We start from the raw sequence: 70,954 nt of genomic DNA, 5'->3' as shown, positions 1-70,954 counted from the left end.
AAAAAAAAAAATCATCAAAAAAACCACTTAATTTGTTTATAACTATTAATTGCACGCACTTACATAAAAAATACCACCGGATTCGGATTTCTCATACCCGAAAACATAAGAAAACACCTCAAAACCTTACCGCACTAGAAGTGCACACGGGAAGGGGGTATTGCGTGCGGACTACAAACGGTTTAAGTCGATTTTGGCTATTGGCCAGTTTTCAATGAATATCTCGAAATCTAAGGGAGATAACAAAATTTTTCTCATAACCTTTTTAATAGCACTCAATTCGCTCTATAATAGTACATTGTGTTACTAGTGCGTAAAGTTCTACTTTTTCACACGCACGTGTAACACATCCTATTTTTTGTGGTACCTGCCGAATTCACTTTTCGAAACGGTAGTGGGGGTAATGTGGTTGTTTTTGTGCAGGAGTGCGCAAAGTTCAAGAGCGTGCGTAAAGTGAATTTCGAGTGCGTAAAGCGAAGGTTTACGCACGAGAGGCAGGTATCACAAAAAAAAGGTTATAGGTATAGGTAGGTTATTATGAAAATTTCGTCATCTCCCTAAATTTCGGAAACATTTCTGGAAAACTCAACCAAACACTAAATTGACTTAAACCGTTTGACCACTTCGCTACGGAATTGAGTAATCCTTCAACCACGAAAGATGCATTACACTCATCCGCCAACGTATTACAAGTGATTTACCATCATTTGTTTATAAATGATAGTTTTCGGCTGAAACCTATTGCTCTAGTTCGATTCAGTTTGTAATTCCGCTTGAAATGAGAATAATCCCGCCATCTCTCAACGTGCCACTACACTAGAAAATTCGATTGGTACGACTTTTCAGAGGACATCCAGGACCATCATCCAGAGATCGCCAAATTTGTAATATTTTATTGCGGCTAATATTGTAGCCCTTAATTAGATAACATCACTCTTGAAATTTTTTGAGTACTCAAGTATCATCAATTCAAATATTCAAATTTTCAACTATTTTATCAATCAATAATTGAGGTAGGAAGATTGACGATTACTTGTGTAATCGAAAATCCCTCTTTCAAGAAATTTGAATTATTCACTTAGTAGGAAATTTACAGTTTCAGATTAACAAATTTTAAATACATCATTATTCGTGGAAAATCAGATTATTAATATTATATTATTAGAAAAATTGAATCAACATATTTTAAACCTTCATTAATGTAAGGGTCAAATTCTTGTAATATTACAGAATGACAGTCCTGGAATTGGAATACTCAACTAGGATTGGTTGAAATTTATGATTTTATGTCGGCATAAAACGAGCAAAATCGCTCCCCTGGTTCCACTGCCTCCCGAATTGTCGCCATTTTCCCTAGAACTTGTCCAAAACCGAATGTGTCCATCTGAGACAACCCCCCCCCCCCCCAACACGAGCTTTTCTGCAGTTCCACTACCCAGAACTAAGCCTCCACCCCTAATTCCGAGAAATTAACCTCACACGACACAACTGAGAACAAGACCCCGGCTCGCACAAATGTAATTTATTAATTTATTCTGATGAGGGAGTTGAGACAGACCCACCCCACAAAACGCAACAAAAAAGAGTGAGTAATGTTCACCAAATACAACGCCCAGCCCCAATCCTCAGCTGTTGGTGAGTCCACTTTAAGGACCTGTCAACGATAAAAAATTCAACTCCTTGTCAATGTTCCATCATCCATCACGAACAAAAAAATATCCCAACAAAAAAACAATTATCAAAAGAGTTCTCCGTATTTATCTTTCCGTACTTATACTTCCAAAAAGTTAGGTTAACCCCAAAGAATTGTCTGTATCTCTCGATCGTTTGTCATCAATCCGGCAATTCCCATATTTTTTACATTCAACAACCCATATTGCTCCATTTCGCATGCATTTTGTTTCATCTGAACATCTCCGAAGTTAATGTTACTTTTGTTTTTATCATTCATTCTTTTCTCTCGTTTTACTGTATTGACACACTTAATTTTATATCGTCTCATTTTATTTTAATAAACGCCTTTTGGTTAATACCCACGCGTTTCAATATTGTCAACTTTTTTTTTGTTATTATAGTATTATTTTTCATTAAAAAACTCCTAACTTCTCAGCCATTATCGTTCATCACAGCAATTTAATCCAAAAATAATCGAAGAATAGAATGGGAAAACAAATCAGTTCATCCACTAATTACCAACGTTTCAGGGCATAAATTTATTCTGCACATAAAAGGAAACCAAATCTCAAATAATATATCTAATTACAAACCAGTACTATTTTCAAGAAATATTGCAAAATTGAAATGAATGAATGAATGAATGAATTGAGTATTTTTTTTTTATTCGTAGGGGAGGTTGGGGTAAAATGGGCATTTGACTTTTTAAAAAATATTAGTGACGGGTTGAAATGTTGATGAAATTCAATAATTTTTTTTTGAATACAAAGAGCAATTATTTCCCTTTTATGAGGAGCCTAAATTGAGCTCTATTGATACATTTGTTTCTGAGTTATGAATAATTTTTAAAAAGTCTAAATTGTCCATTTTACCCTACCCTCCCTTAAATGAGATCGCTGAGTGATCCTCGAGGGATCACCAGACCGCCCAGACAGGCTAAGCGATACGAACATTTCCTAATCGCTCCGTAATAGCGCTCCCTCTAACCAGAGGTTGAGCTCTACTGTAGTCCAGAATCATGCTACCTAAGTAAAATAATTAGTTATTATTATTATTTATGCCTAGAAATTTTTTTCTCGCGGTTAGGTGTATATCGAAGAATAATTACTCGTGGTTTAGCAGAATAAAGGTGTTGTATTTAGCACGTCAGATGTGTTTACATCGAGCTTGAGAATCGGACTGAGTTCGACTGAGATATTTGGTTTAGGAGCGTGCGGGTTTAAATACCTTTTGTTATGGAAGGTTCGAGAATTGTCCAGAAATTTCGTGAAGGGCAAGAATAGTATGATGTTTGTCTCGAATACGACGATATAGAATATTCGAGACGCGTTATATGAATTTCGAAATAATAATTCGTTTGTGGCTCGCGCCACATTTTTATTGAAAAATAAAAATCTATAGAATTTTTTCATTTAAAAAAACATAAGCCAACAGCATCCTCACCGTGTTTTTTTTCATGACTTTAGTTGAACCATTCAATAAATTAATGAAATTGAAGGAATGAAGAAATAAATTTGAAAATTGTGTCAGGGCTCACGAATAAAGAACATTTACCCTTAAAATTTCAGATAAAATCAAAGTATCGACGATAAATCACTTCCTCATTCAATTCCTCCGTAAAACACGTGTGAACAATTGACGTTAGGGAATAAATACCATTCGAGAAGCCGAGGTGAAAGGGAAAATCAGGATGACGAGACCGCCGAACAACGAGAACCTCTTGACATTCAAATTAGTTGTGGTTGGCGATGGGGGTGTGGGCAAGAGTGCCCTGACCATTCAGTTCTTCCAGAAGCTTTTCGTAACGGACTACGACCCAACGATAGAAGACAGTTACATCCAGCATACTGAGGTGGACAAGCAGTGGTGCATCCTCGATGTGCTAGACACAGCGGGTCAGGAGGAGTTCAGCGCAATGCGAGAGCAATACATGCGCAAGGGGGACGGATTCCTCCTGGTGTACTCCGTCACGGACAAGCAGTCTTACGAAAATATTATCAATTTTTACACGCAAATCCTCCGGGTCAAGGACAGAGATGTTTATCCGATGTTGCTAGTTGCTAATAAAGTCGATTTGGTGCACCTGAGGAAAGTTACTGAGGAGCAGGGGAGGGAATTGGCGCACAGGCTGGGCATTCCTTATATTGAAACTTCAGCGAAGGATCCACCACTCAATGTTGATGCAGCATTTCACGAGGTAATTTAATTGTTCACGCAGACTCGAAAAAATGATATTTTTCCAAAAATCGATTTTTCAACGATCACTCAAAAAATTGTCATCAAAATGGAATTACTCACGGCTCAGAAAATTGATAACAATACCCTCTTGATTCTATCAGAATATGATAGGGGTCGCACAATTCGTTGTTGAGTTACAGCACATTGTTTATGCGATTTGGACGAGAAAATCGGTTTTTTCATGATTACTGAAAGAATCATCAGTAATAGCAATTAGATCAGGGCTTGAAAAGTATATTTCAATGGCTTCTTAATCAAGTTGAAAAATGGTGAGAACAGCATCATTGCTTATCAAGTTACACAATACCGTCACGAGCTTTTTACATAAAAATCTCTATCTCTATTAAACTCAGGTACTAGTCTATTATGTTGAATACTTATTAATATTGATTCATGGTCCCGACTAACTTCTGACAGAACCTGGGTCAAACTCTGGCTAGATCCTGAATAAACCCTGATTGAATCCCGGCTATACAATGATTAAACCTTGATTGAACCTTCATTAAAGCCGACTGAAAACGAATTCGAGTCTTGAGAGGGTCTGAATGTAGAAATATTTGACAGAACGAAATAATTCACAAAATTTTGATGACATTTCATCTGATGATAGTACTACGAGATGAAAAAATAGAAGAGAATAGTGAAATAAGAATTTATTAACAACAATTCGAAACATTGTCACTCAAAGAATTGTTTCAATAATTCTTTCTTGTAGATAAATTCAATTAAACTGGAGAGGAAATGAATCCTTCCTGTAATTTCTTCAATCCCTATGATTCACCAACTGCTCTCCCCATTTTCCAGGTTGTACGAATAATATGGAACCAACCGCCCACAGAACTGGAAAAAAATCGCCGGAAAAGAAGGCGATCTGGCAAATGCAATATTCTGTGAATTCTCTGCCCAAAGTAATTTGCAGGTAAATCCAATCAGCCGCATTGTAAAATACTGACTATTGAGATGGCTAGACCACCGTATGATAATTGACACAACAATTAACTATACTGCCTGTGGAATTTTCCTTCCTGGAAAATGCTAAAAACTCATCATCAGAATGTTTCAACTGATGCAAATGAAAATAATGAAATGTTGCTATTCAGAGGACTGAGGCACCTATTCTAGCGGCAAAAACTTGACGTAGAATTACGAAAAACAGTGTGAAAGTTCTCTGTAGCTGTGATAATCGGCGATAAACGCTGAATCGTCGAGGAATACGAGTTGTTTAAATTTCGTGGCTTGATATTGTAAAGACGTTATCAATTGTAATATGTGAACATTATTATGTACCAAAACAAGCACAATCGAAGAGTATAGATTTTCTACGATCTCATCATTATAATAATGATTAACGTTTTGGATAAGAAGGGCGAAAACTATATCGGAATGCTTTTTATTTTTTCAATGATCCAGGATATCTAACGAAATGTAGTTAACGATTACGATATCCATAGAGATGAATTGACGGGGCTTCTCAGTGATGAAGTGCTGTCGCTAAATGACTATAATTATTTTTATAATCAATGAGCTAATGATGAACACGCGGTACGTGCAGAAAATATACTCTATCCGGTGATTACGAGATGATTAAATTTTTAATGTGATGATTTTTGGTTTAAGAATTCATTATGGAAGGGATCGTGAGGATTTGATTTTTAAGAATTGATCTTTAATTTTTAGGAATTGAAATTGAAGATAAATTTCATTATTATGAAATTACACGAGTTTTCATGAATTTTCAAATTCTTGGATTTGATTTATTACGTTTTACTTGATGAAATCATGAATATTTATTTTTTTATGAATTTATCCTTTCATTTGGATAAGTTTGTAGAAATTAATTCCCAGTTTTTAGAAATTAATTAGTAACAAAATCCCAAAATTAATTATATTAATATCCCAAATCCCTAAAATGTCGACTGTTTTTTCCTCTTCAGTTTCTGAACATCACAATTTCATTTTCGTATTTAATTCGCACACTCTCACAACAGCAGTATAATATTGTTATTTAATTCACAATTTCACACGAAGAAAATCAATTCGCCAACACTTTGCAAACACATGAGTATTAAATAGGAAATTTATGAAAGAATTGATGCCATACGGCCTATTTTTAGTATGCAACGTAAGAATAAAACTGAAAACTAAGTGAAATGAGGAGACGAGAAGCACAAAACATATGCACGAAATGTGAATTTGGTTTATGTGTATGTGTGATTTCGTGTGAGTGTTCTTGGAGAAATGAATTTTGTTATTTGTCAAGAGTATAAAATTACTGAATTATAGATAGACATTCGTATAAATATGATTAAACACGCGTACATGTATTCTCAGATGTAAAAAATCCACATCTGCAGGAGTATATTTATGTATGTGACAATAAAAATCCTGAAAAGAGAATCTGCTTCACGGACATTGCAACACCGAGGGAAAAAGTTATTTATACCAAAGAAAAGCTCGAAATTTCGGTCTTAATTATTACACGAATGAGTGAGTTTGAGTGGAGTAATTTCTTTTCTGGATTCCATGTCGTCATTCTGATGTATCTTCTTGTCTTGTAAATAAAATCAAAGCAATAACTATTTATATTTGCAAGAGAACAATAAAGTTGGTGACTTGTGAAGAGAGATTGAATTTAATCATTTGATCCTGGTAATAATCCTAAATAGTTGATATAGTTCATATTTGTAAAAAATAGAATTCTTCATCGAATTTCAATGGAATTTTAATAGAATTCCAATAAAATTCTTGTGGAAAAAATCCTAGTAGAACAATTTATATAGGAATATCAACATCTATACGCTTTTTTCCATAAAAATTATTTTAATTATTGAAAAATGCACAGAAAAGTTGCAAAATTTTCAATTCCTTCAAAATCACAAAAAAATCCCAACCTATTGACGATTAAAAACGTTTCATTCCCCTCTCTTCTCCCAATATTAACCTTGACTTCAATTCGAAAAACAAATAAACAAGGGAAGTTACTTCCACCAATTGTCACTCCTCACCAACTGAACTTCACCAACAAAACAAAGACTCCAATGCTATTTTTAATAAAACGATTTATATAAAAATATCGACATTCGTAATTTTCTTAACAAAAAAAATGGTAAAAGAAAAACTATTGAGAAAAATGCCCAGAAACAACTAGAATTGGTTTCAGAATGCAAAAAAAATCCAACAGAGTTTCAAGACGCCTTTTTATTTCCCCGCAAGATGAGGTTATGTCTCATTCCCCCCTGTCCCAACAATTGACCTTGACTTAAATTCAAAAAACAAATAAACAAGGGAATTTACCTCCACCAAGTTGTCACTCCTCACCGACTGAACTTGATCAACTTCACCAACAGAACAAAGACTCAAATGAAATTTTTAATTCGACAATTTATATAAGAATATCAAAATTTGGATATTTTTTCTAAAAAAAAAACTATTGAAAAATGCTCAAAAACAACTAGAATTGTTCTCAGAATGCAAAAAAATCCAACAGAGTTTCAAGACGCCTTTTTATTTCCCCGCAAGATGAGGTTATGTCTCATTCCTCCCTGTCCCAACAATTGACCTTGACTTCAATTGGAAAAACAAATAAACAAGGGAATTTACCTCCACCAAGTTGTCACTCCTCGCCACCTGAACTTCCCCAACAAAACAAAGACTCAAATGTAATTTTTAATAAAACAATTTATATAATAATACCAAACTCCATAGATTTTGGAATCTATGGAGACAACTATCGAAACAACTAGAATTGTTCTCAGAATGCAACAAAATCCAATAGAATTCCAAGACACCTTTTTATATATTCGCGCAAGTTGAGGTTATGTCTCATTCCCCTCTCTCCCAACAATTAACCTTGACTTCAATTGGAAAAACAAATAAACAAGGGAATTTACCTCTACCAAGTTGCCACTCCTCGCCACCTGAACTTCCCCAACAAAACAAAGACTCAAATGTAATGTTTAATAAAACAATTTATATAATAATACCAAACTCCATAGATTTTGGAATCTATGGAGACAACTATCGAAACAACTAGAATTGTTCTCAGAATGCAACAAAATCCAATAGAATTTCAAGACACCTTTTTATATTCGCGCAAGTTGAGGTTATGTCTCATTCCCCTCTCTCCCAACAATTAACCTTGACTTCAATTGGAAAAACAAATAAACAAGGGAATTTACCTTCACCAAGTTGTCACTCTTCACCACCTGAACTTCACCAGCGCACCGACGAAACAAAGGCACTCACACACCCTCACCGCGCCCCATGGAGGGGCAAACCAAGACGCTGGCAATTTGTCCTTGCGCACAGTGCCGTTACACAGTGAAGTGAACGGAGACAGTTCGCATACTTTGGCGAGTGGTGGTGGGGGGATAGACCACATGGTTCCCAATCCATCCAGAAGTAACACAAAACATCGCAATTTTCACGAGCCAACAGACAGCACAACCACAATAAAAACATTTACGCAGTTTACGGAAGTTCTTAAAAACGGCGACGAAAACGTCGTATGTCACGTGTCCCTCAGACGTTCATCGGAAATAACAAACTCATGAATTGTTAATAATCGAAGTCATTGTCGTTGACAGAACAGAGGACTGCGGAGTTAATTAAGTGGCGAGTATTATTTTCCGTCATTATTGAGTTTTCGCAGCGGTAAATCGAGCGGAAAAACGAAAGTGTAACGCGTGGGTGCATCAGTTATTCGGTTTGTCCATGCAATTTCGTGATTCTCCGTGTATTTGTATCACGTACCTCGGGGGGTGTAAAAACCAAAAATAGTTGTGGGTGGAACTGATGGTATCATGCGAAGTGATAACTTGATGTAGGACAGTGCATGCAGTGAAGTACATTCGTGGGTAAATTATTTTGTTGTTATTTATTATGGAGAGACTGTCGAAAATAGCTTGTTGCTTTCGATGGGCCTGGGGGGGTCATCGGGGACCTCATGCTGAGAGTGTGAGGCGTGTCGAGAGGGATGTGGAAACCTCCAAGAGACTGTTTGGGATTTTGGAGAGTATTCTTTTGTGGGAGAACTCAGTCAACAGTATTTCTGTCGTTATTGTATTCAATATCCTGTTTTGGTGAGTTTTCATTTTTTTTTCGGGGGTTTTCTGCGATGGAAATTGTTGAATTGTTTTTAATGTTTTTATCATGTTTTGGATTTTTAAGAATTTTTTTTCCTGCAGGTAGAGGTCAATGATATAATATTACTGAACGAAAAATGATTTCATTTCGTAATAATAATGTGATAATATAAAAAAATATAAATCTGAAGCTTGAAAAAATTGTTCACTTTCTAGGAATCGAATGAAACGAGTTTGAGTAAATTTAATGGAGATGAATAATTTTAAGTCTTGTTTAAAAATGTGAGGTGGTTCACTGTGAACGCCGCCATCTTGCTTGGGTACCTCCCACTGCCACAAAGGGCTTCAAAGATGGCGGAGGCTCCACCTCGTATTTTTAAACATTTTCTAAAATTATTTATCTTCTTTAGAGCCCCCTCAACTCGTTTCATCTCGTTTTTATGAAGAGGACAAATTTTTTACGGCATCTTTCAGATTTTTTCATTCACTTTTGACCGCGAATTAATGACGCAAAGTTTTCCCCTCATTACAGAATTTTGTTTTTACTCCCGAGGCGTTAAAAAAAATTCTTTTTATGTTGCTTCAAATATTTCAAATTATGTTTTGAAATTTTTTTATTTTTTTTTCATGAAATTACCTAAAAAAATAATTAAAAATAATTCCATTTCATACAAATGCATAAAACAGTATAATATGAGAGAAAAGAAAAAAAAACACTTGTTTTCTTTGAAATTAATAAAAATTGTCTCCAAGTCGTTGTAAATATTTCAGATCACTTTTTAACATCTCAATAAATAGATGACAAATAGTGTCAACAGAGTTTGTCACATTTGAAATAGTGAATGAGATAAATACGTCAAGGCGTTGCAATTGTTGATTAAGAAATCGATAACAAAGTTTGATTATCATGATTCAGACGAAGCGTATCGGTATGATAAACATTTTCTCTTGATCGTTGTGTGTGTATTATCGTGTGACGCAGCAACATGTTAAAATAGAGTAATAGTATCGAATGGTGATTAGGAGATCGTTCGATGCAGGGGAATCACGTGGGTCGAACGCGCCTCCTCATTTGTTTTTAATTTTATTAATGAAGGAGGACAGACGATTGTTGATACTGTCGGGCTTTTGAATTGCTGGGCTATGTATCAATGACCCAGACACGAATGTATTCATGTTATTTCGATCATGAGATTGTCAACGACTTTATTTAATTTGTTTATCACAATGTTGTGTAAGCATCAATGAGAGTTGCGTTGGGAATGCTTTCGAAATTAATTATGTCATGAGGCAGACGCAAGTGGGGATCAAAGATAAACATGTTTTTGTTTCGTTTTATGTTGTTGGTTTATTCGTTCTCTTCTTTTAAATTTATTGATCGAATGATTCTGCACAAATCGGTTTGTGAAGTTTAATTGAATGTTGATTTATTTCGATACTGAGTGGTTCTAGGAGAAAATGTCGCTGAACATTTTTTGTCGGAAATTTCCTCAGCTACAAAAAAGGTCTTTTGGTATTTTCCTCTAAAATCGAAAGTTTCGCGGGTAAATGCGCGATTAGTGAAGATGAATTGATGAATTGATGTGGTTTTTAGGGGGATAGTTGTATTGGAGATCCGTGGTTTTGCTGCGGCCAGCAGTGCCGCGCTCGTTGTGATCCTCTGTTACAGTACCCTCGAAGCACAAGTTGAGAAGGAGAAGGGCGCATCGGAGTCAACAACGTAAGCATTCACGATCTCCAGAAGATAAATAGATCAATTCTTTACTAGCAAACTAAATAAGTAAATTCTGCATAGACTTGACGTTTTGTTGAATCTTTAAATCTACAAAGATACCAAAATTTCCATAGAGACTATTTTCGCAGCCCTCCCTCCCTTATATTAAAAAATATTAAACTGAAACTGAACCTCTTTTTTTCATAATTCTACATTAATTCCAAGAATTGCGAAAATTCGCTCATTTTCATGATTTTAAATGATCAATTAATCCCCAATATTTTTTTACGATTCACCTCAATTGCCTATAATTAATATGAACATTGACATGTCCAGAGCCCACCCCAAGCCCGAGAAAATCGACAAAATAATCACCAAAGTCAAATCAACGTGCGATAGCCTGAGAACACTACGAGAGAATCAACCTGGAGTGGTAATTATCCCCTATAAACCCCCCAAACGTCCATCTCCCAAACTTTCCAAGAGGTTTCACCCATAAGAAACCAAAAGGTGACATTAATCTGAAAATCACAGACCTTTCGTAATTTCTATGAATTATGCACGAATTATTTATTTAATACTTAATTTAATTTATTATTGAATTAATTATTCTGAGAAAGAAAATCTAAAAATAATTTTTTAAAAATTCCAACCTAATCCAACAGTATAAATTCCTAATTTAAAATTCAGATTGATGTCATCAAAATCTCCCAAAGAATTCTTCAACGAAAAAAATTTCCGTTTTCAGTTCTGCGCTGGTGTTTGCTCAGCCTCGCTAGTACTATGGTTAATAGGGCGTGCAATCAGTGGAGTCCTTCTTACATATACGTTATGTATGAGCATTTTACTGGGGCCCGTATTATTACTCCGATTACCGAGTAAAATTTGTCCAACGAAAGGTACAACTCAGTAAATCCCAGGATTCGATCGAAAATTTTTCCAATCACTCCAATTATTATGATTTTTTTGCAGAATGGGATAATGAGATCGAAGAATTTTTACCAGCAGTCACAGAGGACAATCTGGAGGTTCTTAAGAGGGCGGGAGAGGACGGAGATCATTCTCCAACGCCACCAAGTGGATCTAAGACCCCAAATGGTGAGAAAAATAAAAAGTGAAATTTTTACGTAACATTTCTCGTTGCAGATTTCTGTTATTTCATTTGAGTCATGTAATTTTGAGGATGAGGTATACTTTATGATGAAATTGAATACAGAAATGCAAAGAATTAATTATACAAATGAATTGAAAATTTTATACTCGCTCCCCTGACATTAAAATTCATAAAATTTTACTTTAAAATTTTAAGATAGGAAATTTTAGCATCAAATGGACAATATCTTCATAATTTTATTCCTATCATCAAGTTTTCCGTTGAATTATCGTCTGTGATAATTTTTTATTCTATTTTTTTAAATCCAACAACTCTCTCCCTTATCATTTCATGTTATGTCTCAGTTTTCCTCGTGTTCACTACGATATTTAATTAAATTTTATTATTTAATTTGAGTCAGACAATTTTAACATTGATTTATGCAATTGAATTACTCAATATTGCTCTATTTCATTTGTTGATAAAATTCAAAAAATGGAATCTTGCTGAAAGAAAATTCTAAAAAGTGAAATGTCAGAATGAAATAGATAGTATCTTCATGATTTTATCTCCCTCATCTTATTTCCGTGAAAAAGAAAGAGAATAATGGAAAAATAAGGATTTTTTTTTATCGAATTATCACCTGTAATAAATTCTCTCCCTATATCTCCATCCCTAACGAGCTTTTCCCCTATTTTTAGATCCATTTAATGACGACGAACTTATTGGATTGAAAATGCCATCTCACGAAGATGGCAGCACAGATGGTCTAGAACTCTCAGAATTGGAATTGAGTACCGAGGGGGACAATGACGTTGCTGATATCAAAATACAGACTGGACATTTTGAGGGGAGTTCGTCGTCAGATGACGATGGTGAACTTGAATTGAAAAATCCAGAGACATCGAGTAACAGTGACAACAGTGAGAGCGAATTCGAGATTATTGACAGCCTCGAGATCACTGGGCTCGACAGTAAACTGTGAAAATTCGGGAAATCCTGAAGAATTCTAAGATCATTGTGCATATCGATGAATCAATCCCTTAAACCAGTGATCAAACTGCAGAAACACATAATTAAATTCCCTTCAGGCTTCAATATTTTTTAAAAACGAATTCTGAAGTTGAATTAATTAATTTAGGTCTGGAATTTTTTATCTGATTAATTCAGAATTCTAGGTTTTTGAGAATTATTCACTATTCTATTTTATTTTGGAAATAGTAAAATTGAAAATTACTTTACACTTTGATTTTTATTGAATATCTAAAAAAGAAAATTACGAAATTTCCATTTAATTAGAACCGAAATTTTGAAGCTGATTCTGCAGTTTAATTAATTCATGTAAATCTGCAATTCCAAATGTCCAATTATGAATTACATTTTATTCTCAAGATGATAAAATTAAAAATGAGGTTTTAGTTCATAAAATTGTGATTTTCCTCTTTTGGTGCTTGGGTAATACAACCGTTCTTTTTAATTTTTATTTTGTTAGAATGATAATTATAGTATTTCCTGAGGTGCATCAATGATCTTAGAATCGACAAAAGTGCAGGATAGACACAGATAACTGTGTACTTCGGAACATTCACTTGGACCTAGAGTCAATAGCCCGGTATTTTCGTTCTTTTTGTTACATTAAGATGTTGATCGTGACTCAACAGGAATTATTGATGATTACCTAAATTTAGATAGAACTATTGATTTTACGAATTGATGATTCAATTGATTATTCGTGCTCAGGAAGTATTTTTCAATCAGTGATGAATTTATATCCCTTAAATTTCGAAATAATTATTATTTTCTCTCAAAAAATTCATTTCGCTAAATATTGACAGAAATTTTGTCCTGATTTTGGTTTTCTGACTTTTGCTCAGTTTTCAATGAATATCTCAAAAACTAAGGGAGATATCAAAATTTTTATCATAACCTTTTTTGTAGCCCTCGATTCGTTCTACAAAAAAGGTCATCACAAAAATTTCGCCATCTCCCTTAGATTCGGAGATATTCCTCAAAAACTCAGCCAAGAGCTAAATCGACGTAAAAGGTTTTACCCTTTCGCTAATGAAATGTTAATGGTACAAAGTGTTTTTATTTTCGCAAATAATCGTGCATTCGAGGGCCTACTTAATGATCCTGTTTAATCAGTGAAAGAGAACTGTTTAAATCCGGTATTTGTTTGTAAATGCCTAATGTTAATGGGAAATGAAAAATTTCTCGTACAGAAATGACGCTTAATGCTTACACTTCCTCAAACCGAGTTTCTACAATCGACTTTACGAAATGCTATTAGAGAAGAGTTATTTATTTACACATGTATGATTTCAAAATTTCTACATACATATATAACTATGTACATACACGTTATGTATGCGTGCTATGCGTATCGATATATTTTTAAATATGTGACAAAATTGAATGTGTGAGAATGCTCGCATGTACATTCTTTTGGAGAAACAATAAAAATTCAATCTTCATGTACCTAGTGGGAGTCCATTTTATCGGGTGATCCTGTGGGCTCGAGGCTGCATGATGTATCACAGGGGGCGTCATCTTGGGAGGACATGGGCTCTGCGTTTTTACGGAGGGGGAGAACCTGGAGGAAGGCCTCTTGCCATGTGGTGCCTTCTGTTACCCTCAGGAGAATTTCGAAAACTGAAAGATGATATTTTCATTTATCATTTCGAGTTTTTTTTATTGTCGAGGGGTAATTACTCGTGAAATGGGAAGGGAATTGTTTTCATTATTTTTTCTTACTCTCGAGACTTGAGTGGATTATGCATATTTCATTTTGAAGGTAATGAAATTTCAATTAAAAAATGAGGGTTTAGTTTATAAAATTATGATTTTACCCTTCAGACCTTCATTTTTTTTAATCTTCAAGATAATGAAGTCTTCAGAAATCCAGAAATCTGAACAAATAAAAAGTAACAAACAGAAATCCCCAGAAATTAGCAAAATTTCTTCCAAGTTGCAAAAAAGTAAAAAATGAAATGCAATAATTTTTAAATTAAAGTTACATACCATGATCTATTGTTAAAACTTTCCGACTTTTCATCTTGAGGAATTTGTCTAGAGGCAGGCGTGCATGAGCAACTTTAGCTTTTTGTGCTAATTCATGGCACAAGCCCTGAAAAATAAGCAAATTAAATAACAGAAATGAAGACATCACTCTATTAGTTATCTATTCTTCCCAAGAGAAATTAATAAAGAACATTAGATCAGTGAAAATGTCTACCTTTTGTTGATTATGATCTACTAATCCCCCAATTATATACACGAAATCCTGTTCTAAAGTATCAATCACATTATCAGACTCTGAAGTCAAGTAAATAATTTTTTTCGAGTCATAAATTTCCAGGTAGGACTGCGAACAAAACTTCACCTGTAAAACCAAATTAATTAATTAATGAAGACTCCAACGATAGCATTAATTGGATTCTATTCATTAATTATCTTTCAATAAATGAATAAATCAAAGAACATTATTCATATTATTCAAATCATATTAATAAATATTTATATTTATGAAGTTATTCACATCCCAGTGCTGGTATCCATTGTGCTTCTCCATCTCCTGCTTGGACTTTCCACTAAAACTAGTAACAGAGAATTGCACAGGTGCCAGTGCCCGTCGATTCAACGTGTAACACCTCAGAATTTGTTTAATTAATTTAGCTATATCCTTATCGATCATCAGATGATCGAACGACATGTCGATGATGACAGTTACTTTACAGGGACTCTCAGCCATTGTACACTTCTTGAGAGCCTTCCTGGAGGGCCCCAGGTCGATGTTATTAGCTCGAGCGAATGCCCGTTTTTCCCTGGTTTTTGCTCGTTCTTTCAATCTGCGAAGAACATTAATCAATTAAAAAACAAGTGGACAATTACATTTTTTTAGTAAATGAGTACAGTTAGTGTTGCGAATGAATTATCAATTTGCTTCCGAATGGGTTCTCTTTTTTAAATTATTATTTCACTATTCTCTTCTTCTATTTTTTCATGTCACAGTACTATTATCAATTGTAATGTCATCAAAATTTTGCGTGTTATTTCGTTCTGTCAAATAATTCTACATTCAGACCCTCTCAAGACTCGAATTCGTTTTCACTCCGGGTTTAATCAAGATTCAATCAAGGTTTAATCAGTGTATAGCCGCGATTTAATCAGGGTTTATTCAGGATTTAGCCAGAGTTTAACCCAGGTTCTGTCAGAAGTTAGTCGGGACCATGAATCAATATGAATAAGTATTCAACATAATAGACTGGTACCTGAGTTTAATAGAGACAGAGATTTTTATATAAAAAGCTCATGACGGTATTGTGTAACTTGATAAGCAATGATGCTGTTCTCACCATTTTTCAACTTGATTAAAAACCCACTGAAATATACTTTTCAAGCCCTGATTTAATTGCTATTACTGATGATTCTTTCAGTAATCATGAAAAAACCGATTTTCTCTTTCAAATCGCATAAACAATGTGCTGTAACTCAACAAAGAATTGTGCGACCCCCATCATATTCTGATAGAATCAAGAGGGTATTGTTATCAATTTTCTGAGCCGGGACTAATTCCATTTTGATAACAATTTTTTGAGTGATAGTCGAAAAATCGATTTTTTGAAAAATATCAACTTTTTCGAATCTGTAGGAAAAATTTAATTTTAATCGGGGTCTATGAACAGAGATTATTAAAGTCTATATTCATGAAAAAATTTATGAAATTCAAAAAATATATTCAGTTACCCTAACACAAAAAACAGAAAACTGAAAGTTCAGCAATTACAATTGTTAAAAAATAGTTTGAAAACTTCCATTCGCAAGCAAAAACAATGAAAAATAATTCTGATCTTTCGCAAAGTAATGACAACGTCTTGCCTCTTCTCTGCCTTCCTCGACAGCCATTTCTCCCTCTTCCTTATCCTTTTTAGCTGTTTTTTGCTCAAATTACTTGCAACACTGTCCAAATTGTCTTTCGGAGACTCAGTATCATTCAGAATTTCCTCTGAATTCTCGTCCTGCAGTTCAACTGTCTTGGATTCCGCATTCCCATCGGCATCTTCCATCGCGTCAACACAATTAAAACACTCAACGTTCACCTCGAACTAAAAATATTATTTAATCACAATAATATCTTCGCGTCAATGTGGATTTTTAGCAACACAAATTGACCAATCAAGGGGATAAACACGAAGACACATGGTTTTGTGTACAAATTACGACCATAACCTCAACTCACTTATGAAGTTACCCTCGAGAGGGCTGACAGTAGCGACAACAAAGGAAATCGCATGCTCGCGCAGTCACTGACGTTTATTTCTTCCCAAAATTGTCAGTTCAAATGATTGTCAATTTAATTTTCCCGGATGAATTTTATTTTGAAACAATTTTCCTTCACTTGGGCTCGTTTTCCCATTCATATTGGGTTTTCTCACGGTATTTTTATCAACCTCGAGATGATTTTTCCAATAAATGTCCTTAATTGAAAAAACGAAAAGAGTTTCTCTTTCTTCTTGTTTTTTCATTTAGTCATTTTCCACTTTGAATCTCAATTTTTTGAATTTTCCCACTGCCGTTGGGTTTGTAACATCAACCAATGACAGCCACCCGCTCCTCCCCCTCAGTTTCTCCCACCAAAATCGAGGTTCCGGTGTTTTCTCACAGAAATGTTTTAATCATTAATCTGTGATTTTCGGGCGGTTCTTTTGCAGTCCGGGGGTTTATTTAATTATTTCGTAAATTGCAGGGGAGACTTTATCACGTTTGACTGTATTTTTCAACGATTTCGGAGATCGTAACAAAGGGAACTCAATCGTCCGCCAATCACAGCCCACCTCGCGCTCCGCGACCGCCAATTTTTCGCCCCCAGCGTCAGTCCGCTTTTGCCTTCGAGGGAGAATGGGTCGTGCGTGTAAGTTCCGCGGATTTTGGCTCACCCGGGGCATTCCGAGGCCCAGGGTGACCGCCAACGGGGGAATCAAGGTGCCGGCAACCCCAGACGAGTGAGTGTAATTAAAAAAACATTATTTTGCGGAATTTGGAATTTTTTTTTCGGGATTTTTTCATTTTCGGAGGATTTCTTCGCGCCAGGCCGGTTTTTTCCCTTCATTGGGTTGTCATCGGTGGTTTAATTAGTAGAGATCATTCTTTTTGGAGTATTTTCCAAGTTTTTCCCGCTATTTTGAGGGTTGGAGATTTTTTTCCCGCGTCCGCCATTTTTTCCCGCCAATAATTTTCTTTGTGACATCTTGAGAAAAATTGATATGATGGATTTTCTGTAGTTATCGACCGGGTTTTCGGATTAATAATTTTTTGTGAAAGATTGCGGAGTTTGAGTGATTTTTTTGTAGAAAAAATTGTTTTTTTTTGGGATCTTTGGATTTTTTTAATGATTAATTCGTGATTTTTACCCGTTCAGGAATTTGTTTAATTATTTCGTGAATGATCCAGGGGGATTTTATCACATTTGATTTTATTTTTCAACTCCTTAGCTCGTAACAAAAGGGAACACGATCGTCCGCCAATCACAGCCCACCTCGCGCTCCGCGACCGCCCATTTTTCGCCCCCAGCGTCAGTCCGCTTTTGCCTTCGAGGGAGAATGGGTCGTGCGTGTAAGTTCCGCGGATTTTGGCTCACCCGGGGCATTCCAAGGCCCAGGGTGACCGCCAACGGGGGAATGAAGGTGCCGGCAATGCCAGACGAGTGAGTGTAATTAAAAAAACATTATTTTGCGGAATTTGGAATTTTTTTTTCGGAATTTTTTCATTTTCGGAGGATTTCTTCGCGCCAGGCCGGTTTTTTCCCTTCATTAGGTTGTCCTCGGTGGTTTAATTAGTAGAGATCATTCTTTTCGGAGTGTTTTCCAAGTTTTTCCCGCTAATTTGAGAGTTGGAGATTTTTTTCCCGCGTCCGCCATTTTTTCCCGCCAATAATTTTCTTGTGACATCTCGAGAAAAATTGATATGACGGATTTTCTGTACTTAACGACCGGTTTTTCGGATTAATAATTTTTTGTGAAAGATTGCGGAGTTTGAGTGATTTTTTTGTAAAAAAAATTGTTTTTTTTTGGATCTTTGGATTTTTTTAATGATTAATTAGTGATTTTTACGCGTTCGGGAATTTGTTTAATTATTTCGTGAATGATCCAGGGGGATTTTATCAAATTTGATTTTGTTTTTCAACTTCTTAGAACTCGTAACAAAGAGAAATCAATCGTCCGCCAATCACAGCCCATCCCGCGCGTCGCGCCCGCCAATTTTTCGCCCCCAGTCGCCATTCGACAGTTGGCTTTGAGGGAAGACGGATCGTGCGTGTCTTCCCAGGAGTTTGGCTCACCCGGGGGGGACTCCGAGGCCCAGGGTGACTGCCAACAGGAGAGCAGAAGGTGCTGGCATCCCCAGACGAGTGAGTGTAATAAAAACAATATATTTTGTGGGCTTGGGAATTTTTTTTTCAGGACTTTCGTACGATTTCTTCCCGCCAAGCCGGCTTTTTTCCATTGATTTGTGTTTCATCAGTGCTTTAATGACTAAAGATCATTTTTTTCGAAGTGTTTTCCAAGTTTTTTCCCACAATTTTGAGAATTGGAGATTTTTTTCCCGCGACCGCCATTTTTTCCCGCCAAGAATTTTCTTTGTTACGTTTCCATAAAAATTGATTACATCGATTTTCTGTAGTTATCGACTGGTTTTTCGGATTCATAATTTTTTAATGAAAATTTGTGGAATTGCAGCGGATTTTTTAGATTTTTTATTTTAAAAAATTGTTATTTTGTATTTTCGGATTTTTTTTGGATCTTTGAATTTTTTTCGGATTTTTTCGTGCCCGACCAGTTTTTTCTATCAATGAGTTAGTTATTAATGTTTTAACGATTGAATTTTTTTTTCAAAATATTTTACAACTTTTTTTTCTCTTAATTTTGCGAATTTTCGTTTTTTTTTTCTCGTCTCAAAAATCGAAATGGTCCCAGATTCAATCACTTTTATATTTTAATTTAACAGTTGTTTCAATAAATTACTCATTCGGAAAATTTGTAAAGTAAACGGCAAGTATTTCTCCATTTTTTTCCGCGTTAAACGTTGATGGGTTGACAACCCCTGGTTTTTCCCCTCGCACGTCTCCTCAGTTCTTTGTTTTCCTACGAGCGTTGATCCCTTGGCGCCAGCGAGTCTGACCGTGAGCAGTAGAGTGGTGTGACGAGGCCGAGTTTGTTTGTAAACAACCTCTGCCTCTGTGCCTCTCGGCTACCTGAGGCGAGTTTTATTCGAAAATAATAGTTTTATGGAGATCGAAGTTTTTTCTCATAATAGTTAATCCCCGTACGGATTTTTCATTGTATTAATAATTTCTTTTTCTCTATGCATTAACTTTATGAACGAGAGATTTACTCATAAGAATTGGGGAATAAGAAGGCGGGATTTTTCTTTAAAAAAAATAGTTGAAAGGTTATTTTATCCATCTTCCAAAAACGGAAGATTTTTTTAGTTTTTTAACCGGTTTTTTAAATTTTTATTCGAAAATAATTATATTCGTGATTTTTTTTTTAATTTTCCTCGGGCAAGTTAATTGACAAATTTGATGATTGGAGATGGTTGAATCTAAGGAAGGGTGGGGTAAAACAGACTTTTTTTAGATTATACATAATTCAGAAACAAATTGATTAATTGAGCTCAGTTTAGGCTCGTCGCAAAGGGAAAGAATTGTTCTTTGTATCGAAAAAAAATTATTAAATTTTATCAACATTTCAACGCCTCATTAACATTTAAAAAAAAAGTCAAAAGTCTCCGTTTTACCCCAATCTCCCCTATATAAAATAAAACTGTAAAAGATTCTGGCATATCCTTAACTCTTGGTTTCTTTATTGTGTTATTTGCAGGAAATAAATAGTGCTGAGTTGTAACATTGTGCAGAGGTGATTGCGGATGGCGGATAATCGGATTGGGCAGCAAAGCAACTTCAGATAATGCAGCAGGTATTAATCATGAATAAATTCTCAATTTTCTCGAATATCTCCAAGATTTCCCTGTATTATGAATTTTGAAGTGACGTATTTGGTCTTTTTATGTTGTTCTCAGGTCAAGGTAAGAGATAAAGATATTTTTATAATGCGGCGAATATCAACACGTGACATTTGCGATGATTCATCTTGGAAATTTCGGAGAAATTGCGGGAAATTCGAAGCGAAAATTCTGTGGAAACCACAGGAACAAACAGCGGAGCGGTATTGTTCATTTTATTTATTTTTATTCAACTATTATTATTTTTTTTTTTTCAATGAAATTTTAAAGTTCATAATTTTTTTGCTATGCGGAAAAAATGCAAGCAAGTGCGAAATTGCTCTTGTATTGCGTATCATATAGTAATTTTTGCTAATAAATTAGCAATATGCTTCCGATTTTTTGCACATAATTTCCTTCTATCACGTATAATTCAGGGTTTATCTCATTTTATTAAACGGAATAAGATTCCTTTGCAACTAATTTTGTCAGATTTTCAACTTAGTTGAATTTTATCATCATCATTATTCTTATTATCCCTTTCTTCTACACAACCGATTGTCTTTTTTACGGTTCCATCTCTCCCCTCAGCCCTTCGATAAAATGTTAATAGAAAAATTTTATTTATACATACTTGATTGAATTTGAAATATCACACTTAAAGAAACCATCAGAAACCTCACTTTCAGGTAAATTAATGACAAATTATAAATTTTTAACAATCATAAAAATCAAATCAACCAATACAGTAGACTCCCGCCGTTAGAGTCACACTCGTTATAGTCGCATTTCCCCTCATATCGATTCTTCGGCCCGCGAGTGCTCCCCCCACTCCATTACCTACGAAAGCCTAAAATGAATTCTCCTGTTTTTCCTGGAGGAGTCATTGTTTTTGAATTCTCGGAAATTCGCAAAATAAAATACTGAAAATATAAATTTACAATGGGTAGACATTTAGTCTGCTCCTGATCGTCACGGAGAGAGGTTACATCAGCACGCCATTTCTCGACCCGCTCTTTCATTTGAGCCCAAAAAAACATTCATATCTTATCTGACATCGCTATTATAAACTCTGGTTTTCAACTCTGGTTTTCAATTAAAAACCAGAGTTTATAGCAGAGATGTCAGACTACATGTGAATGTTTTTTTGGGCTCAAATGAAAGAGCGGGTCGAGAAATGGCGTGCAAATGTCTCTAAGGATGATTTTTTAACCAGGGACGACTCCTACAGCCGACTGGACAATGTTGGCAACTCTGTTTTTCAACTCTGAAACCAGAGTTGTGCCAACTCTTCTAGGAGTCTCCCCTGGTTGGCAGATCACCCTTAAAATCATTTGCACTGCATTTCGACACCCACTCCTGCACTCGGACCCCCATTAGACAAATATGAATATCGTTAAGAAAACGTTCACATAAAATATAAAAAACTATTCATTTCATTTTTTATTTGCGTTAATCTATACTGATATTCGTATTCGAAAAAATTGTTTACTGGTCTACTATCTCCATATCACTTATCAATTGATTCGATGTGTCGAGTTTATTGTCTAGATTTAATTTGAGAAGTAAAAGTTGAGGGTCCACTACCTCTAGAAATGAGATTATTGAAAGAGAATTGCGTATTTCTCGCGAATACAATCGCATTCCCCGAATTCAATTCCCCAACCGCCCCTTGAGTGTGACTCGAACGGGAGTCTACTGCATAGCTATTGTAATCATCTTTTAACTTCGACTTAATGGCATTAAAACAAACATTTTAAGCTATGATTGAATTCATTTGAAGCATGATATCCAAAGATATCCCCGGAATTCTGATTTTCAAAAAGTACAAAATTTTTGAAAATTTTCGAATAAATCAAAATAACGATTATTGCTATCGCCTTCATCATTGAACTTGGTCAAAAGGGCATCCAAACAAATTTTTTAAGGCATCATTCAATCAATTCAGACAATTTTTTTAGTTATCGTGGGAAAATTCGAAAATTAAAAAAAATAATCGATGGATTAAATTTTAATTAATGTCAAAGTGAAAAAAGAATGATTTAATTCCACGGATTCATTAACGAAGAATGGAAGGAAAACTTCGCATTTTCTGACTTTTTGGATCATAATGGGTCAATATAACACAAAAAATCTAAAACTTGAATTTTAATAATTGCAATGCTTCCATTCGATATTAAAAATGGAAAAAAATGTCAGAATCTAAACCTTACCTGCTCTTTCATCATCAAAGGGTTATTAAAATTATTTCAATAATAAATAAAAATGTCGATAGTAATAATAATTGTCTAGATATATTTGACCCTTCGAATTGTTTACAATATACTTTTAATAATTACTCAAGATCTTCTCATTCTACTGGCATACAGTAACAAATATGAACGTACATTATCGAGAAAATGAATGAAAGATAATTTGAGATGTTGTGAAACATCTGAGCAATAACTTTAATTAGAAAAATGAATAAATCATTTAAATTCTTAGGTCTAGTGATTTTCGATAATCTTAAAAGCTACAATAATTTATGATTAATTGGCATATTTACGCTGTAATACTTAATCATTAATGTGATTAGGCAAAAGGAGAATCTGTTGCATTATATACATAATTTTTCTATGGGCATTAAAATTAAGGCACTTTTTCATCGATTATCTGTACAATGAATCTACAATATGCAATTGATCGCTTATCATTTGTCATATTTTCATTCACAAGTTTAAATTTTCTTTTATTTTACGAACATCTGAAAAATTTGATATTTTTTCTATTTGCAAGTGTGAAAAAAATCCAGAAGAGATAATTCCATTTGTCTTCCTTTTATTTTCAGAGGGAATTTTTAAAAATACAACTTAAGCACCAAAAATCATTTGCACTGCAAATGAGATGATTGTGGGATGACTTTCTGTAGCAGCTTTCCAAATTTTTTTCATAAAATTTTATCAGTTTAAATTGAAGGGAAAATCAAAATAATTTCCCACCAAATGCTCTGCACTTGTCTCCAGGATTTTTTCACACTTGTGGCAATTACTTTCAACTGATTTTTTTATACAAAAAAAAAATAGCAGATAACAGAGATAGTTATGAACCCTTAAAAAAATCAACAAGTACTCCGCGTTCTCCTGTAAGCATGTTTAATCTAGTGTGATTGTACTGTCGTGTATCTACGCCTACAATTATCCATAACATAAGTAGCGTATCTAGCTCTCTTATTCAGTGGTGGGCGCTGCCTTTCAGTGATGCTACTCATTAATACAATAATTCAGTGCCATAATTCGTAATTAAAAGTATCAACGGCACTGAGATAGTTCGTGTTGTGCCACTCTTTTGATCGTTCGATAACATCGATAATTAATTTTCTATAATTGAGAGTTAAGTTATCATTGACACGATTGACATTCCACGTGCGAAAAAATTTCATAGAAAATCCTTACGAATTAGAAAGATTTTTTATACTATTTATTATGTTATTTATTATTATATGCAAGTTTTGCAAGTTTTTTTTGCTTGATTTCTCTAATAATTAGGTGAGGAAAATAGGGCGGAAAAAAATGTTGAAAATGTTGGAGAATTCCTGCAGAAAATGTCTCAATAGAAAGATCAATTTATCCTTAATTTTCAATAGAAATTCAACAGAATTTTCTGTGAAGTTATTTTCGTGCGTGTCAAAGGCGATAGTTTCATCAAATAATATCTTGACTCAAAATGATTTCTCTTCGATGACAAGCTCTTGAAATTGACACATAAAACCCTAAAAAATGGTAGCACTCAAATAATTATTGACAAAAAAGCACTTCACTTCGTTTTAAATAATTCAAACGAAACATTAATAAATAAGAGAATAATAATCACTGTAATTACTACAGATAAATGATTATCGTTTTGCTGCAATGATTTTGCAATTTGAATAAACGATTGAGAACAATGAAAAATTACAATACAAAAGCTAAAGTCAAAACGACTCGATGAGTGCATTTAGTTGGTAAAAAAATATGAAATGTTTGAAACATAATAAACTGTTTATAGTATACTGGCAGTATTTTAAGTAATTGAATTTAATAAGTGAAAATACCATTCATTAATTTCGCCCTGGCATAAAAAACAATTGTCATATATTTTGTTCTTTCGTTATTTTTTGTGATTTTGTTTCTTTCTCGGATTCAGAATATTTTTTGCCAGGGCGAATAAGATAAATCTGGTAATATTAAGTTTAAAAAAGCAGATTTAACTGAAATGCAAATGTTCGTTTTGAAAGTAATTGAAAGAAACAAGATGCAGTGATGAATTATTTAAGTTGATATTGAAAAATATTTTTTTATGCTACTAGTCCAGCATCCTTAGCCATACTGTAGAATGCACTGGTGGGTTTTTGAAGGAGTGAATGGGGTGATTCAAATTCGATCATGTATCCTTTGTCAAGGACAATAACCCTGAAAGAAAAAAGTAAATTAGTAAATTTTCACTAATTTTTTAATTACATTTTTGAAACTATTGCAACATTTTCTAATTTTATTCTTAGAAAATTATCAATTTTATGAATGGAATTACAGGAACCAATTAGTTTTGGATATAATTTAGTAATTCAGTAGCGAAGGGGTAAAACGGTTGAAGAAGATTTGACTATTGGTCAGTTTTCAATAAATATCTCGAAATCTAAAGCAGATATCGAAATTTTTGTTATAACCTTTTTTGTAGAGCGAATTGAGACCCAAAAAGTCAGCTGAGAGCTGATATATGAACGATAATTACGAAAATAATAATGAACGTTACACGTACCTGTCAGAATCGAGGATTGTGTTCAATCTATGCGCAATAGTGAGCACAGTACTATCTTTGAATTCTTCCCTAATTGTTCGTTGAATGAGATCGTCAGTTTCAAGATCAACAGCCGCAGTGGCTTCATCCAATATGAGAATTTTCGTCTTTCGGAGAAGTGCCCTGGCTAAGCAAATTAACTGCCTCTGACCGACACTTAAATTGTCACCACCTTCTGATACTGCATGGGATAGACCATTTGGTAGACCTGATAACGAAAAATATTCATTTTACATTAATAAAAATAATATTCCATTGACATCTTAAACATCCAAAAAAAAAAAACAGCAATCACGTACGAAAGAATTTCTTAAATAGTTCTGTAGAATTTCTATTGAATAATTGGGAAGCTATATTGAGAATTTTTCAAATAGAAACTTTTACAGAAAAAATGAGCAGAATTTCATCTTTTCACACAACTTTTTCTATTTAATCATCTACAAGAATTCCTTGATATGAATTCTCTATATTTTTCCATTCTATCATGTTATTTTCCATTTTTAATTAAATTCGTTACCAAAAAAAAATCATTCTATTTAAAAAAACAATTTTGTTCGAAAGCTAACAGAAAGTTTAGCAGAAATCCAATAGAATTTCCTACAGAATTCACTAGAAGTTTCTGTTCAATATTTTCCCACGTGATAACACAACGAATAAATCCCCAAACCCTCACTTTGCACAAAAGTCTTGAGATGGGCGTGCTCCAGCGCCCTCCAGACCTCCTCATCCCCATGTCGATTGAAGGGATCGAGATTGAGCCTGAGACTCCCAGAGAAGAGAACGGGATCCTGAGGGATGATCGTGAGCCTCGACCTCAGTGCGTGCAGCCCCAGTGTGGCAATATCGATGTCATCGATGATGATCTTCCCCTCAGCAGCCTCAATAATCCTGAAGAGTGCCAGAGTCAGTGAGGACTTGCCAGCACCAGTCCTTCCGACGATTCCAATCTTCTCTCCGCCGTCAACAGTGAAGGATATTCCCTTGAGAACGAGGTCCAGACCTTCCCTGTAACGAACCTTGAAGTCCCTGAATTCAACTCGACCCTCTGAGGGCCACTCCTTGGGGGGAGTTTTGTCTGTAATCTCCCAGGGCGCCTCCTGGGGCGTCTCGCTGTACTCCTTTATCCTCTCCACAGCTACGATATTCGTCTCGACGTCTGAGGTCATTCTCACGAGCCAGTTGAGGGTCTGGGTGATCTGCAGGGCGTAACTCACGGAGAGACCCACGAGACCGGCGCTCAGTGTGTCTCGTCCCAGCACCGCGAACAGGGCGGAGAAGAAGATTATCAGATTGCCGACCATTTCCAAACGCACAGCCAACCACCTTTTGTGGAAAACGATTGTTATTTTTTTAAATTTGTGATTGGGGTTTTATGAGGGTAATTGGCGATTTTCGCGGGCGAATGGAAGCTGCGTAATCGTTTCATTTAATTTCGGTGTTTTTAAGGCATTAATTACGGGGGATATTAGGTCGAAAGAAATCATTAAATAATCAATGCGAAAATTTTAAAAATCGGAGGCACACGGACTCAAATCCCAGTGAGGTGTGATCCCACGTCCTCTGTCTACCGGACAGATGCTATTCTTTTTTTTTTTTATTTTTATTCATGAGCTGATAGAGATTCTTTGGATGAAGGCGTCAAAGAAACAACTAAAAGAATACACCAAAGTCTAGTCAATAGAGAAATTGAATATACCGGTCGTTGAAATATCTTGCGTTCAAATTCAAGTTATCGATTTTTCGCGTTATGCTGCAATTGGACCGGTTCACGTACGAAACAAATTTCATAGATAAACCAAATGAATTCGAATGAATACTCATTGACTTACCTATTCGCAATGATACTTGGATAATAGCAGACTTGATTGAAGTCAACTCTGTTCTCTGATTCACGAATGAATCTGTCTTGAACTCCATAAGCTCTGATTGTTGGGGCGCCTAAACATGGTTTACAATTAGCAATTGAAAATTTGACAAATATTCATATCGTCACGATGGTCCATACCAGTAACAGATTCACCAAAGTGTGAATAAATCGGTGATCTCGAGACAGACTCCAGTCGTTTCAGCTGTCTCGACGTTGCAACGTAAAACCGTTGTATAAAATAGTAGACAACTCCAATAGGTATGATAATTGATACAAAGGCAGGTGTGCTGATGCTTATTACTACGAGTGTAGCAATTACCTGTAATATCAGAACATTAACAAATGTCTCCCACGATGTATGAAAAAATTTGATAGAAAATAAGCGCATTCTTTGAGAAATTCTATTGAGTTTTGGCTGAAAGTCTATAAGAGTTCAATTAAAAAATTTTGATCTCTCTCTATAACATAAAAATTGAAATCGACTTCTGGTGATAAAAATTTGGTACTCAAGATTAAGACTCCGAAATTAAGGGCCAGAATAAGGGCTATGAGGGCCAGAATAAGGATTATAAGGGTCAAAATAAGGGCCGTAAGGGTCAGAAAAGGGTCACGAAGATCAGTTTAAGAATCAAAAAAGGATCCAAACCTCCAAATGAGGTTCACAAGGGTCAGATTCAGGGTACAAATAAGGGTCACAAGGATCAAAATAAGGGTCTCAATATTCCTCTACATTGTATAAATCCAAATCAACTTTTGGTGACGAAAATTTGGTGCTCAAAATTAAGAATCCGAAATCAAGGGTCAAAATAAAGGTCAGGAGGGGTATAATGAGGGTCACGAGGGTCAGATGAAAAGGTTCACAAGGGTCAGACTAAGGATCATGGGGGTTGTCGAACAGAACGAGCAGGGGACGTAGCCTCCTAATTTTTAATAGAAACTCTAACGTAGTTCCAACGAGAACTCAATAGAATTTCTTCGATAAAACGCTGGAATTTTTTCTAAAATTTTTCGTACACGGCCCTTCATATCCAAGAACCCTCACAAAAATATCGTGCATAATCGGGGGAAGATCCAAACAAATACAGCAGACTTTCGTCATAACGAACAAAAAATTCACACATAATTTCATATACGAGATTCATGCAGTGAGAAAGGGTAAATGAAATAATTGAACAGAAAATAATAAGCATAAACTTACGACATACACAACACATGGGCCCACCAACAGTTAAAATGTTCTTAAATAAATGAAAAATAAACGAACGAATAAACACAAAAGAACGAAACTAGACACAGAACAACTGAAAGTTAATTATTAACACTTGATGAATAATTAAATAAAGCTGATAAGCGCAAGCTTCGTATCTTACAGGTACTTTCCCACCATAGATCAATGATTGAGTAGTTAATAATGAAATTTGACGGATACGATTATACAGGCTCTAATCTCGTAATATTCAAGTTTCGTCCAAGTGTAATCAGGCAGTAACTGGTGCTTTAATAGATTTAATAAATAAACCTGAAGAGGTGGAACTGGAATGGAATAATAATTCTGGGGGGAGGCAGATAATAATTGTTTTTTTTTCGTAAAATGTTGGTTTTGATCCATATAATTACGTATGAAGGAATTTAAGAGGCCCCAGAAGGGAAAGAAAATACTGAAACGCGGGGAAAACTTTGCGCCATGAAGTCTTAGCTGGGAGGGCATGAAAAAATGGGAAAGCCGGCTTAAAATATTTGTTCACTTTTATAGAAACCGGGAGGAGCCATTTCAAAGGTCTTTAAAGAGGTGAAATAATTTTAATCGATGTTTAAAGATGCGAGGTGGGCGCGCCGCCATCTTAGAAGCCCCTCGGGGCAGGGGGAGGGGTATAACGCAAGATGGCGGCGTCCACAGCTGTCCATCACCTCGGATTTTTAAACTTTTATCAAAATTATTTGTTCTTCTCAAATCAACTTTAACTTGTTTAATAAAGTTCCTGGAGAATGAACAAATTTTTTAAGCTATCCTTCAAATTTTTTTCATTCCCTTTACACTTCAGTATTTTTTTTTATTCCCGAGGTGTCTTAATGATTCTAATCGGTTCTGGGATTTTTTCGTCGATTTCTTGTGAATGTGATGAATATTGCTGATATCTTTGAGAATCATTTCGACATTGTTTTTTCTATTTGCAAAGAAATAGGGGAAAAATAACAGAGAATTTGGAATAGAATTTTGAAATAAATGCTTTTTTTTTCATACGGGATTGGAGTAGTTGCCAAATGATTACCTCAAAGAGACAATAGATGCAATCAGAAATTTGTTGGGGGAGTGATGTATCCAGCACGTCGACGTCTTTAGCGAATCTGGAGATTATTCGACCTGTGGGTGTTGTATCAAAGAAGGTCAGTGATGCACGCATCACCCCGCTAAGCATGACCAAGTGCATCTGGCGCGCGGCCAGCCAGCAGCCCAACTGTGGTGCCAAATCGCAGAAAAAACTCGTCACCGCTACAACAATTAGAGACGAGCGGGGATCATTTGATAACCGCCAGTACCGGTGTTAGGTGGGAGTTTTTTTTTTAATTCATGGTTTTTTATTGCGATTTTACTGGATCCGTGGGAATTTAGGCAGCTTTTGGAGGGGCTCTGCACATTTACAAGTGTCAATTTACAGAAGTGACAGGTGCACTCTCTTTGCGTGATTCAGCGCTCGGGATGAGTCGGCGAAAGTGAATGAGTTTATTTTCATTAATTAAATAAAAGTGCATATTGAGAGTTGTTCTGGGTGAGGGAATTCTCTACGAGAAATGCGCATTGACATTCTTCGCATGGATTTCCTCATTATTGATATTTAATCCCCAACTTTTCAATTCAGTAGCCAAGCGGTAAAACTAAGTCGTCTTAGCTGAGTTTTCGAAGGCTATCTGCGAATCTAACGGAGATAGATAAATTTTTGTTATAACCTTTTTTGCAGATCTTAATCCGCCCTACAAAAAAGGTTATGACAAAAATTTCGCTATCTGCCTTAGATCATGAGATATTCAATGAAAACTGATCAAAAATTCTATTAGTTCGCAAAAACTTTTTTATTATCTCATTTTTTAATTTATTTACAAGGCTTGATGACCATTTATTCACTGAACTAAATATCAAAATCAGTTTTTGAATAATGAATTAAAAATCGAAGGATAATGAAAATTGCGTGAGCACCTCCCTTTCTTCAAATGAAAATAAAAACATAAGCAACAACATTTAGCTTCCTCTCTCGAATTCCACGAAGGGACTCATCCCACTTCACTCACTCTCCCATCATCATCCATTCCTCACGATGATCAAGAGGTGATCAAAGCTGTGAAAATTTCCAAGCCAAATCGCATCATATTAGCATCTCCATCAACACATCAATACATCTCTTAAGCTTTTCAAGATCCTTCCGATCGTATTTGCCACTTGAATAGTTATCCTCCTCAAGTCTCCAACAGGCTTTGTACAACGCTAGGCGAGGGGTGAAGTTTGCTGTGGCATGCGTCAAATGTATGCAAAGGAATGATCATAGCTTGCAAAAATTGATACGTAAAACCTAAAAAAAAAAATAATGCCTATTCAGATGAGTGCATTTTTGAAAATTTTCCACTGAAAATTCCGATACACTTACTGAAAATTTTGATCACATTAGAGTTCCACTGAGATTTCAAGGAATTTCGTCATTGAAAATTCACAATTTGGTGAAAAAGTCAATGGAAATGATGAATTCAGCAGCAAAACGGTTCAAGTCGATCTGCCTTAGCTGAGTTTTCTAGGAATATCTCCGAATCTGATGGAAATAACGAAATCTTCGTAATGACCTTTTTTGTGGCCCTCAATTCGCTCTACAAAAAAGGTCTAGACAAAAATTTTGCTACCTCCCCTAGATTTCGAGATATTCACTAAAACCTGACCAATAGTCAAAATCGACTTGTAATAATTTCGGAGAAATGTATAAAAATGATGAGAATTCAGATAAATTTTGCGTAAGTTAGTATCGAAAATTTGGGGTTCGACTGATAAGTCAAGTAATTTAGAAAACTCTCGTCTTCCTGCCGCTCAGATCACAATTCCATTGAATTTGTCAATGAAATCTGAAATTCCAATTGTTTTCTAACAGTGTTGTGTAGTGAACCTATGAAAATGATGAAACCTATAAATTAATCATGTATAATAGTCTCCGTCAAATCGAGCGATATCTCCGCCCAATAAACTGAATAATCATCAATCTATGAATGTACATATTTACATGCATAACTGGTCATTAAACCATGCAAATAATATCATTAAACTCACACAGATGTTGACCACGTGTGCAAATACTCAACCCAAATGATACCAAAGACTCAACAAAAGGGTAAACCAAGTAAAAATTAAAGAAATATAACAAGATTAAATAAGTAATAGGAGAACATGTCATGATGACGCGTAATGAAATGAATGAATAGTAGCTTACCCTACAACAACAGGGTAGCCACTGTACAAGCGACATAGGTAGTCTCGAATCCGTGATGTCTACATCAGCACTGAAACGGCTCAATATACGACCAGTGGGCACTGTATCGAAGAATGACATGGGGCCGCGCAATACATTCTGCAAAGCGTCACGCAGCAATGCAGCGGATGATCTCAGAGAACCAATGTTTACCGACAGCGCGGCCAAAAACACACTTATGACTGTAACACAATACTAGCTTCGTCAGAGAAATCATGGGAATCATTGAATTCGTGGTCATGGGTGGAATTTCACTGCTGACAAATTTTTTTTCTCGAAATTCCTTGACATTTCAAGGAATTTCGGCATTGAAAATGCAGAAAAATAAGCGGAAATTGTAGATTTCAGAGAAAATTTGGGGCTTGAATTTTGTTCCTTGAATTCTTAGCCAAAAAGGGACGAAAATATGTGGAGAATAGCTTGAAAAATTTGTTCATTTCCCAGAAACTGGATGGATCGAGTTGAAGGCGATATGAAGAGAATAAATAATTTTGAGAAATGTTCAAAAATACGAGGTGGATGACAGGCGTGAGCGCCGCCATCTTGAAAGGGATTCTAAGATGGCGGCTAAGATGGCGCCGCCATCTTGAAGGGGATTCTAAGGTGGCGGCCCCTTTACCTCGCATCTTTAAACATTTCTCAAAATTATTTATCCTCTTCAAATGATCCTCAACTTGCTCCATCCGGTTTTTACAAAATGAACAAATTTTTTAAGCCATTCAGATTTTTCCATCCCCTTTCGGCTGAGAATTCACGGCGCAAAGTTCTCTTCGCATTTTAATTATTTTTAACTAAACGACTTTATTTTGTCGTCCGTGAAATCTAGAATTTCACGATTTTTTCCCACGAAATTTCAATTTTTTTCCATCAGCGTACAATCGAAAACCATCGAAAAACTTTCGAAAGAAATTCGATAATTTCTCCTGTCATTCCCCCAGTCCACTACTGATTCATTAAACATGAATGATATCTCAGCAATAACGACAACTCGTGACAAAAAAAAATATTGGAATGCTCATAACGTCTCAGGAAGCAATGCATCATAAGCCATCGTACGAAAACGATAACAGACTCGTCATACCATTTCCTCCAATCAACCAATGGACAATGTGAACGAAAGACGAATTCATTGACAAATTTTGCTGTCTCGATTCGCTAAAATGAAGACAATGACGAGATAATGAATTTTAAATTAACAAAAAAAAAAACACAAAACAAATGGTGAATCGTACCGAATACAGACACGTGATCAAAGTACGGAGTATCATTGGTAAGACGTTATCAACGACATCGATCTCTTTACCACAACGATTCAACACACGACCAGTTGGTGTTTGATCGAAAAACGACATTGGACCTCGAAGTATATTCGTTAAAAGAGCGTCAAATATCATCACGGATGCTTTAACAGCTCCCAGTGCCAACATAAGTGATACTAAAAGGGTTGTGATACCTAGAAATAAATAATCGTACCATAACAGTAATTATTATGACAGTTATTGGGAGAACATCTGTTGAACAGAAATTTTAAAAACATTAACGCAAGTTAAACATGCCGATCCGAGAGGTTGATTATGGATGATGACAGTGTTGATAGGGGAGATGATGCTTGTGTTTTACTCTGTATTATGAGGTACATGAAGTGGTGGTAACGTAATAAATTTGGATATTAGGTACGAAGGAAATTTATAGAAAATTCTCTTGTACTTTCTATTAGTTCTTAGTCAATTCCATTATCAAATTTTGTAGCTTGTGGGCGCGGTTTTTAGGTAGAAATGTTCAAGGAAAATATTCGACAGAAGAAATCAATAGAAAATTCCTGGGCTCAAATTTTTTGAGTTTTTTTTGGTTGATTCTTTTAAAGAAAAGAGAAAAGTTGAGTGGAAAAAACATGGAAAATTCATGTCGATAAAATTCTATCGACATGATAGAATTTTATCGACATGAATAGATTATTTATTGAACGGAATTCTTCAATAGAATTCCGATTCTATAGATTTCTATAGATTTTATAGATTCCGATTTGATAGATTATTTATTGAACGAAATTCTTCAATAGAATCGTCATAAAAATAATAGAAGTTTTTTTTTTTTTCTGTTGAATTTTTTCGTGCAAGATTATGAATAATGAATGATTTCAAGGCGAAATGTTGAAAAATCTTTTTCAGATGTCAAGAGATTTCTTTTACATTCAACAAAATTCCCACCAAAAAAATTCATTTTGCATTACGTTTCACCACTTCACAACTAAATCTCTATCAAAACCGTGTCATCATCAATAATGAACACGAGATAATCCAGAGTATTAATTACAAATGTGAAAATTAATGTGTAAATCCAATGCATGGTCCATAGAACAGAATAATGAGAGTCACAAAAGTGCTGGAAATAAGAAAATCGTGGATAATCCGTAAATAAATAACTGATAACAGAAGATAGCATGCTCACTGGCGTGCACAGGGGCGTGGAGTTGTATTAATATCAACTATTCGTGATGTGATACTATCCTGAAGAATATTCGTACTCATTGGTGGACCCACATGGTACGCTAACTAAAATAATGTAAAAACAAAAATCTCGATCACTAGTGATCTCATCTAAAACCAAAAAAACTAGCACGTACCCCGGCTAGACACATTAACCATGCTCTAAGGATGTGTGGTAAAACATTGTCGATAACATCGACATCCTTTCCAACACGATTTAATATTCTTCCAAGGGGTGTGGTATCAAAGAATCCAATTGGTGTACGCAGTAAACCGAATAATATAAGAGCATGCAGCATTTTGCTGCTTCGCAGACAACCGATGGCCATTGTCAGCTGTGCAAGTAGTACAAATATCGCTGCAAATTAATTCAATATTTAATTGGATTGAGTGGCAGTATTGAATACTGATTGATCTTTCGTTTTTTAGATTTATTGGTTTTATGTTGTTGATTTTTCTCTCCATAAATTTTCGGAATTTTCGTAAATTTCCGAGTATTTGTTTTTCACGTTTGAAATTTGTTTGTAGAATTCAATTTTTTATGCAATTTATTCTACTGAGATATTTTCTGTAGAAATTCATCAACTCAAATTTTTTTGTTTTCATTCTTCAATGAAAAGAGAAGAAAAATAGAGAAATATAAAAAAAGAGTGGAAGAAAATTTGGAAAATTCTCATAGAAAATGTCAGAATAGAAAATGTGAGGAAACATGAAATTTTATATTGTTGATTTTTCTCTCCATAAATTTTCGGAAATTTCCGAGTATTTCTTTTTTCACGTTCGAAATTTTTTAGTAAAATTCAATTTTTTTATACAACTTATTCTATTGAGATATCTTCTGTAGAAATTCCTCAACTCAAATTTTTGTTTTGTTTTCATTCTTCTATAAAAAGAGAAGAAAAATGAAGAAAAATAGAGAAATAAAAAAATAGAATAGAAGAAAATTTCGAAAATTCTCATAGAAAATGTCAGAATAGAAAAAATTGCACAGAAACATGAAATTCTACTGATTTTTTCTATAAAGTAGTTTTCATTGGACATTTTCTATTAAAAAAAAACACAATAAGACTGGAATTCTCCACTAGAATCGGCCAAAAACTAATAGAATTTTCTATCGAATTCCCTAGGGTTTTCTCTGAAATTTGGTTGTTCTCGTTTTTTTATGGAAGAAGAAATACTGAAAGAAGTCTGGAATTTTCCGGAATCGTTCACTCCCGAAAAAATTTCAATTTTGAAATTAGAACTAACTGTTTCTTTCAGTGCACAGAGAATTTAGGAATTTCCTAGAACCCAGATTTTCATTAAGAATGTAGAATTCACGTGTTCCTCTCCCCGTGGCTCAGTGTTATCTAATCGATTAAGCAAACAATTCATGCATAATCCGACATAATCTCTCAACTGGGCGCACTATCACCCTAAAATTAAAAATACAGCTGTCCATGAATTATCAATAATAACGTGGATGGACTAAAGAACATGCCTGTGGATTTACAGTCAAATTTGGTTCAGGGTAATCAACCAAAATCACAAGAAATAATCATCAAACGCGTTATATGAAGACACAGCAAACTACACTCGCTGTTCTAGCACGTGTTTACACCACGTAAACCTAATATCCTGACATTAATCTCCACTCGGAGATTGAGGCATGAAGCCCACAATTAATTGTTATTAATTACTTGTGAGATCGTGCTTCCTGTAACGTCTTGTACGACGATAAGGTGGAGTACAATGAGCTGAGAAAATTAAATTGAGGGAAGGGGGGAAGTAAATAATTGAACTTACCTTGTCCCAGACCCAGTGCACCGTATACACCGACGTACATGGCTCGTTTTGATGTGTCCTGGGTGCCATTTACTATTATTGAATCATCGTCGGACCATTTGCTAATCCATATGTTGGAGCCAATGCTGAATGATTGGAAGACTGCGTTCATTATTATCGTGGATATTGATAAGAACCAACCGATGGATTTTAGGTAGTGGGCGTACACTCTTAATTTTACCTGAAACATTTCAATTGGATTTGGCATTAGTTTGGTTGGGGGGAGGACACATGAAATGGATATAGTTTTTTTATTAATTTTTTTTTTCATTGTTTAAATCATGGAGTGCATAGTTTTAATTCCAGAAATATAATTGGGAAGAATTTTGTGGAGAATCGAGAGAAAATTTATTCAGCAATTAGTGAGAAAATTTAATAGGAAAATTGTTTAGGAAATTTATTAGAATTCTATTATTATATTGATTAATTTCATTGTTTTGATTAATTTAATTATATTGACTTTTTTCATTGTTTAAATGATTGAGTGGATACTTTTTAATTCGAAAAATATAATTGGAAAGAATTTTGTGGAGAACAGAGAAATTTTATTCAGCAATTGACGTGTGAGAATTAAATAGAAAAATTGTTTTGGAAATTTATGAGAATTCTATTATTATATTAATTAATCTCATTGTTTAAATGATGGAGTGCATATTTTTTAATTCCAAAAATATAATTGGGAAGGACTTTGGAATTGTTTAGAATAGAGGGAAAATTGTATTAGAAATTCATTGGAATTCTATTGAAAGTTCTATGAAAACCCCTATTTGTGTCAAGTATGTGATTTTCAGCGACTATTTTGGGATAAAAGTAAATAATGTAATGATGAAAAATTTTAAAAATTCATACCCAGGGATTTTACAAAAAAAAAACTTGAAAAATTGAAAAATCAAAATCTTTTAAAATTTGTTGATCATAAATATCTATAAAAAATTCGCACTGCAATGTAAAAAAAATTAATAGAAAAATTCCATTGAAGATCCCTGAAACCCCAAATACTCACACTTCCAGTTTCTGTTTTCTCAGTTTCAATAATCTTCTCCCCAGCCTTAGCTTCAATAGATTTATTCTCCTTGAAACTAGTGATCTTGGCGAGAGAGCCAGACCTCTGACTCTCAGTCGAATGTTGTCTGAAATAAAAAGAATTTTCATAGTTGAAAAGGCTCGTTCTAGCTTCTTTATGAGACTCACCGTGGCAGGGATCCATTTAAGGATCGCTGATCAGCTGAACCCGAGTCACTGTGAGTCACTGATGATTTCGAACGTGACCTAGTCAATTTTTGTTTCAATTCCTCCGAACCAATGGTCGATTCCAATTGCTGTTTGATCTCTGTTAAGTCTGTCTCCTCGTCGTCTTCTGCTCTCACTGTTAATGGGTGTAACGCATGTTAATTGGGTTCAGGGGAATGATATCCAATCAATCAATCAATCAATGAAAACAAAGAGGCATAACAATTGCGGAAGAATGAAAATTAGAGGATGGAACTTTAGCTCTATTGGAACACCATGCCATTAAAAAAATATCTTAAACAAATTGTTAAGCCCTCAGGTTAATGCAGAGTTATTTCAAAACTAAAGAGATATTTTCATCAACTTACAATGTCCAACTTGACCCCGTACATAAAAATAAAAATGAGTGAGTTTATGGAGTAGAGCAAGAGAACAGAATGTAGAACTGAAGTTCAGGAGGAATAAAATAGAAAATGGAGGAGAATAGATATTCTTAAAGTATATAAATATCAATGGAAAATATTCTATAGAAAAAGTTAGTGGAAGTGAATTTTTCTATTCAACTTATTGACATTTTATTTTGAAATTCCTTGGCTCAAATTTTTCATTTTTTTTGTTCAATTTTTTAGTGAAAAGTCAACGGAAATGGAGTGGAAAAAAATTGAAAATTCATGTTGAGGAATTTCTATAGAAAATGTCGCAATTGAAAATTTCTATGAAAACATGAAATTTTATGAATGAAAATGTATGAGTATCAGTGGAAAATATTCTATTGAAAAAATTAGTGAAAGTGAATTTTTCTATTCAACTTATTCTATTGACATTTTATTTTGAAATTCCTTGGGTCAAATTTTCCAGTTATTTGTTTAATTTTTTTAGTGAAAAGTCAACAGAAGTAGAGTGGAAAAGAATTCGAAAATACATGTGGAGGAATTTCCACAGAAAATTTGGATGAAAATATGAAATTTTACTGATTTTTTTTCTATAGAATCCATTCCATTGCACATTCTCCACAAAAAATGACTAATTCTATTGAAAAATTTTCTACAGAAATTCCTCGACATGAGTTTTCGAAACAAATAATGTTCCGGAAAATGAAAATGTCTCAGAAAATTCGTATGAAAACATGAAATTTTACTGATTCTTTTCTATAAAATACTTTCCATTGAACATCTTCCACAAAAATTCTCAAAATTTTCTATTAAATAAACTCTGAGATTGCGGAATTTTTAAACAGACTCTCCCAACATGATAAAATTGAGAATAAAATTTCAACAGAAATCCAATATATCAATTTATCAAATCCCCCAGGATTACTCCCAACCTCCCCACGGCCACACGAAGCCCCAGCCCCTACCTTCTTGCAAATGTTGTATCAAAAAATCGGCAAACGCGCCCTTTTTCTCCAGCAGTTGTTTGTAAGTCCCAGTCTCAGTGATCTCCCCGTCCTTAAGTACCACAATATTGTCCACATCCGGTAAGTACGTGATTCCATGAGTGACTAGCACCCTTGTCTTCTTCTTCAACAGTCCACTGGGTCCAATGACATTCTCAAATATGTGTTTCCCCACGTGTGAGTCGACTGCACTCAACGGATCATCCAGGAAGTAGACGTCACTGTCACTGTAGACAGCACGAGCGAGGGCGACCCTCTGCTTCTGCCCACCAGAGAGGTTGATCCCCTTCTCTCCAATCTCAGTTTGATCGCCAGCTGGCAGCATCTGGAGGTCCAGGAGAAGAGCGCAGGCCTCAATCACTTTGTTGTAGAGGACCTTGTCCAAGGGTCTGCCGAAGAGAATGTTGTCCTGCATCGTTGCGTTCTGAATCCAGGCCTGTTGGGATACGTAGGCAATGGAGCCCTGAGTGTTGACCCTCCCACTCAACCGATACATCTCCCCGAAGAAGGCGGAGACCAGGGAACTCTTCCCCGAGCCGACAGTCCCCACGATCGCTACTAGCTGTCCGTGCTTCACTGAGACATTGATATTCCTCAGGGTGGGCTTCTCGGTGGAGTCAGCTGAGTCCCACGTGAAATTACCGTTCTCGATTATCAGGGGATCAACCTGGGGGAGTTTGAATGATAATTTAATTGCGTGGGAGAGAATTATGGAGATTTTTAAATGAAGAATTCAGGGGAACAAAATGAAAATGGAAAATGAATCGAAAATTTCGTAGGAAATTCTATTGGTTTTTTGGCAATTCTATTGAAGAATTGAACTGTCTTGCTGCATTTTTTATGACGGAAAAAATCAGTACAATTCAATGGAGAAATTTAGGGGAACAAACTGAAGATGGAAAACGAATCGAAAATTTCGTAGGAAATTTTAATGGGTTTTTGTCGGTTCTATTGAAGAAATGGACTGTTTCACTATATTTTTTTTCATACAAAATGTCCAGTAGAATTTCATCTGTCTATACAACTTTATTTATAGAAATTTCTCGGCATAATTTTCTCGTTCTATTTTTCTCTTCTTTTCAGATGAAGAAAAATTAAGGAAAAAAATTAGAACAATTGAGCCACGGAATTTCCATAGAAAATTCTATTGGGTTTTTGTTGATTCTATTGAACAATTGGATTGTTTTACTCCGTTTTTTTATAGAAAATGTCCAGTAGAAATTATTTTACAGAAAAAATCAGTAGAATTTCATCTGTCTGTATAACTTTTTCTACAGAAATTCCTCGACATAAATTTTCTCAATTTTCCATTCTATTCTCTCTTATAAGAAAAAAATCAAACAAAAAAAATTAGAAAAATTGAGCCGAGGAATTTCTACAGAAAACATCTGAATAGAATATGTTGTACAGAACAATTTTCTATTGATATTTTCTACAGAATACATTGATCCCTTCAATTGAAAAAAAAAAAACTCTTCAAAAAAATTCATGAAATACCTCCGACTGATCATGCTGCACATTATTGGGATCCAGCTCTTCATTATTCATGAATATATTGATTCTCTTCATTGAGACTGACGCCTGCACGACATTGCTGATCATCATGGGAAGCATTGACAAGGGGAACCTGAGTATATTAAAGAGGCTGAGGGACACGAAGGCCTTGCTGCTGTCCAGGGCATGCTGCTCGTCGACGTAGACATAAGTAGTAAATGACACTAAAGAAACGAGAAACGGTGCGCAGGACCAGATGAAGCTGGTGCCTGCATTGAGGTAGGCAGCCTCCTTGAGTACCTTGATCTCCTTGTTCCTGATGCCGAGGATCTGCTGCTCGAAGGAGGGCTCCCAAGCGTACAATTTAAGTACTTTAATTCCATTAAGTACTTCGTTCATTAGTTTAACTCTCTCGTCTTTGCTCTTCATCTGTCTTATCTGGAGGGTTTTGACTTTGGAGGCGATCAGAGCGTTGACAGGAATGAGGATGATCATGACAGCTAGACCAGCGAAGACTGAGGGCCCCAGAATGCCCCAGAGGAAGTACAAGGCCAGTGCTATTTGCAGTGGAGCCGACCAGATCATGTTGATGTAGGCGGTGAGGTCCATGAATCTCTGAGCGTCCACTGACATCAGATTGACAATTTCACCGACTGTCGACTCCTTTCGAGCGGAATTGGACATTCTCAGGGCCTTTCGGTAGATGGCGGCTATCAGGGCTGTGCGGATTCTCAGGCCCACTATGAACATTCGGTTGAAGTACTGGGAGAGGACTAGGGTTTGGAGGACAGCTGTGAGGAACAGCAGGACTGAGTAGCAGTAGCCCTTCCAGTTGGGCTCCGAGCCCTTTATGAATTCTATGAGGAGCTCCAGAATCTTCGGCCCGATGAAGATCATTATGTCTTGGGAGAGCTTCAGGAAGGCCCCGAATATGAAGGTGGGACCGAATGCTCGGCACAGGGGCGCCAGGACTGACGCCACTTTCTTTTTGCGGGAGCTGTTGAAGTTCACTTGGCCTGAGGCCTTGCGGAACGATGCCTTCGCTGATTGATTGCTGGAAGGGAGGGGGGCAGGGTCAATAGTGGCTCATAACGTTTGTTTATAATGAGGGGTTGTGATGAATAATTCTTGTTCGCAGGAAAAAATTTAGGGAAAAAGACTATGAAAATTGTCTTGATGTTTTGTTAGAAGTTAAATAAAATTTAAGTAAAAATGATGTGAGAATTTTTTTGATGTTTTATTAGAATTCTATTAAAAATTCTGTTTTTTTTTCGCTGTTTGTATGGGAGATTGAGGGACTGTCCTGTCATTTTGTTATGAGATATTTGAGAAAAAAAGTCGAAGAATTTTAATTTCTTTAGTGGAAATTCTTGGGAGTCAATTTTCTAATTTTTTTTCTGCTATTTTTTTTCTCATAATAAAGTTCTAGGAAAAAAAATCTGAAAGAATTTCGGCAGAATAATTTATAAAGGAAATGATTCTATAGATAAAATGCATTTTTAATAGAATTCCAATGGAAACTCAATAGAATTTGCTTTTTCTATTACATTTTTTTCTACGTGAATAATTCAGGGTAATAAAATTTCGTTATTTTTGTTCGTTGAAATATAATGGAAAATAATCAAAACTAATTTTTTTCGGTGGAAAATCGAAATAAAGCGGGCAATAGTTGAAATTTCGATTCAGTCATGAAATTCGGGAATTCTCTATCACTCAATTAACCGATTACTAGTTACTGATGTCATTGTCAACAATGAATGATGAATTTTACATCAATGTTGATGAGAAAAGTAATCAGAAAATAATTTTTTTCTCATGTAAAAGGCCGAGTAGGCCATACTTGGCATTAATAAATAAATAAATAAATAAATAATTTTTTTCTCTAATGTGGCGATGAAAATCGAATTGGACAGCATTATAATTACAAATTTGACATAGATCTCTGAAATGTCATTTTTCAGATTTAATTTCGTTGTATTGTCCCACTTGGAACTCCTTGGAATCAGAATGAAGCGAATGTTTGTAGATTTTCGTTTATGAAAAGACAATGTTCAGTCAACGTACCTACAATAATCCCACATGAGCCTTGTTGGCAAATTAGAAGAAACACAATGATAATAATGAGAGTAAAGTGCCTTTTGGTAAAGAATAAATAGAATTCAGTAGTGAACTGTTTAAATTATTTTGTTGATGAGTATTTTTGAAGAAAATGTCACTCACTGTCGAGAAAATTAATTGAATCAAGATGAATTACAATTTTAAAAAATTGATTGATGAATTAATTTAATTAATTTTTTTTAATTGTGTTTTTTTATTAAATTAATTAATAAAAATTAACAGAATCAATTCATCAATTAATTTTTATTAATTGCATCAATTCAATTAATTTTTTATCTTCATCAATATTAAATCATAATGATGAATAGTTTTGAGGGAGAATACCAAGAAAAATTTGAAATTTTTTCCTCAAAACTATTGATCATAAAATAAATAGCAATTGACGAATAGCAAATTGATGCCTTAAACGCAAAAAAAATTCATTTAATATTTTTCTCTAAATTGGCTGATTTTCGAGATAAATAGATCATCAATAAAAATGTCGAATTAAAGTTATGAATTATCAGTTAAAATTATTAATCGTTCAAGACAAAATTTCATTCACTACTGAATTGTTATTTAATTTATCGGTTGCGTGATTATAATTATCAGCTTGTGCTCACCTGTCATACTTTCGTAAGCTTTTGTTCCAATATTTGTCGAACTTGGGGACAATTTCCGAGGCTGTATCTTCTGGGTTCATCGACCACAGGTCCGATGTTTCCAGGGGTTTTTTGAAGCCTCTCCATGCCAATGCATCGAACCAGGCGAATGTCATTCTCGAAGGGTATGAGGCACTTTGTTCCGGGCAGGGTTTGTCAACCTATTCAATCATTATTTTAACAATTGACGGGAATTCAGGTTCACAATAATTTAATGAAAAAAAAAAAACAGTAGAATTGTATTTTTTCAACTTATTCTTGACACATTTTCTCCAGAAAATCGTCAGCCCAAATTTTTCAAGTTTTTCGTTTGATTTTTTCAATTATAAAAATAAAATAAAGTGAAAAAAAATCAGAAACAAATTTTTCTAATTTTTCGTTTCATTTTTTCAATTAGAAAAATAAAATCGAGTGAAAAAATTCTGAAAATTTATGTCGACGGCTTTCTGCCAAAAACATCTGAATAATTTGTACATAAATATGAATATCAATTGATTTTTCTGTGTGGAATATTGAAGAGAAAATATTTTACAGAAAAATATGGATAAAATTGGGTTTTTTTTGTAATTAATTGAATGATGATGAATTATGATTTTACCTCAGCATATTCCGAGAACTTGGGTTTATCATCAACCAGACAATTAAGCAGGAAGAGTGCCAGTACAATTGGATAATATATCACATAGGATATTCTCCAATAACTATCCTCTTGATCCCAATTCCTCAGAATGCGTCGGAACTGTACAATGCCGCACAATGCGAGAAATGACCAGAACAGAAACAACAATCCCGATGCTCTCATCCCCATCTTTCTGTTGTAATGTACCAGAACTGCTGCCAATGACTGCAAAATCATTATTCGGTTTATTTGTAAATTCATTCTTCAGGTTTTGAAAAATTACGTTGGAAATGAATTTAATAGAAAACATTTTGCACAGGTGTTTTTATTCCACTGGATTTTTTTTTATAAAAATAAATAAATGAATGAATGAATGAATGAATAAATGAGTAGATAAGTACTTCGAATTTTTTTCACAAAAAATACTATTCCAAACGGAATTTCTATTGATTGTTGCTTCCAAATTGAAGTTTTATAATCGTTTAAATTCAAGTTTTCAATTTTTTATGTTATATATCAACTCTTTACGATCCAAAAAGACCAAATTTTTCGTCAATCGCTCGCTAATGAATGAAAACAATTTTGATAACATCATTTTATTGAAGTTTGAAGAGAAAATAGAGAGCATAACTTTTTCATCTGTTTCATCCAAGAATTTTCACAAGAAATCTGTCATAATTGATGAAAGAAGAAATATAATTCAATTGAATAAAATGTGAAACGATGGATGATATACGACTGAAGAAAATGATGTGCAAAGTGAACATTAGGAAGCGGTATTTATTTGCAAAAATAGCTGTGCTGCGCGAAGAAGCAATTTCCCTCTCATTTTAATTTGCAATCAAACGGAGTAATACTTACAAATGTGACAAACTTAATGATTGGTGTGTAATAATTAACTGTTTTGGAATTGGTCTGATGCACAGCCATTCCCAAATCCGTAACACTAAGTACAATAAGTACAGCCGTAAGTACACCTTTGGCGATGAATTTCCATGAATATGGTATGTCTCTTCGTTTACTATTTATCAAATAATATGCCTCTAAAAATAAAAATGTCCAGAGGAATGCACAGGGCGTCCAGACAAGCACTGTATTTTGAAAACATGGAGTCAGATCTGGATCTGTCGTGTTCCATGACAGATTATAATCCTGGAAAAATATAAAATAATTTATCAAAAGTGTTGAGAATTAGTAGATTAATAAAATTATGGTGGAAATTATCTGCACTTTTTTTCCAATAGAAAATATTTTGCAGAAAAATTTTGTTGATTCCTATATTTTCTATAAAAATTTCATGATATAAATTTCAAACTTATGTTGATTAATTTAATATTGAAGAGGTAGAAAAATTGATTAAATGGGAGAGAAAAAAATGGATTAAAAACAATAAAGCAGAACAGTTTTTAAGTTGAAAATTTCTATGTAAAATACCAAATTCTATTGAGTTTTTCTATAAAATAGTTTCACTAAACATTTTCTATTGAAAAAAAAACTCATGAAATTTTCAATAAGTCTCAAGAAATGAAATGAACTTCTGCGATTTTTTTTCTCATGCGTGCGATGAAATTTATGTAATTGCTTACCCAAAAATGCGAGCCACAGAAATCGTCCATTTCGTGCTTCTCCATTTCATTATCCATTTGTCCTATTAAATTGTGAATCCAATGGGGTCACGTGCTTACCACTCTGTGGGAGCGTAAATAAAGGAATTAAATCACTGATTGAGTGATACGAAACAAGCTGTTGCACAATGTGGATTCATATTATTTTGTACGTTCTGTGGGCACTCGCTGTGTGTCATTCCATGAGTTTGTAAATATTATATCTTGAAGGCTTCAGAGAATACTGGTAATGAGTCAGTAGGGAAGTGGCAATGTCAGGAGACAATGTACAAAATCATTGCCTGGGGATAATTTATTTTATTGCAGATCAGGGTTTCTCGACATTTTCATCCATACGAAGGCAAAAATTCCATAGAAAAATCCAACGAGTTCTGTAGGAAATTCTAATGAGGAATCCCGTAGGTTTACAGTCCGTTTTTAAAATGGAAAATAGCCGATAGGAATTATTTTATAGACAAAAAACTTTGAAATTCACTGGGTTTTTCTATATGTTTTTTTCATACGTATGCACTTATTCTCGGTGCAAGATCAACAAGAATTCACTATTGAAAAACATTAAATCACAATATTACTAACATTATTTATTTTTCTATTGAGACGTTTGCTATAGAAATTCCTCAACATGAATTTCCCAACATTTTCCATTATATTTTTCTCTTCATTGAAAATAATAATTAATATTGATGAATTAATATTATTATTATGCAATAGAATAATTTGCATAGAAAAATCAAATTTCATTAATTCTTTCTATAGAATATTTTCTGATGCATACTTTTATTGAATATTTCCGTTGAAAAAATGATAACGTGCAGATAAGCAGCGCAATTTTCCGATGCAATCGGCCAAAAAATAATAGAAAGTTCAATAGACGTCCAATATAATTGTAATGAATTCCATAGGTTTTTCTAGAATTTGTTTTCACGCGTGTACACGTATTATCACCATAAATGCCGAATGAATGTAAATTCACAACTCAAAACCATTGAATCACATCATTACTAACATTGACAATAACAAAAGATTCCAAACAAATTGTCACCACTGATTACAATCCCTAGTACTGTCATCATCTCCTTATCACTAATGACTTCGCTACTGAATTACCACCACAAGTTCCCAAGTTTCACCAGAATGGTGAAGACACACATGAATAACGAAACTATTGGCAGAATAACGCGCTAACAACTATCACTCGAGTCTCTACCTGTCATGATTGAAGTAAATTCCATATCAGTGAACTTCATCAAGTCAGGGTGCATGAGAAGGCTTTACGGAAAAGCCTAGCGCATTTATTGGAAAATTCCATTGGATTTCTACTGAACATTCTATAAGATTTTGGAATGGGAAATGTTGAGTAGAAAAAATCAATAGAATTTTCGTTTTTCTGGACGACTCGTTCTACTCAGATATTTTCTATAGAAATTCCTCAGTTTTAATTTTACTAGTTGTTTTGTTGGACTTTTTTTTCTTACAATAACGCGCTAACAACTATCACTCGAGTCTCTACCTGTCATGATTGAAGTAAATTCCATATCAGTGAACTTCATCAAGTCAGGGTGCATGAGAAGGCTTTACGGAAAAGCCTAGCGCATTTGTTGGAAAATTCCATTGGATTTCTACTGAAAATTCTATAAGATTTTGGACTGGAAAATTGTGAGTAGAAACAATCAATAGAATTTTCGTTTTTCTGGACGACTCGTTCTCTTGAGATATTTTCTATAGAAATTCCTCAGTTTAAATTTTACTAGTTGTTTTGTTGGACTTTTTTTTCTTACAATAACACGCTAACAACTATCACTCGAGTCTCTACCTATCATGATCGAAGTAAATTCCATATCAGTGAACTTCATCAAGTCAGGGTGCATGAGAAGACTTTACGGAAAAGCCTAGCGCATTTATTGGAAAATTCGATTGGATTTCTACTGAACATTCTATAAGATTTTGGAATGGGAAATTTTGAATAGAAAAAATCGATAGAATTTTCATTTTTCTGGACGACTCGTTCTACTCAGATATTTTCTATAGAAATTCCTCAGTTTAAATTTTACTAGTTGTTTTGTTGGACTTTTTTTTCTTACAATAACACGCTAACAACTATCACTCGAGTCTCTACCTATCATGATCGAAGTAAATTCCATATCAGTGAACTTCATCAAGTCAGGGTGCATGAGAAGACTTTACGGAAAAGCCCAGCGCATTTATTGGAAAATTCCATTGGATTTCTACTGAACATTCTATAAGATTTTGGAATGGGAAATTTTGAATAGAAAAAATCGATAGAATTTTCATTTTTCTGGACGACTCGTTCTACTCAGATATTTTCTATAGAAATTCTTTAGTTTAAACTTTTTTTTCTAAAAGGGGAGAAAAATGGAGCGTACGAAATTTATTTCGAGGAATTTCCATAGAATTCAAGATTTTAGGAATTTATTTTAATAATTTATTTATTTTTATTTTTTTTCGTATATTTTTTTTATTTTTCATGGAATTTCAAACCCCAAAAATCTTGAAACCTTATCCCTCACAATTTCTATAGGATTTCTCGAGAAATCTCAAGAGAATAATTCACATAAAAAAATATAAATCCTCGGGCCTTTTTCTGTCTACAATCAGACACACAGAATTTCCCTGCAGAATTTCACTAGAACTCGAGAACAACTCTCAAAATTTCAAAATTTCCAAAAGAAAATTCTGAAAAAAAACTAATTCCAAAACTCCAATTGTTAAGAATGCAACTGCATTATCTTACACACTTCTCGGATGCACTATCTACCCCCTAGCCCCTCTAGATAACGCATCAACTCCACACCTCAAACTAAAATTTCCCAACTTTTTACAGCTTCCAACGGCAAACTCACTCGCCCTCAGCAATCCTCAGCTAACCGTGGCAGCATCCCTCGGCGTCACAACCACCGTTGCCACCAGAACAGAACATAAAATTTCCTAACCACTAGCAATTCCAATAAACTCCCACATAAACTCCAATTTCACTCACACTCCACTGATCAATTAAAAATTCCGCACCAAGCGATAATCCCCTCCCCCGAGGCGCGTAATTCAATATCACCACAGGTTGTAATCAGAGCTACTGAGATGCATCAAAAGCCCTCGACAATTCGTAATAGAAAAATAACTCGACATCAATTGGCTGTTACATGACAAGTTATAATAGTGGAGAGGCTAGGCCGGTCAGCAGCAATCAAACATTGACAACGGGGAGTGCCAAGGACGAGCGTTTACCATTGGCCACTCAATTCTACTCCTAAACAATTCCCTCAACTCGAGAAATGCAATACAAGGAAAATGAGTTGCAACGGACTCTGCATTCACCTCGACGCGAAACGTGTCGCAACACTTGGACGAAAAAAATTCAGTCGGAAATTGGGAAATGTTGGAATTAGCGAGTGTCACCCACTGTTGGGGGCTCTAGAGTGGACCTTACCTAAGTGCGGAGAGAAGACTGAGCTCTACTGTTGCGATCACTCGTAATCATTATTTTTCAACTGATTCAACCAGTCAAGGCATTACCCCACTCTACGCCATTTTGCGGCTGTGTGGGGCACTAACACTTGGGAGAGGAAGTGTGTTAAAATGTTGACAAACCTCACCCCTCGAGGTTTGCATCACGGGGAATGAAACATTGCGCGGAATACCGTAATTCGTGGGGTTTTTATTGATGCTCTTGGGTACACAGTACACTGATAGAAAAATTATTTTTGTTGGGATGTTTTGCTCTTGGGGAAGAGCGATTCCTTTGGCACCGCTTTTTGACGGGTTTTCCGCACAATTTTCCCTCAGATTACGGAAAAATGGAGAGAAGGTTCCCGTTAGTTTTTTGGATGTGAGCATTTCAATCCTCATTTTTCAAGATATGAACATTTCCGGAAGTTTTTGAATATTTCCGTAAAGCACTCACATTCCTACAATTGAATTCAATGAAAAATCTTCAAGTGAAAAATCGTGAAATTTTTAAAAACGAATAATTTACATGACATTTTCATTGAGCTTGGTATTGATAAATCAGTCAATGTTCTTGAATATTCAGCTATAATACCCCAAGACCTTCAAAATTATCGGATATTTCCCGAATGTTTTGTTACATAGCAACGAGAGGGACCAGTTTTGCAGATTTTACTGCAAAGCTGATCCCGATCGTTGATATGCAGGAAAACTCGAGGGAAATATCCGATGAATTTTGAAGGTCGAGGGGTATTCGGAGGACAATTTCTTCAATTCTGATTTTGGCCGATCAGGGTGCAGTGTTCAGGGTTACGGTGAGGAATATCTGTCAAATTCGTAGATAACAATTGACAGGCTACAGGGAAATTATCAGTGTGAAACGCGTCACGTGACTCCGAATACTGCACTCTGATTGGTCAAAATCAGAATTGAGGAAATTGTCAATGAAATTTGATTTCTCAGGTTCATACGACGACGAAAATTACTGAAAATCATGAAAATTCAGGCAACTTTTATCCTGAATTTTCAATCGATTGCTTAATTTTCGCGAGAGGTTTGAAAATCCAAATTGTCATTGAAAATTCAACGATCATTCACAACGAAAAACTTAATTTTCTTGAATTTCCAAGATGAATCGGGAATTCCATGAGCAATTTAGCCTGAAATTGAACTCAAGTTCAGAATATTGAAAATTCAAATACATCTGTTACTTAAATTTCCAAAATTTCTAACAGTGAACGTCAAAACAAGAAAAGGCGATTTGGAGGGGATTTTAATAAAAAAAAATTTGTTGGAGATTTTTTTGACTGATTTTTTTTTGCAAAAATTGCGACGATCGCAGAAATTCAATCGACAAAATCTTCAATAAGATTTCCCAGCAACCAGTATGTCGACAATTTTTCAACAAATTGCCGATGTTCTGTTAAATTTTAGATGTCACTGGCAAAAATTGTTGTCTGAGTTGTAATTGTTCATTTATAATTTTTCTGTCCGTGCACTAATCTCCTTCACAACATCGTACATTCGACGCAAAGAGAAGACGAGTCCCCCGACTCGTCAAACTTTTAACTTGCGGGCATAGGGAAGTGATTGTAAACACCTCGAAAATCAAAAATCGATTTGTCATCGTATCTTTACGTGTCAAGGTCCCCAGAATGTTTGTAGGCCATTTTTGTGATTGAAATTAACATGCTCATTAACTTGATGCCTCCCAACGTTGTTCAGTCACAATATCGTACATCCGACGCAAAAAGGAGACGAGAGTCCTCAACAAGTAGAAACAATAAGCGAGTTAGAGGGTTACACCTCATTAAATTCTGGAGTAAATCGATCCAGTGGTTCTCCAGTTTTCCCAGAAAAAACATGGAAAAAGGGATTTCAGAAAAACTTTTAGTCGATGACTAGTTATGAACCAATGATGGGATCAAGGTCACATCGGAGTCTATTCACGTCCTTCATACCTGTAAGAATTCATTCATCATCCTCGAAAAGTCGACATTAGAGCGGTGTAAAATCCATTTCTAATTCGGTAAAATTGTCGATAGTTTACATGTCTATTTGATTTATTCACTGGATTATAAATTTCTTTTTTTCTTATATATATCAATTTAATTTCCTACAAAGAAAGAGAATTATTATAGAAGAACCGGAAAGTTGTTGCGACCCGGGAGCGACCAAAAACATTCATTTCATTTTGAATCATTTGATTTTTGAGACGCCACTTAAAAGACACCACTTGCACTGAGAGAACACCGACAAAGTTCTCAAACAAGTCTTACTTGTGCCAAGAAAATAGTTTTTTGAAAATGATCAAAAAAGGATTTTTTTTGTGCTAAACATGCTGAGAGTGCGCTGGAATGAAAAATTTTTGTCGCAAAAATGGATTTAGTAGTTGAAAAAAAATTGCATTCTCTGTACACGCAAGAAATGTCATTTCTAGCACTACTTCGTTATTCGGTACTCCCATACGTATTTTGCTCCCGAAAAATCTTTGTTTTATGCGAAACAAGGGATAGTAGTTTTTCGTTTCGGCTGTCTAACAATCACAGACAAGAAATGAACCCTTAAATGAAACAATGATAATGATATGATAGCAATCTTGTAACTTAGGGATAAAATATTTCTATATGAGATATTTTCATCCTGAAAAGGCACCGTCTGGTGTGAATTATCCGCCTCTTGAGCCAAATATTTCGTTGCTATTGAAAGCAGAACAATTATTCATGTTTGAGACTTTCAAATTCAAACCAAACAAATTCTTTTTTGACAATTTTCAACTAGCGATTTTGTTGGCGCAAACAAGACTTGTTTAACAACATCTTTGGTTTTCTCTCAGTGTAGTTTAATGATAATAAACATGTGTACGCTAATTTATTTACCGGGAATTCAACGGAACTACTTGGGGTCGATCGCTCGTCTGAGGTCAACGGTAGAAATGCGGGAAATGCTGAGAACTACAAGTGACTAATTGACCGCGGTCAACTGCCCCCAGGCATTTGTATCCATTATACACACGTGGTAAATTCATACGCGTTCGCTGTTGTCTTCTCGCCTCCCACTGCAGGCGCGTACAATCATTCAACTGCTACATTTTTTTATGGAACATCTTCTGATCCAAATCCGCGTAGAAAAAAGGCAAATATCCGATTGATATTTAAAAAATCGTAAAGACTTTCTCTAAAAAGTAAGACGCTTTCTCTTGAAAATTGAAATTCTCTTGAGTTTCTCATGGAACTCTATTATAATTCAATTTGCATATTGATCTTTCAAAATAACTTATTAGGATCTCCTCTATAAAAATCCTTGAGCATAAATTCCCCAAGTTCTTCTTCTCGAATTTTGTAATGAGAAATAAAGAAAAAATTGCATCCCGAAAAATTGAAAAAAAAATATCAAGAGACTGATTTATCCAGAAAAAAATTGAATTTTGTAGACTTTTTTCTAAAGTTATTTTATTTCTCATTTTTGACGAAATTTAAGATTTATGAATTTGAAGACAATTCGAATAATCGGACGAACCTGACGTTTTCATTCAGACCCTTCATAGGTATTACCGATTTTTTTTCTATCAAATAAGCATTCTTTTTAAAGATTAAAAAGACGTGTATGAAATGAAAAAGCTTGTAGAATGTGTTAATAATGGTTGATAAACCCAAATTTTAATTAATTATTCAATGAAAAAATCGCAGATAGAATTCGTCAATCGGATTAATTTCATTCTCTTTCATCCTCTCATTCTCATTCCGTCTCGGCACTGAAAATCCCTCAAAACCTTGAGAATCCCATATTTCCCCCAACACGTCCAACATGACTTGCATTTTTATCCTAGAAATAGACCCGTCATAATTCCGGAAATGGAGCCTATATTTTATCGCCAAATAGGGCCCCTTTATTGAGAAAGAGATAGAGAAACAGATCACTTCATTCTTGGAAGAATCCCATCGTCAATACAAGCGTGTGATAAACTGGTATCGAATCGTCAATAATTGGAGCACTGGAGCAATTCACATGATCTCATACGACCCTTCGTAATCACCTACGTAATAGTACTTTTCATATTATGCTCCATTCGTTTGGCGAATAAATTGTTGATGCAGGACACGACATTAAAGTTGACAGACTTGTTGTTAAAAATATTTATTATTTACTTACATAAAATACAATCGTTGGGTGTAACAGAGAGACTCTCAAAACATTGCCTCCACTAGCACAACTCCTCCATTTTTCTTTCATCATTGATTGCGTGATGTGTATCAATCCGACGATAAGATACGTACAGTACCATTTTATTTATTATCACTGCATGACTCGCGAAAAATTTCAAACGTCCATTAAAAATGTTGATTTTTTTGTAATCAAGCTCTTGACTTTTTTATAAAGATTCCGAGCCAACTATGCGATTTCTACAAATCAGATCTTATTTGAAAGGCTTAAAAAATTCCTTGAAAATGACACTAAAGTTGTTTAATTCGATTCTGCCGTTCTTTAGTTATCGTTGACTAAACAAAGTTTATTTTACATACATCTTCGAATTTGAAAGAAACTAATCAATGCGTCTAAATCTTCGATACCTTCTGAACCAATGATGCGATTTGAGCGAGTCTCATTTTAAAGCTAAGAAAACATTCTTCAAAATGAGATTAAACTCATCGAATTCTACTCTGCCGATCTCGAGTTGTCGCCAATCAAATACCCGTAGTTTCACCACTTCGCCCTGATCTTGAAATTACAACAATTAAGAAGAATGTAAAAACCCGTCTCCATACGACCTTTACCTCGCTCTTCTCTTCAACATCACTGGACAATAGGACTATTGAACAACAGAGTCAACAGCTCCGGCTGCGAAAGATCCCGTTTATACTTCTGCATCATATCCTGAACCTTGAGCCTTCGTCTGACATGAGGTGGGTGATAGCTGTCGTTGTCCAGTCTCTTCCTCCTCGCCATATTGATCGCAGTCTGTCTGACTAGTGTTCCCAAAACCCTCCTGGACACGAGCATTCCATCGATCAAGGGAGTCGCCAGATTGATCCTGGAGACCGGCCCCTGGAGTTTCACCCTCAGCAGACCATTCGACAATGAATGAAGATAAATCAGCAAGACGTCAGAGGCCTGCAAGGTCCTGCAATTTGATTCCAATCCAGTGCTGGAATAAGGGAGCAGCTGATCCACAGGGAAGTGCGCGTAGTCCTCAAGACTCTCCAGCCAAACCACCATGATCTTCGTCTCCATCTGCCCTGGGAATGAGTGTTTAGTCGTTCTCCTCGACCTCACAGGAAATTCTGAGTTTGATGATACACTCGGGGGCCCTGAACTCGTCAGGCTTGACGGCTGCTTCTCCAGGTCCAAGGACATTGTCCTGGAGCTCGTGGTCTGGGAGCTCTGAGGGGCGTATCCACTGTCCACTCTGTAATGATGTAATTTATTCGAGACGTCAAATACTTTTCAAGGCCGTCGGCCAAAAACTAATAAAATTTTCTGTAGAAGTTCAAGAGAATTTTCTGTTGAAATCTACAAGTTCTTCTAGGAAATTCTTTAGTGCAGCTCAATTCGAAGGACAACTGCAACTTTGTTTTAATAATCCAAAAATGACGGCAAAAGGATAATTTCAAAAAGTCAATAATTCCGAAAATTCTTAATAATTTTCATTAAATCAACAAAGTTCTAGAATTCTACCCAATTCATGAACCCTATTCTACCAGAACTCCAATAAAACTACAGAATAATATAAAATATGAAATATTAATAATAAAATATAAAAAATTTAGAAAGAATTGAGAATCGTTAGAGGTTTTTAAATAATTAAAGCATCAAAACAAATCAAAAACTTGAATCAAAAACTTCAAAAATTTGAACTTCTACGAACCTCGAAGCAGCTCTATTCGACGAATGTTCGCTCATACTCCTTTCATAATTGCAATTATAGCTAGTGCTGCAGTCACTACTGCAAATTCCTTGATCCTCAAGACAGTCAGACACCTGATGATTGCTGTTGCTACTCGCACTTGACGTCGCTGTTGGAACGATGAAAGCTATTTCTGAGCTGACATCCGCCCAGTACAAGACGTGAGTGTCGCCACTGTACAGGGAACCCCCATTTTCACTGGCATTGAGCGTCGAATTACTCTGAGACGAACTGATATTCGGAGTTATTCTCCAGGAAGTCGTGACGTGTCCAGTCCACCCCGCGTGATCCCTGACCCTAACAGGCCATCCCAGAGAGTTCAGAAACTCCAGAAAATGATCGGAAACGTTGTCTCTGCTCAAGACATTCGACAGAATGTCCCCTGGCGCCCTCTGGCCGGACTTGACGTAGAAAATGTGAACAGTGTCGCAAGTTCTGGAGTTTGTGTTGTCGAGGCTCTCCAGATCGGCGCAGAAGCCGGGGATCGACGGATCCAGTGCTGTGATCCCGAGGGATCGATCGTTCTCGTCCAAGATCGAAGGGTCGAAGCCGATGAAGCCGAAGTGGCTCAGGAAGAGACGCGCCGTCTGGAACTCGTGGGCATTGCTCGGGGGCTGACACTCCCGGTAGCTCTCACGATCGCTGCTGGAGGCCTTCGACTCCTGATCGATCTGGGATTCAATGGTCATCTGGGAGTCGAGGATCTGGGAGAGCAGATCGTGCTCTTCTTTCACGGATGCGTTGTCGTTCATCACGGCCTCTAGGCTCGGGATTGATTCGTCTACCTGGGGGGATTTTCTTTTTGTTGTTATTCCTGATTCTATTGGATTTCTATGGATTTTGGAACGATTCGAGTGACCAATTTCGCAGCGCTACTGGACTGCACTAGTGATTTGCAGAAGAAAATATATAGAATTTTATCATTCTGTACAACTTTTCTGTTGGGACATTTTTTATAGAAATTTTGAGACATGGATTTTCCATGTTTTTTCCACTCGATTTGTCTTTTATTCATTCAAAAAATCATACAAAGTAACTTGGAAAATTTGAGCCGAGGATTTCTATAGAAAAATCGAATTCTATTGATTTTTTTTATATAACATTTTCCATTGAATAATTGCCCCGACAAACAAGGCGCATAAAATCAGTTCAAAGCGAATAGGAATTCATGAGAATTCCAGAAAATTCGATAGGTTTTTCTTCCAAAACTTTGTCATACATGACATTCGGAATTAATTTTCACGTTCATAATTTCATCATCAAACCATTGAAACAGAACAAAATGAAAGCTCCGACCTACCTTGCAGTGAGGAATCTTGTCGACATTATCAGGAAAGAATCTCGGTTTGTAATCAGTTCGCGGTAGTGTTTCAGCCAGTGGAAGAGGTCTCCCAGGATTCGGGTTGATGCTCTTGACCCCTGACTTATGCCTCGGCAGATGGCGAAGCTGCATCGTCCAGGCGTGCCGGCCGAAGGGTCCCCTGATGACAAGCGTCACTGTCGGATGGGGATCGTTATTGCTGTTAGCTGAATGCTCAGAGGTTCCCTCGAGGATAGCCAGCATGGTTGCGTTCTCAGCCACGAAATACCGGAATCGCTCGACCGCTTGGGAACGAGAGACACTCTCCTTCAGGCTCTGCTCCAAGAGAGACACCTCGTCCAGGAGCGATGAGAGGGATTGAGCCCCGCAGGCACTCGGAAAGTATCCGACTTGCTCAAGAACAATCGTCAGAAGACCGTCAGCTGCGTCTCTGACGCGCATCGACGCCGGCTTTAACTCCTTCTCGTCTTTCATTTTTATCGGCTCACCCGGCTTTCCGACACTCTTTGTCCCTGACACACCGAGCTCAACTACTTCCAGGACTGTTGTCAAACAGTCCTTGTCCTGGAGGAGCTGGGGGTGAGCGGTCAGCCAGGTTGTCAGACAACCGAACGCCGCTACTATCGATGAATGGAGATCCTTGGAGTGGGCCGGGGGTGGACGCCAACATTGATACGTTATGTAGTCGCACAGCCATTTAACTGCTCGTTTGCATTCCAGGGAATCTATTGAATAGTTTTGTAAATGGTTATGGGAGGTGACATTTCATCAAAGCTCTCGCCATTATGAAAATTCAAATCGACTTCTGGGGTGATAAAAATTTGGTTGTCAAAATTGACATTTCACAATTAAGGATTATGAGGGTCAGATTAAGGGTCAGAAGGTCATAAGGGTTACAGTGGTCCGAATAAGGGTCCCAAGGATCAGATTACAAGTCATATGGGTCAAATTAAGGGTCGCAAGGGTCAGATTACAGGTCATAAGGGTCACGAGGATCAAATTGAGGGTTTTAATAAGAGTCACACAGGTCGGGTTAAGGGACGTGAGGGTTTAAGACCAAGTGTCGGAAACTAACGGTCACCAGGGTCCAAATAAGGGTCCCGAGGGTAAAAAAGGGTTATCAGGGTCAGATTAAGGGTCAGAAGGCCAAAAGGGTTATTCACAAGGGTTATTACAGGTCATGGTCAAATTAAAGATCGTAAGGGTCAGATTAAAGATCATATATAGGTCATAAGGGTTACAAGGGTCGCGAGGATTATAATCAGGAGCATATTAAGGATTCAAATGAGGGTCACAAGGGTCAGATTAAGGATCACGACGGTTAGAAATGAAGAATCAGTAACTAAGGGTCGCAAGGGCCAAAATAATAGTGACGAGGGTTTTTTTTAACATTCTTTGTTTATAAATAAATAATTGAAATTGTTTAAACTTTCGGCAATCTCATTTTTTTTAGGCATGAATGCGATTTCTGGTAAAATTCAAATAATTTTTTGGTGGAAAATTGATTGTTTATAAATTATTCATAAAAAGTACTCGGAATTTTCAAATTTGGAATTTATCAGAATATTATATAATAAGTTTATCAAGTGTTAATTGAGGAAGGTATCTCCCATTATCAAACTGTCTCACCGTGAGATTTATGCAACTCGTTGGTTTATAATTTATGAGTGATTTTATAGTGTTTTCAATGCCATTGAGGCGATAACATCTCTGCGTTTGCCTGCTTGTCTAAACATGGAACGTATTATTTCGGAAAGAAGTAATTATTCCGACTCATCTCATTTCAACAGTGAGAATGATTACTTCAGCAGCAAAGTGGTGATGTAAATTGACTTTATGTCATATCGCGGTTAATTTTTCACAAAGAAAAATCAAGCCGTCAATGAAAAATTCTCGTAAAATTTTTTTCATTCCTTTGAGTATCGATAAATTTTCCAAAACGTCATCTCGAATTTGTGGTGAACTTATTATTATTACTTCTTTTTCCTTCACTACTAAATTATATAGATTTCATTAGCAAAATATATTCATGCCAAACCTGTCAATCTCCTCGCTAGTTTGTAATTGAAAATAGAACAGGGATAAATTTTTATAATTTAGATTTTCCAGCCAAATTTTAAGAAATCAAGGGGCAATGTTCGAGATTAAGTGATACATTGATGGAAATCATCTCATTTTTAATATTTTTCTTCTAATAAAATGATTATTAAAAATTATTATTATTATTATTATTATTATTTTAATTATTATTTTCTTTTTATTTTATTTTTTTATAATAACGCTTCGCTTTAAAAAAAACAAAGCAAGTATTTAAAAAATGAGCAATAAAAACAGATATTTCGTTGCGAGAGTAAATAAATATTGTATCTTCAATTATTGTGTACTTCTTCATATCGACTTTCTCGTAATCTCGAATATTGTACTCTCAGATAAAACCCTCCCATTCCAAATAATTTATTATCAGTAATACTAGACTGCCGTTTGCGCACAAATTTGTTTAAACTCAACCAGAAGGTTTCTATCCACATTAATTTCGTTTTTTTTTTCCTCCACAATAGTAATTTCGTTTACAATTTACTTTAGCATTTCTTGAAAATTCAAGTTATGTTTATACTTCTTTAAATGTTGAATATTAAACACTCGTCGTGTCGCATTGCTGGCCATTAGTCTCGTTATTCAATAAAATAAGTGAATCATTACCGGTTTCACGTATGTTGGTCCTCGCCAATCCCGACAGCAACTCAAGAGCAGCCAGGGAAATATTCAGATCGGTCTTCCACGAGGATATTAGCCGATGGCAGACTAGATAGGTAGCCCTCAAGAAGAGGGCATGAGCTGAATCTAAAGAAGATAAATCAGTCTCTCGAATTAATCCAGACCTCTTCCATCGTTGAAAAAAAAATTGGCACATGAGTATTGTTGTAGCTCTCAGAATCGAATGTCAATGGGTTTCATGAAGAATTCAAAAACACTTAACGCACATGAGTGCAACTATAATTCACTGTAAGCGCACAAATGAAAGTATTTACCAAAAGCAGGCGTTTCGTCCTGAACTGTGGACCCGTCGTCCCCCAGGGAGCGGAGGTCACTGCAAATGCTTATTTGACTGGTCGAGTCGCTGCTGGCTATAGAAGCAGCGTGATGATATCGCAATGACGAATGCCCAAAGGTGCAACCAAAATGGAAAATAAAACGAAAAAAATTGCTCAAAATCATAATGCAGGGGAGGTGTGGGGCAATATGGAACTATTAAATAATTAATCATTTTGGAGGAAAATTTTTGATTTTATGGGATTATCAATTTATGATTCATGATTTTATAAAGTCTGTGCATTAATTATAAAGCGTTTTATCATTTCAATATTGTATCCTAACCAATGCAGAACGGATGAAAAAATTTTATAGAAAAACGTTGCGAATTCGTTAGAAAATTCTATTGAATTTCTATTGAATATTAAATATTATTATTAATTTTTGAAGAAAATAGAATGAAAAAAAAACTTGAAAAATTGTTTTTATTGAATATTTTCTATTGAACATTTCAACAGAGTCAACCAAAAACTAATAGAAAGTTCAGTAGAAATCCAATCAAATTTTTCAACGAGTTCACCAGGTTTTTCACATTAATTAATTTCCTAGAAATTGTTAAAAATAATTTTGTGATGTTTTTTTTCCGCTGTATTATCGTGTTTCTAATTACAAAATCAACGAGAAAAACATTCTGCCAAATTAATGCCCAAAAATTCTCACAGCATCAATGCCAATGGACTAATTAAATGCAAGAATTAACATCTATCGAGTGTTTTTATGAATTCAATGTCTTCAGTGCTGATTAAAAGAGTTCCATTTTGCCCGACTATCTCACAGATTTGAGACACGAGCCATGAAGTCACGAAAGCAGTTGAAATACTTCCGAGAAAAACGTAAATAATAAGAAAGAGAGATCTCAAGCTGTCGAAGGATTGATGTGTTATGTATGCATTCTTGCATTTTATTCGGGAAATGAAAATTACCAGACGTCAGTAGATTCGTCGACGTGTCATTGTCCACTGTATCGAGAGGCGCTGATTGCTCGACTTCCTCTGCAGTCGCCGAGTCTTGAACACTCAGGAGTAAACCACCTTGAAAAACGTTTTTAAATTCATCCGAAGGATCTGAATTCATAAAAAAAAATTAATGATGAAATAACGTACCTAATAGCATGTGCGTGTTCAAGGGATCTGATTCCACTTGTAGAGCATTTATCAGAAGATTCATCAGTCTGGGCTTCAGTTGGCCGAATGTCAGTGGAGTTTTATCGGGATTGTTGTCCATTGGAGAGAGTGAGAATTCTCGAATTGGAAGATTCTGAGGAAAATAAATGGAATTTATTGCTGAATTCATTGAGTAATGGCTCAAAAGTTTTTGTGATGACATTTTTTTTTTACGATGACTTTTGCAAATTTTGAACAAACAGAGCATTTTTAAATGTTTTTTTTTTTCAAAAATCAGGTTTCAAATTTATTCAATTATGCGTGAAAAGTTTTTATTAGATCGTTTTAAGTTTCACGATAATATCGACAGCATCACTCTTTCATTTGATTTATACAAGAATTTTCATCATTAATTAGCTAAAATAACTATTCTAAATGAAGATAAAAGAATTGTTCCACTTGTTTAATGGAAAAACTCTCAAGAGAATATTTCGTACAAAGGTAAAACAAGCAGGGATCATAATTAAATTTAGCTTCTGTTAACTGATAATATTACCCAACAATTTTCAATTACCAAATTAATCATCAATCGAATATTCAAATTGCGAAATAATCTATCAACCGGTAATCTTGTCAAAAGTTTGACAACTACATGTCGAATTGAAAAATCCTTTTATGAAATTTATAATTATTTACTCAATAGTTAATAGAAAATTTAAATCATGAATTATTTTCATGTTTTCAAATTTCAAGTAAGATAATAAAATCATAGTAATAAAATTTGCAAATTTGAATAATATTACAAAATATTACGAATATAATGGCTGTCGACTCATTGCTGAAAACAATTAACTAATTAGCAAAAACTAATTACTTCATCTTGATAAAATGGCAAAGGGCGAAAATTTAATTTCCATTCAAACCTGAAAATGTAAAGGCAATGCCAACATCGATATCAGCATCTGAATGGAGGCCCTTCGTAGCTCTATCTTTGAAACATTTGATGATTTCAACTTGAGATCTTTATCAGGCAGCACCAGCTCTAGGGCTGTTAAAACTGCTGGCGCGAGCATCTCAACCCCATCCAGATCCAATCGAAATAGATCGGCTGAGTTTGATAGAATGCTGGCTAGGGTTTCTCCACACTCTCGATTCTATCAAAATTAAAAGAAAACAAAATTGAAAAAATCGAACAAGTGCCCGCCCAATTTGGCAAATTAACTAATTAATTTAATAATTCAATTAATTTTTGTAAGACCTGTCTCAAAAGTTCACTTTTCGAAACCGTTTAGTGTGTGTAAAGTGGTTGCACAAAAGCAACCACTTTACCCCCACTACGGTTCCGAACAGTGAACTCGGCAGATATTACAAAAAATGGGATGTGTTACGCGTGCGTGCGAAAAAGTAGTTCTTTACGCACTTGTAACACAATATACTATTGTCACATGTAGAATCAGTTATCAATTCGCGAGAGATTCTTCCACTACTTCAGTAATCAGTAATAATTTCAGAATATTTTTCCATTTAAGAATTGAAATTGAGACGAAAATGTTTTATTAAAATCGAAAAATTGAAAATACTAAAATATGACGGAAAGTAATGATTAATTTTTAATTATGATTGAGGAGATATGTTCACCTCATCAACTCTGAGCCCTCGATGCATCGCTTGGTAGAATCTAGCTAAATACACCGGAAATATTTCCTCCCCAGTCTTTTTAGCGCAGAATATCCTGCAAAGTGCACCCATGGCTTCTGCCTTCCCTGACTCGTAGCGATCGATGCTCAGGGATGTTGGGATTTCGTTGATTGTTTCTTGAAGGGAATTTGGACCCTCTACTAGCACGGATGACGGTCGCTTTGAGGCACCCACTGGCTCTACATATCAATTAAATTCAAGAGAAATTGCATAATCATAAAATTTATGTTCCGAAAATTTTTATTCAATTTTTGTTTCATTATAAAATTAAATTCAAAAAGCTTGAAAAATGCTTGACCAAGAATTGATGGAGAAAAATCTATTGAGGCACCCACTGGCTCTACATATCAATTAAATTGAATAGCAATTAAATAATTAAAAAATTGATGTTCCAAAAATTTTCATTCAATTTTTTTGTTTTTCATTATAAAATTAAATTTAAAAAACTTGAGAAATGCTTGACCAAGAATTAATGAAGAAAAATCTATTGAGGCACGTACTGGCTCTACATATCAATTAAATTGAATAGCAATTAAATAATTATAAAATTTATGTTCCAAAAATTTTCATTCAATTTTTTTGTTTTTCATTATAAAATTAAATTTAAAAAACTTGAGAAATGCTTGACCAAGAATTGATGGAGAAAAATCTATTGAGGCACCCACTGGCTCTACATATCAATTAAAGTGAATAGCAATTGAATAATTATAAAATTTATGTTGCAAAAAATTTTATTCAATTTTTTTGTTTTTCATTATAAAATTAAATTTAAAAAACTTGAGAAATGCTTGACCAAGAATTGATGGAGAAAAATCTATTGAGGCACCCACTGGCTCTACATATCAATTAAAGTGAATAGCAATTGAATAATTATAAAATTTATGTTGCAAAAAATTTTATTCAATTTTTTTGTTTTTCATTATAAAATTAAATTTAAAAAACTTGAGAAATTCATGGTGAAGAATTAATGGAAAAAAAAATTATTGATTTTTCTCCATTAAAAATCAGAGCTAAAAATGCCAACGATTTTTTTTGGAGAAACTCTTCCATAAAATGTTCTTCATTAATTTATTGATATTCAATTCGACTATATCACTTGAAATCATCAACAAAAATCATTCGTAAATTGTCAACCACTGAAAACTCACGGGGTAAACTCTGCGACCAGCCATCAGTGCCAATGAACGCAGCTTCGAACAGCCACTCACCAAAGAGATGTAGAACTGTATTACATTTTGGTCGTCCTGGAGCCAGTGGGGGTCTGATGTCACTGGTGAGGGATGTGGCAGCTAGAAACCACCGCGTCATGTTCAATGATGCTGTTCGAGGGGAAAAAATGACTTTTGAGGAATAAAAATTTCTTACAAATTGTACTTGACGTTGACGAGGGCCCGGAGTTGGCAATGTTGATCGACGTGTTGGATATTCTACTTGTTGTTAGTCCAATCAACGACGCTTTTGGTATTCCTATACGATAATAAAGATATTCATTACCGGAGAACTATTGAGAAGTAGGAAATTCAATTGAATATGAAGTTGTGTTGGAATTTGAAGCAAAAAAATTCGAGAAAATTGAAAAACTTTGAATACTAGTTGAAATTCTCCTGCAAAACTTTCATTTTTCTACACATCTTTATCTATTGAAACATTTTTTACAAAAATTCTTCGACACGAATTTATTAACTTCGTTTCATTTTTTTTCTCTTTTCGTGTGAAAAATTAAATAAAAAACTCAGGAATTCCTATAGAGAATGTTTCAATAGAATATGTTTCAATTGCATAGAAAAATTCAATTTTATTACTTTTTTTCAATTAATATCTCAATTGTTCATCATTGGCCCCTATTATCTTCGAGTTTAGCCACTCGGTGCAATTTAAAAGGTGCAAATGTCTTGAAAATACTGAGAATAAAGTGTGCTGTACCCTTAGTGACAGCAGATGGTGTAACGCTGAAACTTTTCGCAAGTCTGCGTTGTGTTGGGGGTGTGGGTGAGGGTTGGGGTTGATCCTTGGTTATTTTTTCACCACCAGCACCACCAACTCCAGACACACTGGTGTTCGATAGTCCAGTAGTCGCGCAGCATTCTTCCCAGCAACAAGCTTGAGAAATGCCTGAAAATTTCCATTCACCGTGCCTGTTACCCACGCATGCAAGAATTCAATGGGAAATACGAGGAGTTTCCTTTGGAAATTTCACAATTTTTCGCGCATTTTCCCAGATTTTATTTGCAATAACTTTCAACGGGACTTCCTTGAGATTTTCATAATTGCGAGCTTTTATTAATTATTTTATTCCCTTTTTTGCTGATTTCTTGTGAAATTGATGTGAATTTTATAGAAAAAGAAGTCAAGGGATGTTGAATTTTCTAAATAACGTATTCTGTTGGGATTTTTCTTGAAAGAATTCTGGGGCATGCTATTTTTAACGTTTTATTCTTCCAAGATTATGTAAATTTTCAGATTTTCTTGGAAAATTTTGGATGAAAAACGAAAAAAACTGCAACCGAAAAAAATGGAAATTTTAATTGTTCAAAAATTTCAACAGGAAGAATTTCAAAAGAATAATTCCAGTAAAACAGTAAAAAACCATTGAATTTTTGCTACTCAATATGCATAAAAAAATAAATAGCATTTTTAAGTAGAATTCTATTAATTTTTCACAAATGAATTGATGATTTTGCCATTTTATTTAGTTTTTCATTCATTCTAAATTTGTATTCCATTCATTATTTCAATTCTATTATTTCTCATTTTATTATTCTTCTCATTCTCATTTTATTATTCTTTGAACATGTTTATCCCAAAAAATTGGGGAAAATGCTCTCCATTTCAATAAAAATCAGCAGAAAAGCACTAGAAGGTTCAATTAAATGTTTTCATGCGTGAATCGACGTATCATAGTCCCCACCAGTGCTGATATAGCCAAGAGAAGATGTTCAGACTTCAGAATGAATTAATGTCGAACCGGCCGCAAGACATTTTGTCAGTGCCAGAACAATCGAAGAAGAAGAAGAAGAATTAATGTTGTGACTCACCCAGAAACGCATCGACTTGTCCTGCAATTCCTTTGATTGCCTTAAGAAATATCTGAGGCAGTGCTTGCAGACACGGATGCTGACAGGGATCGATGACACTGGGACTCGTTATCGCGTACTGGAGGAAGGCTTGGGTCTGGGAAACTACAGCTGGTCGACACAGATCCACTGGATCGCCAACTGTTCGTAAAAGACGGTACCATGCCTGCGCTACCGCTTCGTCGGACATGGTTGGGGGTATGAGCTGGGCATCTTCATCGCCTGATTCAATTCAAATAAAAAATTGATCAATTCAGTGAAGTGTTGATGGAATATTCAGAAGTGGTGAAGCGCAATGTTGAGACTTGCAGAAAATTCACGCATCAAATCATTCTGTTTAAAGTAGCTCTACGCGCTGTAATTTTCGATATTTTCAGTTTTTACATTTTTCAACTAAATTGCATGGAAAAAATTTGAAAAAATCCATACCCAGTCAGTATTATCTAAATTAATTTTCGCAAAATATTGATATATTTTCAAACATTTCCTTCTTATAAATAAATAATAAAACTTGTTTGCAAAAAGGTGGATTATTTTTTATGAGGTATCAAGAAAATTCTTCATTTTTTCACATCTAATAAAAAACAATTCAGATTTTAATCTTTGATTACAATCTTTGATTACAATGGAAATGTTGATTTTCATATAAGACACTGGGTTAAATCCTGATTTTTAAACATTTCTTCTTCGAAAAACCAAAACGATAATTACATTGAGAAAAAAATTAGAATTCCAAATCTAATCGAGTTTTCTACAATTTTTTTTGCAGTTTTCAATAATCTTTGAATTTACCGTAAGGGTAGAGCAACTTTAAGACTTGCAGAAAATTCATGTATCAAGTCATTTTGTTTAATTATGCATCTCCATATGTCCGGATTTTTTCTCTTAAAATTACTCATTACCAAGATCATTTGATCACTTAATAAAGTCAATTCAAATCGTCAAATTTGTGAATTAAATTGGGTGAGAAAAATTTGAGGAAAATGTGAATTTCAGCGACATTAAAATTACATTTTGCAGAGATTCATTTTTTAAAATATTCGTTGTCTATAAATAAATAGTTAAAATTGTTTAAACCTTATTTTTTGAGGCATGAAATGGATTTCTGGTGAATTTCTGAAGAATAAATTTGTTATGGTTCCGAACAAATGATTTTTGTGGTGGAAAATTCATTGTTTATAAATTATTTATTGGAAATGTTAGTAATTTTCAAAAATTACAATTTTAAAATCATTTCGTCAATCTTCCTTCAACAGTAAACTTTTTTAGTGTTTTTGCAGATTTAAAAAATGGATTCTAAAGGTTCAATTTCGAGATTCAAATTCAGACCTGCAAGATTTCAATAATAAACAGGGATCGGCAAAAATTGTCAAGTAATTTTAAAAGAAGTTGAGCGTAGATTAATTACAGTTCCGTACTTTTCGATTTAAATGTGAAAATAATTTTTAATTCTCAATTATAATCAATCAGTTAATTCTAAATATCTGAATTTAATTGATGATTAATTAAATATTTAAAGAATTGAAAATGTTGATTGATAATTATTAAAATAAAAATGACCATAAAATAATTTCAATTCTGTTTTATGATTTTGCCTATCTCTGGTAATAAAATCATTGAAATGTCCGGAAATTTAGGGATTAAATAGGACTCAAACAGTAGTCAATTCGTTAATATCACTTTTAAATTTTAATTATTGGAGTAATCAACAATTTAAACATAAAATTTCCGAATTATTCATTAATCAGCAATCTAGTTAGGAAGATTGATGATTATTTAAAAGAAATTCAGTATTATTTTCTTAATAGAAAATTAACACTGCCATATTATAAAATATTTAATTCACCATCAATAGGAAATTAAGATTATCAATTATTTTACTATTTCAATTTCGATTAGTATTTTTACCCCTTAATCAATGTAAGTCGGAAGTTCTTTTAATATTGAAGTACTGTAATAAAAGTAGAGAAGCATTTCACCGGAGAAAAAATTGCCAAAGCACTTGGATATCATCCTCAGAATCATTTGATCTTGGAGACGAGTCCATAATTACTATGAAAATTAGATCTTTGACATTTTTTAAAAATCCTAATAATTTTTTTTAAACTTATTCATTTACGTTTCACCACTTCACTAATGATTTCATAACATACTGATCTTCAATCCCGGGAACATCGGCCCATACATGATGTTTAATAGTCTCGCAGTTAGAGCGAGACAAACGCGATTCCACTGTTCGATCAGAGCGAGCCGATGTCGCCACCGGAGGCATGACTCCCTCAGGGTTCTCCACAGAGGTGGAGATGGGAATTTTTTCTCGCAAGCAACCAGCCAGACCTCAAGCAAAACCCCGAGGACTCTCTCGCAAAGCTGCTCACCAGCGTCCTCTCGAACTGCTGGAGGAGCCAGCAACGAGTCATTGATTCCAATGAGGAACAGCAGGAGACTCTCCCAAGTCTCGCCGTCTAGAATTGCTGGTCCTCTGGCCACTTGCTGGAGGGTCCTCAGGACTCGGTGGCACAACACAGCTTGTCTGTTTATCGTATCAGTACCTGATGATCATCATTAGGTTTTTGTTATTTAATTTTTTTGTGCACCCACTTCTGGAAAAATTTCACAGAAACATCTTGCGAATTGGCTGGACAATTCTATTGAAATGCTCAATAGAAATGTTTAATAGAAATGCTCAATAGAAATGCTCAATAAAAATAATAAAAAAAAAAGTTCTATAGAATTCTCTGTATTCTCTGCATTTTATAGAATTTTCGGTAAAATTTCCTCGGCTAAAATTTTCCAAGTTTTTTTTTGATTGATTTTATTGGTGAAAAGGAGAGGAAAACAGAATGAAAAAGAAACTTGGAGAATTGAGAGAATTATATAAATATCTGAACATAAAAATCGAATTTCATTGATTTTTCCCATAAAATAGATTCTATTGAATATTTTTTACTAAAAAACGTGTACTAAAGCATTAGAATTGGCCAAAAACTAATAGAATATTAATTGAAGTTCAATAGAAATCCAATAGAATTATTTATTGGATTCGCCAAGTTTTTCTATTAAATTTTTCTGTGCGTGAAATATTCAATGAGATGAAAATGTGTCATGTGGTATTAGTAGAGTATTTTGTTACCTATATCCAGATATAAAAACGGCCAGACTACGGAAAGATTACCAGGATGAGTTGAAAGTTTTCTAAATCATCTTCAGAATGAGAATCTGAGAATTGTCAGAGCACGTATGATAAAATTGAAGAGAAAGTGCAATCTCATTCGCTATAAAATCCCATGAACAGTTGGACTTTAATAGAATTTTATAGAAATCAGCAAACTTGAATTTTTCTGCTCTTATTCTCATGAGATTCATTCTCTAAAAACTAGTTGCATTATTTTTTTTTCATCTTTAATCCAAAAATCTGGAATTTTTATGGAAAAGAAATCTCACAGAATACGAAAATCTAAATCTGTTAATTTCCTTTTAATTTTTGAATTACAAAATTTACAGAAATGAGAAATTTTAGAGGCAATCATTGAAAAAACAGATGGAATTGAAATGAATTTCTGAGCAATTTTCCAGAACTTCCCCTCAAATTTCCTCATACGTAAACCACAATTGCGATAATAATTGTGAATAATATTCTCTTACCTTCGCCTTTCCTTGGCACGAATAAATTATGAAAATGGCTTATGATCTTTCTGGCATAGAAATTGGGATCCTCGATGATAGGTTTTGGAACTGAAATCTTTGGTGATGTGTAGAGGGCGGAGAGCCACTCGCAGTAGACATTAACGCAGTCACGTACGGTGTCGTGTTCTGCTAGGGGTAGGGAGAGACCGAAGCAGATGACTTCCATGCACCACTGGACTTCCCGGTCGGTGTTGAGGGGACTAGTCTCGGCTGCTTGGGAAATGCCGAGATTTGCGGCCAATTGTTTGACGACTGACAGGGCCACTTCGCGACCAGCCCCTGGGGAAAATTTTTCGAGGACACTTCGACTCTCGTCCGAGCCTCTTTGGATTAGGGGGCTTAGGGATGCCCATTCGGAATACATTCCTCCTCCGGAATCCTGAGAATTATCGTGGGAAATTAACTGGGGAGACGGATGTTGAGAGCAACTGATCTCAGATTTCATTAAAAAACCTGGAGAATTCTGTAGAGAATTCTATTGGTTTTTTATTCAACTTCTATTCATATTTTTATTAAGTTTTGGGCGATTCTATTGCGGAATTCCGCTTGACTGCGACTTTTTTTTTATAGAAAATGTCGAATAGAAACTGTTTTACAGAAAAACTCAGGATTTTATTATATTTCTATATTACTTTTTCTATTGAGACATTTTCTACAGAAATTCCTCGACATGAATTTTTTTTTCAGTGTTTTCCTTTTCTGTATTAAACATCGAATTCTATTAATTTTTCTATAGAATATCTTCAGATGAAGATTTGTATTGAAAAAAACACGCAGAAGTGCTACCGAATTTTTTTATATATTCAGCCAAAAACTAATAGAAATCCAGTAGAATTTTTTTTTCTATGAAAATACTTCGACGTTGAAGTGAAAAATTTTGATAGAAATTTTATTGAAAAACCTAGCGAATTGTATAGAAAATTTCGAATAGAAACTGTTTCACAGAAAAAATCAGGATTTTATATTTCTATACTACTATTTCTATTGAGACATTTTCTGGAGGAATTGCTCGACATGAATTTCCTTTTTTTTTCATTCTGTTTACCTTCTCTTTATTTAAAAACGGATTCTATTTATTTTTCTATAGAATATTTCCAATAAACATTTATATTGATAAAAAAGCGCAGAAGTTCTACCGATTTTTTTTATGTATTCATCCAAAAACTAATAGAGAGTTAATAGAAATCCAATAGAATTTTTTAGCAAATTCGTTAGTTTTCCCTATAAAAATACCTCAAAATTGAAATGAAAAATTTGGATAGAAATTTTTCCGTTTTCCATTGGAAATAATTCACCTTTAATATTCAATAGATTTCGATTTTTATACAAAAAAAAAACAAACAGTCTAGATTTTTATTTTTCCACATAAATTATTAACTTGAGATTTTCTCCGTGAAAATTCTTGGTCATATTTTTTTTCATTTTCTTTCCTATTTTTTTTCTTAGTTTTTAATCACAAAATTAGAAACGAAAGCAATTAATTGTGACCTGACACCAGAATTGTGACATTTTGACCTAAATGTTCGCGTATTATCTATCAACAATTAATTCCCGTCAACATCCACCTGAATACACAATTAATTACCCCTCAACAATTATGTACACAAAATTTTTTGAACAGCTAAACCGCCTAGTCCCCCCTATTACCCCCCCAACCATGCATGCGTTTGTATAATTAAGAAGTGTTGAAATTACCTTTAGATTAACTCTGTTAAATACGCCCAAATTCATAGATTACAATCAGCTATAACGGTAATCATACACAAGTGAATATAATCGTCCAGATATTGCAAACACTTGGTCAATAAGTTAGTTAACAACCTCATTAGTTGCGTGAAGCTACAGTTGTAACAGAACAATCGAAAACACCTGTGAAGTGGAATTGTTAGCGGTATGTGTCAAACGCACATTATTTTTTTGGCACTTCAGTCCAACTTCAGTCATGACAGGTCGGAACATATGGGGGGGGAGGGGGGTAGTTAATTGGACTCTCAGATGGACACATTCTGGGGAAAATGGCGACAGCAAGGAAGAAATTGTTTTACAAGTGCGGGGTGGGGGAGAGGGGTCGTTTGTACATACAATCTTAGATGGATAGACACCTTCCGTTTTGGACACGTTCTAGGGAAAAAGGCGATAGTACGAAGGCGGTGGAATAGATGGGCACGGAAATTTGTGGACACATTCCGGCGGGGGGGGG

The 70,954-nt window shown here is 34.9% G+C and overlaps 5 protein-coding genes across 15 annotated transcripts; 2 read left to right on the top strand and 3 right to left on the bottom strand.

Moving 5' to 3' along the window:
- The first annotated feature begins 1,414 nt into the window (after positions 1 to 1,414).
- On the top strand, positions 1,415 to 6,538 carry LOC107044795 (ras-related protein M-Ras). The gene is made up of 3 exons (XM_015266828.2): positions 1,415 to 1,585; positions 3,243 to 3,871; positions 4,717 to 6,538. The coding sequence occupies exons 2-3, from the start codon at positions 3,365 to 3,367 to the stop codon at positions 4,804 to 4,806; spliced, it is 597 nt and encodes a 198-aa protein (XP_015122314.1). The 5' UTR covers positions 1,415 to 1,585; positions 3,243 to 3,364; the 3' UTR covers positions 4,807 to 6,538.
- Positions 6,539 to 8,214: 1,676 nt separating this feature from the next.
- On the top strand, positions 8,215 to 13,750 carry LOC107044775 (reticulophagy regulator 3). Its single transcript, XM_015266806.2, has 6 exons — positions 8,215 to 8,993; positions 10,591 to 10,716; positions 11,047 to 11,143; positions 11,459 to 11,609; positions 11,683 to 11,808; positions 12,505 to 13,750. Exons 1-6 carry the CDS (start codon positions 8,794 to 8,796, stop codon positions 12,786 to 12,788), a joined length of 984 nt encoding a protein of 327 aa, XP_015122292.1. The 5' UTR covers positions 8,215 to 8,793; the 3' UTR covers positions 12,789 to 13,750.
- Positions 13,751 to 13,790: 40 nt separating this feature from the next.
- LOC107044783 (tRNA methyltransferase 10 homolog A) lies at positions 13,791 to 17,020 on the bottom strand. Its single transcript, XM_015266816.2, has 5 exons — positions 16,682 to 17,020; positions 15,342 to 15,651; positions 15,039 to 15,185; positions 14,825 to 14,930; positions 13,791 to 14,455 (listed from the first exon to the last, which is right to left on the bottom strand). The coding sequence occupies exons 1-5, from the start codon at positions 16,867 to 16,869 to the stop codon at positions 14,283 to 14,285; spliced, it is 924 nt and encodes a 307-aa protein (XP_015122302.1). The 5' UTR covers positions 16,870 to 17,020; the 3' UTR covers positions 13,791 to 14,282.
- A 6,048-nt stretch (positions 17,021 to 23,068) lies between these two features.
- LOC107044652 (multidrug resistance-associated protein 1) lies at positions 23,069 to 48,947 on the bottom strand. Of its 4 annotated transcripts, none has more exons than XM_015266620.1 (16): positions 48,860 to 48,947; positions 45,376 to 45,478; positions 44,651 to 44,941; positions 43,769 to 44,014; positions 43,132 to 43,331; positions 40,415 to 41,465; positions 38,879 to 39,584; positions 37,483 to 37,657; positions 37,295 to 37,421; positions 36,253 to 36,472; positions 34,605 to 34,825; positions 27,618 to 27,798; positions 27,442 to 27,550; positions 26,286 to 26,935; positions 25,574 to 25,820; positions 23,069 to 25,227 (listed from the first exon to the last, which is right to left on the bottom strand). In XM_015266620.1, exons 2-16 carry the CDS (start codon positions 45,430 to 45,432, stop codon positions 25,113 to 25,115), a joined length of 4,596 nt encoding a protein of 1,531 aa, XP_015122106.1. In that variant the 5' UTR covers positions 45,433 to 45,478; positions 48,860 to 48,947; the 3' UTR covers positions 23,069 to 25,112. The 4 variants fall into 4 exon arrangements, with proteins under 4 accessions (XP_015122106.1, XP_015122114.1, XP_015122091.1 ...); XM_015266628.1 differs by lacking the exon at positions 34,605 to 34,825 and adding an exon at positions 31,943 to 32,163; XM_015266605.1 differs by lacking the exon at positions 34,605 to 34,825 and adding an exon at positions 29,750 to 29,970.
- Positions 48,948 to 52,997: 4,050 nt separating this feature from the next.
- On the bottom strand, positions 52,998 to 70,707 carry LOC107044610 (ral GTPase-activating protein subunit beta). Of its 8 annotated transcripts, XM_015266565.1 has the most exons (19): positions 70,576 to 70,705; positions 70,450 to 70,498; positions 68,713 to 69,133; positions 68,201 to 68,227; positions 67,221 to 67,619; positions 65,029 to 65,289; positions 63,917 to 64,105; positions 63,359 to 63,460; positions 63,142 to 63,282; positions 61,934 to 62,172; positions 61,219 to 61,449; positions 60,296 to 60,449; positions 60,116 to 60,223; positions 59,132 to 59,227; positions 58,803 to 58,943; positions 58,141 to 58,155; positions 56,082 to 56,827; positions 54,743 to 55,566; positions 52,998 to 54,283 (listed from the first exon to the last, which is right to left on the bottom strand). In XM_015266565.1, the coding sequence occupies exons 2-19, from the start codon at positions 70,483 to 70,485 to the stop codon at positions 53,671 to 53,673; spliced, it is 4,743 nt and encodes a 1,580-aa protein (XP_015122051.1). In that variant the 5' UTR covers positions 70,486 to 70,498; positions 70,576 to 70,705; the 3' UTR covers positions 52,998 to 53,670. The 8 variants fall into 8 exon arrangements, with proteins under 8 accessions (XP_015122051.1, XP_015122058.1, XP_015122044.1 ...); XM_015266572.1 differs by lacking the exon at positions 70,450 to 70,498 and having other exon boundaries at positions 70,663 to 70,707; XM_015266558.1 differs by having other exon boundaries at positions 70,450 to 70,705.
- Between the last annotated feature and the right edge of the window lie 247 nt (positions 70,708 to 70,954).

This window comes from Diachasma alloeum, unplaced genomic scaffold (assembly GCF_001412515.2).
Source record: "Diachasma alloeum isolate Michigan unplaced genomic scaffold, Dall2.0 Dall_scaffold_00180, whole genome shotgun sequence".
In the NCBI taxonomy this organism is placed as follows: Eukaryota; Metazoa; Arthropoda; class Insecta; order Hymenoptera; family Braconidae; genus Diachasma; species Diachasma alloeum.
Note: the sequence above shows the minus strand (reverse complement) of the source record. Positions and strands in the feature narration are given on the sequence as shown.

Bases quoted from the DNA above. Each gene is read 5' to 3' on its own strand.
- LOC107044795 (XM_015266828.2), top strand. From the start codon at position 3,365: ATGACGAGACCGCCGAACAACGAGAACCTCTTGACATTCAAATTAGTT. The intron at 3,872-4,716 runs GTAATTTAATTG...CCCATTTTCCAG, and splicing joins TTGATGCAGCATTTCACGAG to GTTGTACGAATAATATGGAA.
- LOC107044775 (XM_015266806.2), top strand. From the start codon at position 8,794: ATGGAGAGACTGTCGAAAATAGCTTGTTGCTTTCGATGGGCCTGGGGG. The intron at 8,994-10,590 runs GTGAGTTTTCAT...TGTGGTTTTTAG, and splicing joins GTATTCAATATCCTGTTTTG to GGGGATAGTTGTATTGGAGA. The intron at 11,610-11,682 runs GTACAACTCAGT...ATTTTTTTGCAG, and splicing joins TAAAATTTGTCCAACGAAAG to AATGGGATAATGAGATCGAA.
- LOC107044783 (XM_015266816.2), bottom strand. From the start codon at position 16,869: ATGGAAGATGCCGATGGGAATGCGGAATCCAAGACAGTTGAACTGCAG. The intron at 15,186-15,341 runs GTGAATAACTTC...TTGGTTTTACAG, and splicing joins ATGGATACCAGCACTGGGAT to GTGAAGTTTTGTTCGCAGTC. The intron at 14,931-15,038 runs GTAGACATTTTC...CTTATTTTTCAG, and splicing joins TAGATCATAATCAACAAAAG to GGCTTGTGCCATGAATTAGC.
- LOC107044652 (XM_015266620.1), bottom strand. From the start codon at position 45,432: ATGGATAATGAAATGGAGAAGCACGAAATGGACGATTTCTGTGGCTCG. The intron at 37,422-37,482 runs GTGAGTCTCATA...TTTTTATTTCAG, and splicing joins TTAAATGGATCCCTGCCACG to ACAACATTCGACTGAGAGTC. The intron at 34,826-36,252 runs GTAAGTTCAATT...ATTAATTTGCAG, and splicing joins TGCACTGGGTCTGGGACAAG to CGATATTTGTACTACTTGCA.
- LOC107044610 (XM_015266572.1), bottom strand. From the start codon at position 70,698: ATGACTGAAGTTGGACTGAAGTGCCAAAAAAATAAT. The intron at 69,134-70,662 runs GTGCGTTTGACA...GATAATTCTCAG, and splicing joins TGAAGTGCCAAAAAAATAAT to GATTCCGGAGGAGGAATGTA. The intron at 67,620-68,200 runs GTAACAAAATAC...GATGATCATCAG, and splicing joins GTTTTTATATCTGGATATAG to GTACTGATACGATAAACAGA.